The sequence below is a fragment of the Squalius cephalus genome (genome assembly GCF_949319135.1).
Source record: "Squalius cephalus genome assembly, chromosome: 1".
NCBI lineage: Eukaryota > Metazoa > Chordata > Actinopteri > Cypriniformes > Leuciscidae > Squalius > Squalius cephalus.
The window spans coordinates 41,546,714-41,618,802 of NC_137122.1; the positions used below are offsets into that span (position 1 = coordinate 41,546,714).

The 72,089-nt window shown below is 37.3% G+C and overlaps 1 protein-coding gene across 1 annotated transcript; it reads left to right on the forward strand.

Moving 5' to 3' along the window:
* Positions 1 to 8,720: 8,720 nt before the first annotated feature.
* Positions 8,721 to 32,480, forward strand: gsg1l (gsg1-like). The gene is made up of 5 exons (XM_079892187.1): positions 8,721 to 9,298; positions 20,419 to 20,466; positions 24,758 to 24,910; positions 27,503 to 27,614; positions 31,381 to 32,480. The coding sequence occupies exons 1-5, from the start codon at positions 9,010 to 9,012 to the stop codon at positions 31,691 to 31,693; spliced, it is 915 nt and encodes a 304-aa protein (XP_079748313.1). The 5' UTR covers positions 8,721 to 9,009; the 3' UTR covers positions 31,694 to 32,480.
* The last annotated feature ends 39,609 nt before the right edge of the window (positions 32,481 to 72,089 follow it).

A 72,089-nucleotide genomic window follows, 5' to 3' on the forward strand; every position in this document is an offset into this window, starting at 1 on the left:
CGAAATGAACACCGTTACTGAGAGTTAGACCCTAACTATATATGGTGTCGTCATATATATCACACACACAAACGCAAAGAAAAATGTAATTCATTTATTTGACAAATTCAATTCCTTAAGGCCTCTCCTCAGGAGGTTAGACCCTAATTTGTACAATAACAACTTCCGTTCTGATTGCCGCGCTTGACTTCGAGGTGTAACCTTTATTATTGTTCGGTCTGAAACGGCGTCCAGTGACGGATGGTGTAGCAATATTGTTGTCCGGGTGGAAATCGGGAGAAATTCGGGAGAAAGGTCGGTCCGGGAGATTTTCGGGAGGGGCTTTGAAATTCGGGAGTCTCCCGGAAAAATCGGGAGGTTTGGCATGTATGGGCATAATAGGGGACCTTTAAAGATTCTATTGTGTCATTTTGTTGCAAGCAACAAAGCTGGGCCCATTTCTGTGGTCTTCAATCAAATCGTAATTTGATTCATTTGTCTCAGTGGATGACCAAGTTAAAATAACAAGGAAAGAGGTCAAACTATGCTCTTTCCAGAGCTAAATACTCTAATTAAAGGCACTGGCCAAGTCAAACACTTATGGAGCACTGAATTCAAGCGATGCCCATTAGAATGAATCACCATTATGCTCATCCAGTGGGAGCAGCATATGGGCCAGGATTCAGTATATTGTTTGTTAAGAAAAAAAAAAAGATTGAAAAAGGCCTATGCAATACATCCTCACATGCTCTGCACCTGGCCAAAGCGACTGTTGACACGTCACAGAGCAATATGGGTTTTTGCCATGGGTCAATATTGTCCCGACCACATTTTGAAACATTTAGTCATTTAGTCATTTTGTCACAGATGTACCTAATACAAATAAATAAATCTTCCCCAGTTAACTAGCTGGGCATTAATTTCGTTCGTTTGTTACGTAATAAGAAGTGTTCTAGCACTGAAATGTTTTTTTTTTGTTTTGTTTTTTAAATCAAGCTTAGCGCTTGTTCTCGCTGCTATCAGTGGCTCGGATACAGTGTTCTTTTGAGGCTCGCGCACAGTCTTCACACGGATGCGCACTTCAATCTATCGCTTAAAGAAGGCCTAGTTGTGGAGACTCTCTATTCGTTCCGGCGAAATCACAAAACAAAATGCACACAAAGTGTCCCTGCTTGATATACAACCACTAATAAACACATTCGGTTTTGATGAGGGAAAAAAAAACTATACGAGTGACGATTAGAACCCTGAACCTCTGACACGCTTGGCAAAAGCTCTACCACTCTAAAGCTCTAGACCATTAAAGTAAAAAAGCTAAATTAAATTTATTCACGTGAAAATTCTCAGCACTAACAATATATATTAGTAGATCTTATTAAATGACAAATTAAACCCAACTGTACCTTGGTTAAGAATGAAATAGCTAGAATTTATTTACACCTCAACTATATCATCAGCGCTCGGATTCACTTCCATGGTGCTGTCAAAGTACGATTTGCAGTCTGTGAGGTAAACTAAACGCTATTGGCTATTTGAAAAGGGGGAGGGGCCATTCAATATGTCCCGCCTTAAGCCCAATTTATACTTCTGCATCGAACTCACACCATAGCTACGTCCTAGGCTGTGTGTAACACGCGTACCCTTCGGCGTATCCTGACGTGCACCTCTCCAAAAATGTAACAACGCATCAATTCTATGTGGACGCAAGCGCTGTGATTGGTCTGCTAGAACCCCTCCCTCGGGTTATACACGCTCCCTCTGCATGTGTAATTGTGCGTCAACGCGGACAATGACGCAGAAGTATAAATGAAAACTAACGTGTTGCCTACAGCGTAGAGGCTCCGGCGTAGGTCCGACGCAGAAGTATAAATCAGCCTTTAGCTTCCTGTTTCAGTGGAAATTATGTCAGCGCATCATATAAGCTGCACATTCCAAGGCACTTCAGTGGGCCTTTAAGGTACTTCAATCACATTTATGACTGAAGGGTTCTTATGCTTCTTTGGAGATCAAGAGAGTAGGCAATATATATATATATATATATATATATATATATATACATACTGTATATATATATAGTAATGTATTATATTAATAAATATAGCAATTTAAATATAATAAAAAAACAGTGCACACTCTCTTGGGGAACATAATAAGATAGTGGCAGCTCATTAATGCAGTTTCCGTTGGCCATTAATCACTCTCTTGTCATTAATAATGGCCATTAACCTGTTTGTACTGTCTTCTTCTCTCTGGCACTCTGCATCTGCTCTTCTCTATTCAGCTCGCTTATTCCCAACACCGCTATAAAAGCTCAGCATGATTTGTGTACCCGACATTGTCAATACCCAGGTGGAACAAGGACCCTTTAAGTTGGATAATATATTGTAAACAAAGTTTTCAGTCGCAGGTTTTTAGGAGAAGCACATTAAAGATTAAATATTGATCCTTCACAGTCCTTTGGTGTGTCATATTTCCCGCCGCCGCCACAGACAGAACGCTTCAGGATAGCAGGCGGCATGTAAGACTGAGACACACGTCCGTACTCTGGCTCGACGGCCATCTATCAGTCTTTTTACAATCCCTTTCTCATTCCCCCAGTCTGGCAAGAGGGGTCTGTTCAAAAAGTCAGCGGAGGCATCTGATGGCTCGTAAAGATTTCTGCTCCAAAGCCTCAGCTGGGGAGAGAAAACTATAATTGGAATTGACAAGCTGACAAGATATCACCGGTGCTTTCTGTGAAAGAATATAAGTTCTTTTTTAAAAGAGAATGTTCTTTGAAGTTAGCCCCACAACACAGACGTAACCCGTGGAAAGCAAAACAGATGTGGGTTTCTAACTTTTATAACCAAACACACAGAAACAAGATAGAAGGCAAGCACACTCTCACACAACCTGACAAAAGAATGAATAAAATATGGCAAAGTAAAGCCGGCGCATGTGGGATTCAGAGTGAGAGAGATATCTAATAGGCCTACATTATTCCAGACCAGGATTTGGGTTGATATCCTTGACACATTGATTACAAAGTAAAATTTTAAAGTAATAGGTGACAGAAGTATATTTTATAAGACACTCCTGGTAAGGTTGCTCTAATAAATAAATGCATTAATTGAATGAAAAATACAGAGGGGCTTCCTGAATTCTCAAAAGATTCAGGTACCAAAATATTACATATTTAATGCTGCGGCTTTTGTTTTATTAATGAACGCAACCACATGTTCCAATTGGAAAATCAACAGAATGTGTTACATAATATAAATCCCCCAGATTAATCAGCATAGATGGTAGTGAAAAAAAAAAATCTTCCATATGCCTGTTCTTGGCAAAAAAAAAAAAAAAAAAAAAAAAAAAAATTCCCAATGTGAAGTGCATGCATCCATCAGAGAGGTATACTGTAATAGCCTTGTTTCGCTTGCCATAGAGAGGCTTCAGATTTACGCCACCTTTCCACTCTCAGGCCACAGCGCTGATGGATGCCACCGAGCTTGTTTGGTTTGCTCCCTCTCTTCCTAAATCAGAAATGAACACGGCCCAACAGAAGATCACTCTTGCTGTGTGCTGTACCATCTGTGAAATAGAGGTTCAGAGAATGGCCGAGGCAAGGGCATCAGACAAGTCAGGGAGGAACTGTGGAAACGAGTGAGCGCACAAGCCTTCAGAGGAACTTTTGTAAGGCGAACCTTCAAAAGATTTTAATTAAAGAAAAAAACATGAAGAACAGCATGTGCACCTGAAACATCACAAGGGATGAAATTTATGCACATTCATCTGTGAATCCAATAAGATCCCCATATGAAGTGTTTATGAAGCTGAGTCATCACGCTCATAACAGTTGACATTCACAGATGCTTTAAAAAAGAAATATGAGGGGTGAACAATGTTTGTTTACAGTCTTCATCTCTGAGACTATACAGATTTCTGGTCCATCTGTGGTGGTAGATTGGTTCTTAGATAATGTCATAGTCTGATCTCTTCCACCATATGGATGATATTCAGACCGAGACATTTTCCTTTTTTCTTTCTTTTTTAATTCAATTCTTTACTTAAGTTCAAGTCAGAATAAACTGTTCTAATAACAGGATGTAAAAATTTAATCAACACCAGGCACAGGAGGAAGGAAGCACTTTTGATACTGAAAAGTAAGACTGATGATAACTAACTCCTAGTTGTTCATACTAGTTTTTAAGACACAGACTTAACATAATGGCTATGTTTATGCAACTGGCCCCAGTGATGACATGAATTTGAGCTGCTGACTTTAGGCATCTGTAAAGGTGTAAAGATGACACATATGTCAGTACTTTTTTCTCTGCTCCTACAGATGTTATGAGATAGATGAGCCAACAGATGTTTCCATGGCAGTTTAAAAACTGTCCAGGTCACTAACCAGATCTCCAGTCCAGTCATGGTCGAAACGATTCAAATACAAATTTTCTTGATCTGATGAATTTGATATTTATTGAAACTAAGCTACAAAAATGACAACTCTGGTGCACCAGATTGCATCGAAATATGAATGCAGGATAGACTATCTATTCATAAACATCAGAAGAGTTCAAAATTAGAGTTTTAAATCTTAACAGTATTATGACACATTTCAGTGCAGATCGGTTCAATAATCTTTCTTAATGTAATGCAGGCTTTAGTGTAAGAAACAACTATAAAGTGATTTTGCTTTTCCATCATAAATAAAATACGTTTATATTAATATATGTAACACCACTGATAACAAGTTCATATCGAGTAACTTGTATAAAATATTCTCAGTAATGTGTTTTGCTCAGCCAAAACAATTCCAAACTGTATTTTGAATGAATCAGTTGAATAATTGAGGCAATGACTCAGTCATAAAGACAGTCACCTGCAGATTTTAAGTATGACATTTTTTTATATATAATTTTATATATATGTAAGAGCTCTATATATGTAAGAGCTGCATTCTTTAGTCTCCTTGTTAGAGCGCCTGCCTCCCACGCTGGAGACCAGGGTTTGAAGCCCGCACAGAGAGGGGCGAGTAGGACCTGAGGGGTTGCATTGGTGCCATGACCCGGATGGGAGTGAGGTTTAGGGAGGGTGAGTGTAATGGAGGCCAGCTAAGAGCTGTGCAGGTAAACCTCACTCCCCTGATCTCAAGAGGCGCTCTAGCGACTGATACCAGAGGCTGTGGTATGTAGCCTCCTTGTCCCTGCCTCCCACGTCGGAGACCCGGGTTCGATATATATATATATATATATATATATATACACTCACCTAATGAAGTTTTATGTAACAAAGTTCGGGAGGAGCATGTTCAGGTAATCATCCAATCAGCACAAGAAGAAGCCAGTATAAATAAAGCCTTCCCTTACCTCCTGTCTCATGACAAAATTCTCAGCATACCACCACCACCCCATCACCTCACACTCGGCAGGGTCTACTCATAGATACCTATGGTCTATACATTCATAGGGGGGAGTACTCTGGGGTCGGGCCGAATTCCGAGCTCGGAGCCCCCCCCCCCGGACAGCAAGTCAAATACGCATTATAATTTTTCATCAGATTTCATTAACATGTGAACTCGTGAAAAGGATTATTAGGAACACCATACTAATACTGTGTTTGACCCCCTTTCGCCTTCAGAACTGCCTTAATTCTACGTGGCATTGATTCAACAAGGTGCTGAAAGCATTCTTTAGAAATGTTGGCCCATATTGATAGGATAGCATCTTGCAGTTTATGGAGATTTGTGGGATGCACATCCAGGGCACGAAGCTCCCGTTCCACCACATCCCAAAGATGCTCTATTGGGTTGAGATCTGGTGACTGTGGGGGCCATTTTAGTACAGTGAACTCATTGTCATGTTCAAGAAACCAATTTGAAATGATTCGAGCTTTGTGACATGGTGCATTATCCTGCTGGAAGTAGCCATCAGAGGATGGGTACATGGTGGTCATAAAGGGATGGACATGGTCAGAAACAATGCTCAGGTAGGCCGTGGCATTTAAACGTGGCAATTAATGAGAAATTGAGCAGGTGTTCCTAATAATCCTTTAGGTGAGTGTATGTATACATGTACATATACATGTATATATATACTGTATGTATATATATATATATATATATATCGAACCCCGGGTCTCCGGTGTGGAGACCCATATATACATATATATTAACAGCAAACCAACAGTCAAGAACAAAGTGTTTTGCAAAAAAATAACTGTTTATTTCAGGAAGAGTATGAAAAATGTTCAAGAAAAACTCAAATATGACTGTTATTGGCACAAAATAGGACCTCAGTGGAAAAACTACATGATAAAAACTGTATCATAAGTATCATAGACCTCTGCTAACATCATAACAACCATGTAATATACCAGATCCAAGGTATCTTAGAAATCAATAGAGACTCACAGAGTGAACTTAACAGTTTGTGTCTGAGTTCAAGAGTCGTTAATGCATTAATGGTCAGGAATGAGGAGATGAGAGGAGGAAAAGATCATGCTGTTAGGTTAATCACAGCAATTCTTGGAACTACCTGGGGAGACCGTCTGCATTTGTCTGAACAGAATATGAATTAGTCTTCCCCACCTATTAATAAACTGAATATATAGCACACAGAGACTGCATAATGTAGCACAATTAAGATTTAAACTGACTTAAACAGGTCTGGCTGTGTCTGCTTGCTAAACTTCTGAAAAAATATTGGAGGAAACCATAACATATACCAGAAATGCCTGCAAAAACATGACTTTAGGCTGCCTTAACCAAGAGCCCAATCTGGTCAGCTCTTGTACAAGTTTCTTTATTGAAACTGGAATGACCAGGCCTCTACACATAACCCTGGTTATCATCCTTTTGTCCAACTCCATCACATTCCAATTTGCATAAATATCATTAACCTCTCAAAATAATGGACTTTTCCAGTTTATGCAATACAAATTTGATGGAAGTGGTATTTCGAAAATGACTCCTGACTGTGGAATAGATTCCTAGATTACTTTCACAGCAAACAGCATTTCATTGGCCGTTGTGCACAAATTGAGGCGCAATGGAAGAGACTGGCAGTGACATGGTCTTACATAATATTGCCGTCCAGACAGTATGGTTTGCGGCAAAATTAACTCAGCAAACCTCAGAACCAAAAGGGAGGGGTTTGAATGAATACACAGAACAAGACGCAGTCTGTTTTTATTAAGCCGACAACACCAAAATGGTTCTGAAAAGAGGTCAAATCTGGTTGACAAGCTCCATGGTCAGAATGGTGGATGTCAATGTCACATTGTATCAAGTGTTCGATGAGCACGCAGAGCATCCCTTGCTGCTGCAGATCTTGTTTGTCGAGTGTGTTTTAGTGGGATCTGAAGGCATGACTGAGCAAAATTTAATTTGAAATGACAGCCGGAGAAGTAAAGCTATACCACCTGCCTGTTTGTCAGCGTGTTAAGCTCAATTTGCTATGGCTTATAAAGAAGGTCTCCTTTGTTGTTTCCCATCTCATCTCAGCACAGGGATAAATATGTTAAAGTTTTTTTGTGCTCAGATATCTCAAGACAGACACACATCATTTATTGTTGTATTCCAACGATTAAGGGGCGCTAGGGTATAAGATGACAGAAATATGGATTTCAAGCCTTCTGCTAAATGTGTGTGGGGTGGGAATGGTATTTCATGACGATGAGAATTCTTTCATGAATGTCAAGTTGACTGCACAACACAACAGGGGCAGGCTTTGTAACCTCCTGCCACGAAGAAAACATTAACTGACAGCTGGGCCACACTCTCCACCCTAATGAAGATGATGACCATATCAGAAGTTCTAGCCCTCTTAATCTCACACACACACACACACACACACACACACACACACACACACACACACACACACGCACACATACACACACACACACACACACACACACATACACACACACACACACACACACACACACACACACACAACATGCTTGACATGATGAAAGTTTGTATGCTTTAAATTATAGCCTATTTTTTATTATGACCATGACATCTCAGTCTATAAATGCAAAGCACCCATATAAAGAGTCACAGTTATGACAAGTTTATTTCCAGATATGAAATATGATTCCTGTTGTGTAGACTACAAAATATTGCTAAGACATAATGTTTACAATACAACAAGCCTGATCCCTGAGAGATATTTCATCCTTTAGCAGAGTGCAACTGATACACCATTGTATTGATTAAGGAGGTACTATAAAATTATATGTGATGCATTCTCATTGTGAGTGGTCTTTCTGAGACAGAGGTCTGTGTTTAAATAAAAAAAGCTGTTTTTGGCTCTATACACAATTATTCTGTTAAGAATTCATGGATTTAAAGCTATTATAGGGTAAATAGCCATTAAGTCTGGCTAAAAAAAATATTGAATGATTTACGTGGCTATAATTACGAGTCAATTACAGATGATAAAAAGTACAGATTTCAAAAATCGTCTGTTTTTGTAGTTAGAATAGTTCTATGCATTTTGGAATTTTGGTATGCATTTAAAGTGTATAGAACGAAATAAATATACACAACATTTTTTATACATTAGTAGCCTACATTTTTACACACACACACACACACATACCCCCCCCCCCCCATTTACAATTTGGACACGTCGTCACTGATCCATAAGCCTTACAAAATAGGTTGATGAACCCTTTAGTAACCAAAAGAAAAAGAAAATTAATAGGGGAGAGGATGACGCGCGCAGAGAGAGAGAGAGAGAGAGAGAGAGAGAGAGAGAGAGAGAGAGAGAGATCACAACAGTTGGCAGCGTAAGTGTCTGCCTCAAAGATGCCTCGGAGATCTTTCTTACTTGAGTCACGTCTGTCTCCATACGAATGGATCCACCTGCGAGCATCAGAGGAGTGACGCTCATTTTATATGTGTGAAGATCGAACCTGTCACTGTCATTTCGGGCCGGTGAGGTGAGGTGAGCGCAACCGCTGCGCTTTCCTCACACAAATCAAGCTTTTTCAGCCCGGGTTGAAGCTCTTTCAAGTGTGTGAGCCACTTCGTATAGGACTATGAAGACCACTCGAAAATGCCGTGCTCTGCTGTCTGTGGGGTTAAATCTTCTGGCACTCTTATTCTCAACGACGGCGTTCATCACGACCTACTGGTGCGAAGGGACTCAGAGAGTCCCCAAACCCAACTGCAGTAAGGAAAGACGGCATAATTGTATTGACTATGGGGTGAACGAGACAGACCCGACTAAAGTTCACTATAGTTGGGAAACGGGTGACGATCGCTTTCTCTTTAGGCATTTTCACACGGGCATCTGGTATTCGTGTGAAGAGAATATCCATGGAGGAGGTAAGAGTTACATTTTAAAGTTTAAAGCGAATCCTAACGGTATTCAGTGACGCGATGGTTTTTATTGTTTTGTTTATTTGTGTGTATGTAACTCTGTGTTTTAGGCTGTATACGTCTTAAACTTTGATAAAATATTCCCATATTTGTCTGTCTACAGCAGGTTAAAGTAGTTTGACATTTATTCCTAAACTGTGTAAACGAATGTCAAGTAACCTATAGTTGAAAAGTGCATTATATTAAGTTAACCAAGAAAACCTCCTGATTTTGATAATATCTGTCAATTAACAGCAATTAGCATTCATTAATAAGATCACAAATTAAATTATACAGTAGGCTATATTACAATTATGTGAGAGAGTGTTTTTGCACTGTGGGGAAACTTCAAGGCCGTGTGTAAAGCAGTGTGAATGTGTTGCGCAGTGGATTGGCGGGGAATGATTGTGCGCCAACAGCTTTGGAAACATCTGTCTGGATTTACTTAACTCTCAATGAGTTTTGAAGAACTTGGTAAAGGCACCATTAGATAACCACATTCCCCATGGAATACAGTGAAATAAGCAGCTCTTGGACAGCCTCCTATTTTTAAAGGACCCTCTCTCTGAAATGTTTTTCTAATCTCAGACTATTAAAAGTTTTGTCACGAAATCTACTGTAGAACAGCAGGAGTTATTGGTCAGTGAACATACACCAAGATTAAAGGATATCCTGCTAAAGGAATAAAACATGAAATGTCACTTTGTCTTTTGCTTTCACATGTAATTAAATTGACTTTCATTATAATATTTTATATTTATGGTAAATATTACAGCATGAGTTAACATCAGTAAATTAATACCCAAATAAACTATGAGATAAAAAAAAGTGTAAAAATCTTTACCTTACTTAATCAAATAAATAAATACTATTATTAATGTAAGAAAAAGCTCTTTGTTTTCCAAAAGAAAATGTTTATTCATTCATTCTCAAGGACATTGTAAAAAATTGTGATCAACAGCTAAATCCAAGATCGGGGCTATCAGGTTCAAAGTCATATGTTGTCTCACTCTGACATAATGTCTTCAATAGACAGACGTAAACAGAAAGTTCAGTATTGGATTCAATTTAATCCTACAGACATTTTCAGGGGAGTGAAGGAAGGTCAGTGTGTGTTAAGCTGATGAGGATTCAGTTATGTGATACATTTTTTTCTATTTTTTTTTGTTTTTTGTCAGTGTTGTTGTTGACACCTTTTTAGTGATCAATTGGATTTATGATTAATCTGACAGTGTCAGACAGGCTTTGTGCTGAAAACTCATCACCCATCCACACAAGTAGCTCAGCTTAATCTCTGCATGATGATTTATCATCATCATTAACATAATATTCAGTTATACCTATTATATAGGAATACCTATTACATTTGTGCATTCATTATCTTACATACACTTTTTATCAGGGCAGAAGCACAAGAAAGCAAGAAATTAAACAAAAGCCAAAATACATTGTATGATGTTTTGAGCCCCTTATATTAAAATGCAGAATCAGTTTAACGGCATAAACATCAATAACTGTAAAGTTTTATGAAGTGACCATTCTGACTTTTGCCCCGATTTAACACTGAAACGTCCAAGAACTTGTTCAGGCGGAGGAGTGGCAAAGCCACATAGAGAGCATGAAAATGTAGAGTGCTAATTAATAAATCATACTTGAAGATCTCTTCTCTTTGCCCATTGCCTGATCAGTACCATATAATAATGCTAATGGCCATCAAATCATTCACTCTCATTGCCGATGCAATTACCCTCAACCTCAGATACCAGATTAAACACATTAGAAGCAGATCAAAAGCCAGGGGTCTTTAATCATATGGAAGACTGGAAGAACAGGAATGGATTGAATGAAGATGATTACAGCTTTTAAATCCATAATAAGTGAGTCAGCCCATGTCATTCTGATTCCCCAGGGTATTAAGGAATTGCATACTCAATATGTATGTAATATGACTGCATCACACCGTGCCAGAGATTAGCTGTGAAAAGCATATAGATTCAGTAGATTTCTTCAATTATGAATTTTTGAAATAACATGCTATTTCAATCACTTAAATACCTATTATGCCCCTTTTCACAAGATGTAGAATAAGTCTCTGATGTCCCCAGAGTGTGTATGTGAAGTTTTAGCTCAAAATACCCAACAAATCATTTTTTACAGCATGTTTAAATTGTCATTTTTTGGGGCTCAGAAAAACGCGCCGTTTTAGTGTGTATCCCTTTAAATGCAAATGAGCTGCTGCTGCTGGCCCAAAGGGTGGAGCCTCATGAGCTCCAGCCAGGACAAGCTCATCTGATAATATAAAAACAGAAACTCTCAGTAGCGGTGTTCATTTCGACCCGGGGTCAGGCAATAATGCCCACAGAGCCAGAGAATATATGCCGTATGGAGATAGAACAGGTATAGTTTAGTTTAATTCCGGTTATATCTTATTTGTCATCTGCTTTTATCCACTATTAATACAAGCTTGCTGTAGCAGACGAAATATAGGCTACTGATGAGTTCAATGAAGTTTATTGTACATCACACAAAAGATGAAGCGTAGTTTTACTCCAGAAAATCACTTTAAGAGCTGAATAAACACAATAAGAAGTGTGCATTAAAGTCGTTATCCATAAACTCTCTCTCCCTTTCATTATCATGGAACATACACAGCGGGATGGCAGAGGCAGGCTAAATACACATTAATTGTGCAGATATTAACATAAATACGTAATATTCAATAAAAATAAAAATAAACATGAATAAGACTTATTCATGTTTCTTTTTTAATAATTTTCATCGATTGCAAAAATTAACTAGATTAATCACACATTTTTTTTCTGTGATTTTTTCTGTGAACTTTACTGACAGAAAGCTTTATTGGCTGCTGTCCCTTTAAGACCAGCCGCTGCTGCACGACCATAGACAGTAAAATAAAGTGCACGACACATCTCACACGCGCCTCATTCTCTCACAACCCTTTGCGTTCATTTAAGACTTTATTTCACTAATTTAAGACTGCTCAGTCTGCTCTTATGAGGATACTCGACAAAATGGACATTTTGGCATAATTGCGTGTGTTAGTGTTCGGTCAATTTCAAGCCGAAAGAGAACTCGATTGTGGCGCTCAATTTGTCTCGGCTTGAATAGTTTAAAAGCACGTGCATGAATAAGAGCGCATCATATAATGTAATGCCAGCCAAAGGATAACAGAAAAAACGGATGCTGCGTTAAATATTTACCACTGAGTCTTCTCCCATTTCTAGCAGTGACGCTTATTCAACTTTCGGGGTCTACTATCTGCGCAGATATCGACTGCGCAACTGGGTTGTAGGTTGCCAGGTTGAGCTCTCATGGGTTGAAATTTGTAGAATGTGTTGATTGTGTGAGTGAGTAGGATGCATTTCATACAAGACCTGGCAACTGGACAACCTTGGAATAATATATTGATGTGATTATTCATATAACAAGGTTTGGGCCATACAAATTACGGGAGTTTCACGGGAAAAATAACAAAACGGGAGGGGGGCGGGAGGGAGATGGGTGTAAAATAGTCCTGGGGAAAACAGGAGTGTTGACAGGTATGGTTACAACTAACAGTAAACAAATATATACACACCTTTTCAGTGGGTGCTTAATAAACTGGTAAACTTTATAGGCTATCCGTAAAACGACTCGATGAGCTGTCATAAAGTGCGCGCTCTCACTTTCATTTCTGCCGTGATCAGTAACATTAGGCCTGTCGCTCCGGAGACTGGATCATGAACAGATGTACTGATCCATCCTCGAGTAACAACGAGAGTAAATGAAGACTGCTATGTTCATTCTTACATCCAACAACAAAACACCTCAATCGCTTAGGAGACATTCTTGTCTACAGCTGCTCAAGTGTCGAAACAATGGCGGACTGTGTCCAGCTCACTCAGGGCGGGTCTATGCTCAAACTGCAGTGTCAATCAACAGTCGTGGGAGGGGCCTGTGCAAAGTGACATCACATTGCCCCGAATCTGAGAATGGCTTGTTCTGAGACAGTGCTTATGATTTATGGAGATTTTTATAAAAAGCACTGGGTGGATTTTTATCATTATAGGGTGGTTGTGTACACACACTGCCAACACACATTTATGTTCAAACACCATGTAAAAGTGAATTTTGCATAATAGGTGCCCTTTAAGGTATAAAACAGCTTTATTCACATTTGTGCGTGACGAGACCTGTATCCAAAAATGGGACTAGAATGAATCATTGTAGACATTCCATGTCATTGATATAAGTGAAATGATTACCACAAGTGCCTCACCTAACTGGTGAAATAAAACCCACTAGAAATTCAATTACTCATGTTCTTGCACCATCGGCCAGTTTTGGAATCGGTTAATGCATTTTTCCAGGTGCCGTGAGATTCCGTTATTCAAATTGAGGAGAGGTTACCATGGGCCACTTATCTGCCAGGCAGAAGGATTAAACTCCCTCCAGGGACCTTATTTACTGAGGAAAAAAGCTTAGGGGAGACGTAATGAGAAAAGAAGTGCACTTAGAAGGTGCAGAATATGAAATCCAGACTATGACACCCTGTCATGTTCACTGGCAACCTAATGTGTGATCAGTCACATTCTGAACTACTTTCTGGCCATGTACACACTGCAGCTATAAATTCGGTTGTCAGTTCACCTTTTAGAGCTTAATCCTGTTCTGTACACACACACTTCAGTCATTTAGGGGAGTGACAACCGCATTCTACAACCAACTCCCAAAAAAATGCAGGTACTGACAACCACGTTTACTAATGCTGTGTGCACGGATCCGAACTGAACAACTAGTTGTTAATCACGTATTTTAACATGCGTTTGAGATGAAATTACAGGGAAAGCGGTAGGATCTTGACTCGTTCCTGTTGCCAGATCGTGCTAGAAAAACAGCAAACAAGAACAAACCCATAAAAGAATGAAATGAATCAAAATGCTTTATGCTGAAAATAATACTGAAATATCACGACACCTGCTCACTTTAATAACTCCTTAAACGCAATCACTTTATGAGCCAAGCTTAAAGGCCCACTGAAGTGCCTTGAAATGTGAAGCATTGTTCAATGTGCTTACGTGATTTCCACTGAAACAGGAAGACAGGGCCGGACATATTGAGTAGCTCCTCCCCTTTTTAAAATACCCAATAGCGTTTGGTTTATATCTCAGCTTGGCTGTTGAGCTCAGTAAAGCCGCATTTGACAGCTTATGATAGCCACAGTCTAATAGATTTAGATTTAATATGAAACTGTTACTAAAGCAAAACGTAATCATAGTCTGAACAAAAAGGTAAAAAAAAAAAAGTAATCATAGTTATGTTGAGAATGTGTAGTTTGAAAAGTGTGTAATTTATGTAGGTGTTATCTCTTCTACTCGTCGGTGCTGTTTCTAATGCCGAGTCGGTCAAGCCGTTTCTCCTCCTAATCTCCTCCATATCGCTTTAAAATACAGCATTCTGTGTAGAATTCAAATGGGTCCGATACGTTTTGTGTTCACCATATATAAAATAACTGTGAACAAGTGACTGATTTCAGCCACAGCTTCAGAATCTACGTATTTATAGTGCAGGGGACGGGATGCTTCAGATTCTAGCATATGATTGGACAGAAAATCTGACTGAAGTGAAGTTGAAGTGCAGCAGAGCTGCCAACTCTCACTCATTCAGCGTGAGACTCACGCAATTGACACTTTTCACACGCTCTCACGCCACACATCCATTTTCTCATGCAGAGATAAATCGCGAAGCAAAGAGGACACTTACACCAACAGACAAGACAGAGCAGGTTACTTTTGATATGAAACTAATTCTCAACTCTCAAAACAATAAATACCACTTTTAAATGTAACAGATTGCTGTAGCGCCTCAGTTCAAGCGGCACGTGAAAAGATCACCTCTCTTTACTACTAGTTAATAGTAAATAAAGACGAATAAACAATAGGTATGGTGAAAGATACAGTGCAACTTATCGAATCAGTGTTTTTCAACCACAGAAAGAGGTCAATAAAACAGAGAACAATGCCACATAACGTTACATTTATCTACATTTACATTAAAGCCGTGTAATGGCTCACTCCAGGGTAAACTCAAAAGTTGGCAGCCCTGAGTGCAGAGTGATGTCATCAGAATTGTTGATCCATTTTGGTGGAAGTTTTGAATGCTTTTATCTTCTATCTTAAATCTAAAATGAATTTTGGCATTGTTATGGAGCACACTCCTTCTACCGCATGGTGTGGCCATATGGCAACATACTCTTTGTGTTCATTTCCTTGCCACTGTCTCTTTAAGAAAACATTCTCGTGTTTTTTTTTTTTGTTGGAACGAGAAGACCTTAGCCAATGATGTGCTTTGGTTAAGTCACATGACATGCAGTTTTTTTCTGTGGCGCGATTTCTGACAGACTGCCGTCTCTTGTCGGTAGTTGCTGAAAGCAAACTAAAACAAGCAACAATGTAACAAACAAGGACCAGCCCATATCACATACACAAAAAAATCAGAAACATCACCTCAGGTAAGTTATGATGGCATTTTCACCCCTCAAAAAAGTTTTTATGAAATTAGTTTTTGGAAAATCAATCAAATGTCTGTGTTGCCAAGCGGCAACACTGTGCAATAGTGAAATTACATTATTGCAATAGTTTAGCTAGCTAGAAAGGTCAGATGCAATCTGTTAATCTGTAACATTAATGCTAGTGATATTATGTTGATTAGTCATATGTTAAAGGGATATTTCACCGCTGGAAAGATGAATGTATATTTAAATTGGGTCATGTACAGTGGGGAGAACAAGTATTTGATACACTGCCGATTTTGCAGGTTTTCCTACTTACAAAGCATGTAGAGGTCTGTAATTTTTATCATAGGTACACTTCAACTGTGAGAGACGTAATCTAAAACAAAAATCCAGAAAATGACATTGTATGATTTTTAAATAATTAATTTGCATTTTATTGCATGACATAAGTATTTGATCACCTACCAACCAGTAAGAATTCCGGCTCTCACAGACCTGTTCGTTTTTCTTTAAGAAGCCCTCCTGTTCTCCACTCATTACCTGTATTAACTGCACCTGTTTGAACTCATTACCTGTATAAAAGACACCTGTCCACACACTCAATCAAACAGACACCAACCTCTCCACAATGGCCAAGACCAGAGAGCTGTGTAATAGTGATGGGAAGTCCAGTTCTTTTCCACGAACTGGTTCTTTCGGACAGTTCGTTTCAATGAACCGGTTCAAAAAAACGGTTCACCAGTTCTTTTACGTCATCACGTAATGACGTCAATTCTATCATCCCGGCGGATAAATATACATTCAAATAAAGGCATGTGTAATTATAACTTCAGTTAAATAATAGTACTCATCTTCATAATCATCTTGAATAAGTTTCTTACATTTACGTTTTGAAAATGAACCCTGTAGTAGGCCTAAGGCAATGCGCAAACGCGTATGTTTTACGTGTCTTAAAGATCTAAAGTGAATAAACTGGTCTTCATCATTTTTATTTTATTTGTAATTAAATAAACTTACATTTCGCCGAATTCGGCCCCTCATTCAAGTCCTTGGTTCATCCGTGCTCATGTATCAGCACAGCATCAGTTGATCAAAAGAAAGTTCGGTTCAGAGACGGTGCTATCACGCACGCGCAGTCTCTCCAGCTCATCGGTTCTCCGTATCGAAATTTATAATAATAAATGTTTAGTTTTAAATGTTTAGTTTTACAATCCATTTATTGTGTTTCCAATCTTTAAAATAATACAGTGAAAAGACAGTAGCCCATGTGATAAACATGTTTCTAACATGTTTTATTTTGTTACACTTATTGATGTTCAACAAAATACTTGCAACGTGCATTTCGTCCTTCTGAAAAAATTGCATGCATGCTCATCGATTCTCAGTTCGAACACGTCTGAAATAAACAGTTCTCGGTTCTGTACTGGTGATCCAAGATCTGCTGTACCTGTACGTTCGGTAGTGCGCGCATGCTCAGTATCAGCTGCTCGTGCTCATCACTTCTCTCAGCACAACATGTCTCAGTTCAGTGAACTGTTGGATTTACTGAAGTAACATATAGGCCTACTCCGGGATATTGGTTTTGGCTATTGATATTGGCAGGACCTGGTCAATGACCTGAAGAGAGCTGGGACCACAGTCTCAAAGAAAACCATTAGTAACACACTATGCCGTCATGGATTAAAATCCTGCAGCGCACACAAGGTCCCCCTGCTCAAGCTAGCGCATGTCCAGGCCCGTCTGAAGTTTGCCAATGACCATCTGGATGATCCAGATGAGGAATGGGAGAAGGTCATGTGGTCTGATGAGACAAAAATAGAGCTTTTTGGTCTAAACTCCACTCGCCGTGTTTGGAGGAAGAAGAAGGATGAGTACAACCCCAAGAACACCATCCCAATCGTGAAGCATGGAGGTGGAAACATCATTCTTTGGGGATGCTTTTCTGCAAAGGGGACAGGACGACTGCACCATATTGAGGGGAGGATGGATGGGGCCATGTATCGCGAGATCTTGGCCAACAACCTCCTTCCCTCAGTAAGAGCATTGAAGATGGGTCGTGGCTGGGTCTTCCAGCATGACAACGACCCGAAACACACAGCCAGGGCAACTAAGGAGTGGCTCCGTAAGAAGCATCTCAAGGTCCTGGAGTGGCCTAGCCAGTCTCCAGACCTGAACCCAATAGAAAATCTTTGTAGGGAGCTGAAAGTCCGTATTGCCCAGCGACAGCCCCGAAACCTGAAGGATGGTACCTATGATAAAAATTACAGACTTCTACATGCTTTGTAAGTGGGAAAACCTGCAAAATCGGCAGTATATCAAATAATTGTTCTCCCCACTGTATGTAGTAGAAATGTGAAATTATTTTAGAAGTTGGTGCCTTCTAGACTGAGAAAAGCCAGAAAATGTTTTTTGGCTCATGTGGATAAAAGACAACTCCCAGAATGCACTTGCTTCGCTGCCCTGCGAGGCCACTCCCAAGCCACGCCTACCGGTTACAGAGGGCAGTATCTGAAGAAATGATACAACTAAGCTACTAGTTGACTCGAAACTGAAAAGACGCCGTTTTATCGTGAGATCCCACCCCCTATGGGCGGGTTGAAAACATGTGGAACTAGCTCCTACTGGCTGTAGTCTCTAGCCTCTGGCCAAAAAAGCCTCAGATGACGCAAAATTATGATTTTTGCGTCATCGGAGGTTTTTTTCCAGACACACAATAAAGAAATCTCTCGTCTCAGGGGGACATGAGGGAGGAAAGCATGGTCATTCGAAAATACTACCGGGTTTCTACTGATACAAAGCTTAATGCTAAACGATCAAGTATCCCTTTAAGGACTGCCATTTCTTTTCAAAAAATTTCGACTATTGTATGTTGTTGCCGTATGGCAACATATCATAAAGTACCTTAAAATAATATTTTTTCCAAGCACTTCAAGTTAAGCCATTCTAAGAAAAGAAAAAGAGTCAAATATTTTTTTCTATAGGTCTATCATAATGCATGCAGTAGAGGGTTATAGATAACCTTAAGGCGAACATATTTATATTAAATAAAAAAATCTTGATTTCTTTAAACAACAATCCCAAAACACTTATAATAAGTGGGCATGGCAACACTGCAAGGGCACACTCTGTGAACCAGCTTTTACGAGCATAAACAAGACATCACAACGCCTCAGTCAACTGCGCTTTAGTTAAAATTGCTGATCATAATGAATCTTTTGTCACTGTAATATTATCAGAATAACGGATACCAAACATGTGAGACACCAGATCATTGCGTTTACCACAGTGTCATTCATCACAGTTTCTGGAGTGAGTCGTGTTCCATACACACACAGAACGATAATTTTGTGGACTCACTCCCTCATCTAAATTTGTAGTCGGTCCTGAAACATTACATTGTGTATGTGGCCCCTGTTTGATTTATTTATTCACTTCTGCTGTCACTATAGAGCAGGTTTCTGTAAGGAACCACATGTGGGATATTTTAATGATTGAACATTCAAAAATCTCATTCATCCTGGCAGTGTTTGGGGGTGCAATTTATTGCCATTTATTTGAACTGCTTTTGTACTTTAGCCAAGTTTTAAATGCTACTTTAAATTTTGATTTCTGAAGGTAATAAAACTTTGAAAGGCCTGTGTGGTCTGTAATGTAAAAGACAGAGTACATAAAGTTTTGTTGAGTCTGACAAGCCTGGAATTATGAGTGTTGTGTCTGCAGACTTGTGCAGTAGTGCTACTGCCAATATATTTAATGTAGACCTATTCTTTGAACTGGGGCACTTTGAGCCACATAGCTAAAAAGGAAAATGCCTTTCCATATGAAATTTTTTAAATGTTTTATGTAAAAACTTTAATATGTTGTCTTCATATTACCATGCTACTTTAGATAATCTCTCACTTCTATTTGACCTCTGTCCTTAAGGCACAGCTAAGCATCTTCATTCATCCCTCCACAGGCAAGATTATCATTGAAAGTTGCAGACTAAAGTTTTTTTTTTAAGAAATAGCCTTCAGCCTCAAATTATCCTCACCAGTTTAATTAAAAGTACAATTTAGGAGGATGCACCAAACACTTTTTATGTTCTAGCCCAGAGACACATAGGACAATCTTAATTAAAACAGTTATTTTGGTTAGACCACAGACATTCTGACTTTCTACACATTTATATGATCACTATAATTACAGGAAAAGCATGTTGTATGCTACAAATGTAACATGGCATTAAGCAGCAAAAAGTGTGCAAAAATGTTTAGTTTGCATAATCAAAAATGCCTGATACCGAAATGACACATAGAGGTTAACACTAAGAAACACTACAATCTCTTTAGACAAAAAATTCAAGTGATGGATTCATCCAGGGGGAAGCAGATTGCTGAAGCTGTCTTATCACTGGAAAACAGCACTGTATCATCATATGCAATGTCACTTTTTAGTAGAGTGTGAGGGTCTTTCTTCAGCAGCCACTTATGTGCCACTGTAAAGATGAAGTTGAGCTCTCTGACTCGCTGTACACAAGAAAGAGCTTGTAGAGCACAGATGTTAACTTTTTGGTTGTTTTGTGTCTTTCCAGGTGAGAAATGCAGAAGTTTTATTGATCTGGCCCCGGCATCTGAGAGAGGTGAGTAATGGTTGTCATTAGAGTGCCGTTGAGGCTTGTCCAACAGCACACACTGAAACCTATGACAGATCTCTTATCTCTGCCTTGGAGCATCCCTGCATTATTATTTGATGCATGCTTTGTGTGTGGTACATTAGCTAAAGTATGAATGTTCGAGTAAATGTTTACATCGTCCAGTCCACTTATGTGCTTTAAGTTTTGCAATTGTTAAGAAAAAAACATTAGCCATTAAATAAAATATTATATATATATATATACTGTATATGTATATGTGTGTGTGTGTGTGTGTCTTACAGACAGATTTGTGGCCTGTTACCATATTTCCATATGCAATATCACTTTTTAGTAGAGTGTGAGGGTCTTTCTTCAGCAGACACTTATGTGCCAGGGGTTAATCTAGATTTCAACTTTTTTCTTTTTGTTATATGAAGGTCATATTCAAACTTGAAAACTTATTTTTATACTATTCAAATGCATTTTATCTATAATTTATACTTTTATTCTTGTCAAAGAAGACCAAGAGCTTTAATCTTAAAAGTATGAAAATCCATTATTAATATTTAAAACTGGATTGAAACAAAGAAAAGTAAAAGGGAACGTCACTTGTGAACAGACTTTTTAGTGCATCATTTCCAAATTGCGTAGTAATAAAAAAAAAAAAAAAAGGTGTGTGGCCCTTTTTTAAACAAATGTAAAAAAATAATAATTTAATTTTCACCACAGAATGCTGTTAAACACAATACACAATTTGAGACATGATGGAAATGCTGTGTATGACAGATAACAATTTTAATGTGATGCTTGTGTGTCCACTGTTGGACACGTTAGCAAATAAATTAAACGGTGAGAGTGTTATTTTCTAAATGTCAACAGGGTTTGTAGTTGAAAAAACACCCACAAACCAAAGCGTGATGACAAATTTTAGTTTTCTTTAAAGTTACATGATAACGTAACGCGTTCCTTTACTAAAAATTATTTTAAAGGCAGTCTTTTGTTGACGTTTTTCACGGTGGCAAAGCCTTCAGAGGGGAAATATCATTTTGAATATGGAATTTTATTTGCATACTGCATAATACATCTCGCCTTGAACAATTCTGGAGATACTACTCCGCAATCAAAAAGGAAAATGAATTTAGCTTGCAAATTACATCTGCCACAGTTTCCGGGGAGAATATTTGCAAGACAAACTACACAATTGCTCATTGCTCTTTAGCCTCTGGTTTTTAAGTCATGACTGACTCTCAAGGTCTCCAGTGATAATCATGTTTGATACAAAGCTGCCGATATTTGTGGAATCAGCCGAAGAGTGATGGAAGTGCATTTTGATTGAAGTGTTTTCAGATTCATCCCTCTATCTAATGTTGTCTCGTACGGAAGCTTGTCAAGAACTGTTTGTGCAAAAATTTGAATGAGAAATTTGATTTATCACTACTGAATATGCTCAGGTCGACAGAAGATTTAGTGCTTCTATCTCTGTCCTCTCACAGTGACGATATCAAGCCCTCAAACAATGCTTTTCTCTGCCTCAAGGAGCCCTCGAGAAAATTGACACACTGTTTATTTTCGCCTCTGAAAAATGTAGGGCAGAATTTCAAAGGTGCCCGATGTGTTTGAACTCTTGAAGACAAAACACTCCAGACATTAATATTGAATAATGCCGTCATTTTTCAGGTTAAGATGCTTTAATCACTCACCACCTGTGTTTCTCAAAGTCTGTCATCTTTTATTTACAATGTGTGTGAGAGAATGTGTCGGGAAACCCCAAACAAAGCCAAATTTCACAGTGGATAATGGGTAGCACAGGTGTAGCAGCAGACAAGACTCCGAACGTTGAAAGTAAGCAAAATACCATTATGATCTCAGAACAAAACAACTCCTGCTATCTCTGCCGAGTCCTCTGAGGAAGCTCCGGGGCGATTGGGAATTCTGCTAATTAGAAGGAGCTGATTGCTATTATGGAAACACCCTTGAGTCAGTCTGATAGATACTAGATGTTTCCCTAATCTCTCAAAAATACATACAAATAAAATGAAATAAATAAAGATTAAACATCCTTTTGAGACACGAGTGCAGTTTGTTTTTCAAATTGCAGATGTTGCTGTCATGTCAAGTTTAATATAATTACCGCTAATGAGAAAGCCGACTTCTAGTAAGAACTCATGTGTTTACTCCTCTTTGGAGTATACAGCACCATTACAGTCCAAGTGCTTCTATTTTGCATTTTTCTAATCATTATTATTATTTTTTTTCAGTAGTGTTCAAAACTTTGGGTTCAGATTAAAGAAATAAACACTTTTATTCAGCAAGGATGTATTTAATTGATCAAAACAAGTGACAGTAAAGATAGCTTTTTAAGATTTAGACTTGTTACATAAAAATATCTTAAATAAATGCTGTTCTTGAATCCTGAAAAAATAAAACAAAACAAAAATAATCACAATTCATAAATATTAGGTACGGTGACAAGGAGGGGACATGAGATATTAATTAGTGGGAGTATCATGTTACCTCATGGGAATTTTGATAAAATGTCATGGCCACAAGATAATTTTGTTGAGGTGACAAGTAACGTCATCCTTATGTCATGGCCACGCATTGTAAAGTCGTGGCCTTGAGCTCCTATGTTGAGGGAATGACATCCTTTTCTCCTGGCCACAGTCCTGTAGCTAACCTTACACAATGATTACGAAATTTGTCTAATTGTAAAAACATTTTTATTTATAGGATTAAAGAGTAGAATAAAAATCTAGGCATTATTCATGAAGTAATTTATACCACTGTATTGTATGACTGAGCACTAGACAGTAATTGCAACTTTTTATCTCACAATTCTGACTTTTTTTTCCCAGAATTGTGAGATATAAACTCGCAATTGCGAGAACATTTTTAGAGTTGCGAGTTATAAAGTCAGAATTGCGAGTTTATATCTCGCAATTGTGAGAAAAAAAGATTATAATTCGCAATTCTAACATTTTTCTTGCAATTGCGAGTTTATATCTCACAATTCTGAATTTATAACTAAAAATTGCGACTTTTTATCTCACAATTCGGACCTTTTTTCAGAATTATTATTAATAATAATAATAATTTATAGATAATAATTTATAAAGTTTTATTTGTATAGCGCCTTTCCAGGGCTCAAGGACGCTTTACAATGAACAAGCAACAATAATGGCAATGGACAATGATAACAAACAAAACAACAGTAGGTAGATGAGAGTAAAAGTACAGTAAAGGAGAATTATGTAGATGGGGCAGCATACACCAGAATACAATCAGACACAACAAAATGTAATAATGTAACTTAAGAATGGTAACATCGTGAGCTTAGAATTATAAGGTTCTATCTCCGTTTAGGGTAGTTCTGAGATATTGAGCATCAAAGTTTTTACATCCCAGCTGGCAATGGAGAGATGGAACCTTTTTATTTTATTAATAACTACTAACAAAATATTGTTTTACAAAAATAACACCACACAGGCATTAATAAACACCTAATGGATCAGATTATGTCAAAAACTCAATTTCGACCAAAAGTGGAGATAGAACCTTATAATTCTAAGCTCACGACATTCAGAAAATAAGTGAGTTTTGAGCATAGTTTTAAGTTCAGAAATAGTATTAACACAACAGAGTGATTGTGAGTGAGTGCAACAACACTGAATGAGCTGGCCCCCATTGAAGCTAGGCGATGCCGAGGGACAACGAGAAGGCTAGAGTCAGAGGATCGTAATGATTATGAGTCAGATGATCGTTATAGTTATGTGATATAAAGTCGCAATTGCGAGTTATAAAGTCAGAATTGCGAGTTTATATCTCGCAATTGGGAGAAAAAAAGATTATAACTCGCAATTCTAACATTTTTCTCGCAATTGCGAGTTTATATCTCACAATTCTGACTTTATAACTTGCGATATTTATTCATTTTAAGTCATATTGTTTCATTGTTTTACATTTTTCAAAACCCTGAAACTATTGTCAGGTTTAAACTATATTTGTAATGTGTTCTTTCATGGAGCAGTTATTATAGATAATGCTCATATAGATATTATACAATGCTCATATAATACGCTTTTTACTTAGTGAACTCAAAACACCTATCTGCACTTTGCAAATTGAACTCAACGTAAAGAAGAACTATGCAGAAATGTACCCAATGCATGTCCATTTTATATGCAGGGGGCGAGTTGTTAAATTTCCACTTGAATCTGACCGTGTGAATAATGACAGAGAGAATGGGGCAACAGCACAGCGCTTTGCTCACCAGTGTGTGTGTGTGTGTGTATTGCAGGTGTCCTTTGGCTGTCAGTTGTGTCTGAGGTGCTATACATCATGCTGCTGGTCGTTGGCTTCAGTCTGATGTGCCTGGAGCTTTTTCACTCCAGTAATGTGATCGATGGACTCAAACTGAACGCCTTCGCCGCAGTCTTCACCGTGCTGTCAGGTAGGCCTGCACCCTTGTCCCCAACTCACACTTAGAGAAACTAATTGCGCATTACTTCATTACATTTATCATCTATACAAAGACACACGGCCTTGTTTTCCTGTTTGGTCTCACCACAGTCACAAATGATGGGGATAATAGAAAATGTTGGGCTTTTTTTTGTTAGTCTCTGCTGAAATTTAGTCATTCAAAATCTGTAATTTTCAAGTATAGTGACTTTGTAACAGTGCTGACAGAACTTTTACATGACAACATACTGTTTCTTGTAACATTAGACAAAACATTTGACTACAATTTTACCTGACTATAGTAAAAAAAACAAACAAAAAAAACAAATTCCATTTCCAGTTATCCTTTACCGTTTAATAGTTTGGGGTCAATAAGATTTCTTAAAAGAAAAAAACTTCTATTCAGCAAGGACACATTAAATTGATCAAAATTAAAAGTAAAGTTCAAATAAATGCCTTTATTTGTATGAATATTAAGCAGCACAACCATTTTCAACATTGATGATAAGAGCACCAAATCAGTATATTAGAATGATTTTGAAGGATCATGTGACACTGAAGACTGGTATAATGATGCTGAAAATTAAGCTTTGCCATCAAATAAATAAATTAAATTAAAAAAAAAAATATATATAAAAAAAACTTATTTTAAATTGTAATAATATTTCACAGTCAATCAAATGCAGCCTTGGTTCTTTCAAAAACATAAAAACTTACCAACACCCAAACCCTGTATATATTTTATATTTAATAGCTTGTTTTATCAAGAATCAGTGAAATCTGTTAACTAATAATAATTCACACTTGATTTCGGAATGAGATGTGGAAAAATTTGAGTTCTCCCCAGATTACATCTCTCTATCTGCAGTTCAGTGCATCATGGGTAAACCCCAGCAATTAGAATGCCAGAACAGCTGCTGCTTTTTGAATTTCTGATTATTTGATTTGAATACCTTTAACTAATACCCAATATAGTCCAGTTCATTTGGGGCCTTAATGCCTTTTAATTCCAACTGCAGCAGAGAGAGAGAGAGAGAGAGAGAGAGAGAGAGAGAGAGAGAGAGAGAGAGAGAGAGAGAGAGAGAGAGAGAGAGAGAGAGAGAGAGAGAGAGAGAGAGAGAATTACCTATCAACCCAGTTTAACTTTTCAAAGGAACAACAAAATATATATTTCCATATCTTCAGTTGTTGACATCACAGGTTGTCCGTCTAATCAAACTAGTTTTTTTTTTTCATTTCACAGTTTGATTTAAAAGACAAGTTTGTTGCTGTTTCGGGTCATCATCTGATTATCTGGGTCTTCAGGCAAAACCAGTTGAACAAAACATATTTAGAGGAAATCACAGTAGACTAACAAGTAACAAGACAAACAATAACAAATGTAATGCAAGTGAGGATTTGCAGTTACACAGTTTCATAACAACTCCACCTTATTCATCATTCAGTGGCTTTGTGCGCTTGGCACTAGATAGTACACTGGACACCCTTCACTGATCCTATATTGTATTTAATAAGGAACATGTTCTGCCTGCACATATGCAGGGATTTTGTCTGTGATCCAAAGGATCAAAAGTTAATAGTATTTGTTTGTCAGAAAATTATCACATGCCAATAAATAATTAAATAAATAAATAAATAAAATGATACAAATAAGTAGATATTGTCGCTGTCAGACGGAAACATCGTATCTCTCTCTCTCTATATATATTTTTATCTTTAAAAATCAATACTACTGGTCACTCTTGATGCCTGTATGTGGGTTTTACAAATATTTAACCAATGAAAAGCATTAAAAAGATCTTGTGTTTAAACCTCATAACTTCATTGGATCCTCAAACTGTCGGTCAACCCTAACTCCACCCACCTCTTTCATGAATGAATTGCTGCATGCTGTTTGGAGTTATAAACTGTAAGTTGATCATAATGCGATGCACTTACTGCCTTAGATGTGGCTGTTCCAGTGATGGACACAAGACATATCATTCGCTGGTCAAAAACCTTGTAGCTCCATCTGAGCTTGCTTTTCATTAAATGTTAATATTATAATGATACTTGGACATGTCTGACCATATATAAAGCCATAATACCAACTTTAATGACACAGTTTAATTATTTAAAAAAAATACAAGGTTTCTGACCAACAGTGATGATATGTAAATTTGTTGTTTTATCATCACCAAAAACATCATATAACTAGCTGTTTGACCTTATTGTTATTTTAGTGCTTAGTGGTGTGCCGTGGGATTTTTACTTATCAAAACTGTTCCGTGGGTCGAAAAAAAGGTTGGCAAACACTGGTGTAGACAGTTCCATAAATATACAAATACATCCATAAACTGGTCCTAATTTACTCATCCTCATTCCAAATTGTTTTTTTTTTTTTCCGTGAAACAAAAAAGGCGATAAAAAAAGAAGTTATTTTCCATACTGGATCATTGAGCCAAGAGTCAGAACTGATTAATGACTCAAGAGTTCATGTCATGCAGGTTTGAAATGACATGGGGTGAATAATTAATGACAAATTTCTTTCTATCCAATGAGCAACAACAGAAATCACCAACTGCATTTGTTGATTCCTCAACAGGTCTCCTGGGGATGGTGGCTCACATGATGTACACACAAGTTTTCCAGATAACAGTCAGTTTGGGACCAGAAGACTGGAGGCCTCACACATGGGACTACGGCTGGTCCTTCTGGTAAGCACTTCCTATACTTCCAGTCACATCAGCCAAAACATGATGGATGATAAGCAGTGAATGTGTTGATCACATACACTATAGTTCAAAAGCTTAGGGTCAGAAACATTTGGTTCCTTTTTTAAAGAAAGAAACCAATACTTTTATTCAGGAAGGACAATGTGGACAAAAGTGGCAATCAAGACTTTCAAATTGTTACAAAAATGATTAATAAAAAAATTGTCCATTCAAAAAATCCTCAAACAGTTTCCACAAAAATATTGGTAACACTTTACAATACAGGTGCGCTAATATGGATTAACACATGCTTAACTAATACACTGATAATCATGAGTTAGCTAATGATTAAAGCAGACAACTGGAAGTTGAAATACATGGCTTTGACCCATTGCAGTTATTAACTCATTCATTTACACTATTAATTAATACTATATGTTGATAAAGAATTAATACATGTTGACATCTGATTAATAGGAATTCATATATGACTTAAACTATTATTCAGATAGACTCTTTATTAGTTGCTGATGCGGTAATCATAAATTAATGGTTTAGTTCTTCATTAGTCATACATCTATCTGTGCATTAGAAAAGCATGAATTAATACACCCATTTGGTAAAGTGTTACCAAAATAATAAGCAGCACAACTATTTTCAACATTGATAATAATAATAAATGTTTCTTGAGCAGCAAATAATCATATTAGAATGATTTCTGAAGGGTCATGTGACACTGAAGACTGGAGTAATGATGCTGAAAATTCAGTCAGACTCAGCATCACAGGAATAAATTACATTTTAAAATATTTTAAAATATTAGAACAGTTATTTTAAAGGTTTTTATTTTATTTTATTTTATTTTTTTACTGTATTTCTGATCAAATAAATGCAGCCTTGGTGAGAAGAGACTTCTTTCAAAACATTTAGGAATCTTACCACCCCCAAAGTTGCGAATGTTCGTGAACATTGACTATATGGAATTGATTTTAAAGTCATTTTAAAATATTATTTAAAGAGGCAGTTCACTCAAATGACAATTCTCTTCCTTCCTCACACACGTCATTTAAAACCTGCATGACTGACTTATTTCTTTGGAATGCAAAAGTTTTTTTTTTAGGTGAATATACAGTAGTCGCAACTGAATGAGGACTGGTGTTTTCAAGCTCAAAAATGACAAATAGCACCATAAAAGTACTGTTTAGATTCAAGATGAATGGCGTGCTCAATTCCTTTTGAGTTTGATTTGGGTGCTCTTCGGTCCAAGGTAGAACATCTAAGAGGCAGTGTAGAGAAAGAATTCTCTGATAGCTGAGGCACTCCTTAATTAAAATGTCTTTATTACAAAAATTACATGCCGCTACGCGTGGGCATTTTAAAGTTGTCCAGTTAGGACATATAATTTTTGTAATAAAGACATTTTAATTAAGGAGTGCCTCGGCTATCAGAGAATTCTTTCTCTACACTGCCTCTTAGCACCATAAAAGTATTGTAAAAGTAGTCCATACTCCATATGGCTTCTGTGCCATATTTTGAGTCTTTTGAAGTCACATGATAGCTTTAAATGCGGATGTTGTTTTTCCTTGCAAATTCACTTTACATTCAACCTTGCTCAAGTTAATGGGAGTAGCGATATTCGATTTGTGACCAAATCAAACTCTTTGTATTTTCACCCTTAGTAGTTCCTGATCAATAATTAAATGGATTTCTCTACAGCAGAATAGCTCTACATCCCATCCCAGTACACTGTGATTTTGCTTCCATCCTGTGTTATATAATTCACCAAGGCAAAGAGGCGAGGTGTCCTCAAAAGTCACAGATGTTCTAGTGTCTGGTCTCATTCTGCAACAAATTAATCTGGCTCTTGCGGACCCTTCTCATTTTAGGTTCACTTTCTCCAATATACAGTAAATGCTCTTTTTCCAACTGAACGGAAACGTAGAATTTTGTTTAAAATTAAACTTCAAAATGGTTTCCTCAGTTTCTCTCAATATTCTGAGGCCACGTTAACCCATATATCTGACAAACGGACCAAAATGAGTGAAACATTGTATTAGAGCATATTAGAAATTTTACATTTTGATTTTTAAGATTTACTATTTTTAATGTTTTTGAAAAAAGTCTCTTTTGCTCACCAAGGCTACATTTATTTGGCTACAAAATATTTTACTCAGAATAGTTCTCTGACATTCAGATTTTTATTAGGCTATATTTATAAGCTATACATTAGGCAATATAATTGATTTATCTGTGACTTAGAAAAAAATGGCTTGCTTATAAGTTTATATTTTCTGAAATGCTGCCATTTTTATATTACTAAATCTGTTGTGAATTGAGAAGGTCAAATACTTGTTGGATTGCTAAATTGGATCGAAAACAGTCAGTAATGTCAAACAGTGACCATGTTGTGTCATTTTGGTAAAAATCCAGTTACATTAAATATAAGGTTAGGTTGGAAGTTCTTTTACAGCCTTTATAAGAATGTGTTAAATGTGAACTTTTTTTTTGTGCGTGTCAGCTCTACAGTGAATTTTTGGAGTGAGTTTCTGTCATTACATTTTTTGGGACCATTTAGACCAGAGAGGGAATGGCTCTATTGGATCTCCCAACAAATGTGTGTTATTTTGGCACTTGGAAATAAGAGACATGCATTGGGGTTCTGACAGGCATGAAAGTGGTATTTACATTGACTGAATTACCACAGATGCTTGCCTGGCATCCATTATTCCAGGCTAAAATTGCTTCATTTGTCCTCTGCCATCTGGCCAATTTCTTGTTTTTCCTCCTCTATTTCTGTACCTTTACTACCTTACAGAATGGCAAGAATCTGAAAATTAAAGAGTAATTGAAACTTGAGCTTTTTTAAACCCTTCAGCTTCATGGTTTAATTTCCCCAGCTCACAAGCTCAAATACTGCACTCTCATGGTTTCCGATTGGAAACCAAAGGTAATTTGCTGTCTATAAATCGCAGACAATGTTTGGGGAATGCAACTTTATTTTTCATTTTTACTGCAGGTGAACAAAAATAAAGATAAAACTTCCAAACATGGATAAAGATATAAAAAAATGCTCACTGAAAAAAGGTTTTTCAGAAAAAAAAGTAAAAAAAATAATATGATGCTTGATATGTAATAGTCCTTGTTTTTTCCCAATTGAGTGGGTGTTTTGAGTCTAAATCTCATTCATGAATGAACTGCGACTTGTATATAGCTTGATAAAAAATACCAGTACAGTACAAAATAGATGAATGACTTTTCAATGACATTCAAAATAGATGCATTTTCTGGAATCTCTTAGCAGATTTGTAGACACAAAGAAAGTTTCTGTCATAATTGAAGGGTTTGAGTGTATGATTCAATGATTAGTTCATAGCATAAGTGTGCTTAATTGTCACCACCTACTGGCGTAACGACGTAACCTACAGAAAGAGTCACTGAAGGAATCTGTGAATTGAGTCACTGAGATTAATCAAAATCCCCATCACAACACCTGATTTAGAGTGTGCTGTTGTGCTGCATGCCTCTTGCTGTGGGCTTCATTTCAATTCCACCAAACTGATATAATGTATAATAGACTGGACAGCTCAAAATGTATCTGGGACTGTTTTTTCTAACTTTAAATGTCAACAAGCATCTTTGTTAGTCCATAAATACAAAATGCCACATTCAACAAATGTCATCCATCCATCCATCCTGTTTGACAATGGACTATGCAAAAAATAGCTACAAATAAATCTCATTATCTTTTTTATATATGTATGTTTCACAGTATGGCCTGGGGCTCGTTCACCTGTTGCATGGCAGCCTCCGTCACCACCCTCAACTCCTACACAAAGACGGTGATTGAGTTCCGGCACAAACGGAAGCTCTTTGAACAAGGCCTGCGAGAGGAGCAAACCTTCCTGGACCCGGAGGCCTTCCATTACTTCCGTGATACGTCCGTCCAGTCCATCTCCAGCTCTATAGATGTTTACCCAAGCCACGGAAGCAGCCACGGGAGCAGTCGTGGGAAAATGCGCTCCCCGCCGGCTTCGGTGGACCAGGGCGACAACACAGAGTCCCTGGGAGAAGAGCAGTGCTGAGAGGACATGTATCCGGTACTGCACAGGTGGCCTTGCTCTGACCGGATATCTCAGAATACTGATTAACTGGGAGGCGAGGGATTTTTTAAAATATGGATTTTGAGGTTGAAAATGGACAGAAATAACAGTATTGTACGAGGCATGCAGGTATTAAGCTGAGCCTTAGTGAAGATAAACTGGTGATTGTAAATAAAATCATGTGGAAAGGGAGCATTTTTTACCCGCCAACAGATAGCTGAATTATGGACGGGCAGGTGGGAAAACAAAACGACTTACATTGCCATGAAGACTGAGCAGTGCACGCTGCTAAAACCGTACCGTAGCATCTGTCGGTCCCTCGCCCTGACAGCTAGACAAGCTCCTGAGTATTTACCGGTCTTACACAGTATGTGAAATGCCCTCCTCTCTTGGTGAGATCTGCTTGAATATGCCTTCATGTTACAAACAGCAGAGTAGAGTACCGTTTAAATCCTGCCTTCAATACAACTGCAGCTGAACACAGGAGAAGCACAGCCCATTTCAGTTGCAACATCCACTAGGGATAAAAGGTTACTGCCACTTGGATTTTTGTCTTTTGTCGTGCATTACTGGGTTGATTAGCAGCAGTCAATGACAAGATTGTAATCCCTGCCCCCCAATTTTTTTTTTTTTTTTTTTTGTGGCAATATTCTTATTAATGTACATACAATGAATGGAATTCTATCTATTAATGAATGTACTAAATATTTATCAATGTATGCACTATAATCCTGTCTTTTTCATTTGATAAAAGAGGTACAACATTGTCATCTTGTTGACTTTTTTGGGTTTGCTTTTGGAAGATACAAAGCCATGTACAGTAGTTTTTTATTCTTTAGAAACCTCTAAATTGAATAATTTGGCCAAAATTCATGATTTTTATTTGATTATTATTGAAAAAGCATGCAAAAAGCATTTATTCCTTCATATATACATATATGCATTTCTTCATATCTACATATACATTCCTTCATACATACATGTATATATATATATATACATACATACATACATACATACATATATATATATATATATATATATATATATATATATACACACACATGCATACATATATATATACATATATATACATATATATATATATATATACACACATGCATACATATATATACATATATATACATATACATATATATACACATATACATATACACACACATTATATATACATATACATATATATATACACATATACACACACATTATATATATATATATATATATATATATATATATATATATATATATGAAGAGTTCTGATGCAAAAGCCTCTAAGTGCCATCTAAAATTTTCTTCTAGAATGATCATTTTTATCAAGCCTGTATATTTAAGTTCAGTAATTTCACTTAAATGGCAATGAAAATTACCTATTAATTGTCATTTAAGTGAAATTACTGAACTTAAATATACAAGCTTGATAAAAAAAAGAAAATTTCAGATGGCACTTAGAGGCTTTTGCATCTGAACTCTTCATATATATATATATATATATATATATATATATATATATATATATATATATATACAGTCATGGTCAAAATTGATGGCACCCCTGGTAAATATGATAAAAAATGGCTGTAAAAAATAAATCTGCATTGTTTATCCTTTTGATCTTTCCTTCAAAAAATTCGCAAAAATCTAACCTTTCATTTATGTAAAAGAATTGAAATTGGGGGGTAAATCACATTATTAAATAAATGTTTTTCTCCAAAACACGCTGGCCATAATTGTTGGCACCCCTAGAATTTTTTATGAGAAAAATATCTCTGAAGTATTTTCCCATTAATATTTACCTTTTTTAGCACACCAGAGTGACTAGGAACATGAAATTGTCCAGCTATGACTTCTTGTTTCACAGGAGTTTAAATATGAGGAAACACAAAGGCCAAATTCCCTTATTCATCCATCACAATGAGTAAAACCAAAGAATATAGTTCTGATGTGCAGCAAAAGATTGTTGAGCTTCACAAAATAGAAAGTGGCTGTAAGAAAATATCTAAAGAATTGAAAATCCCCATTTTGACCATCAGGGCAATAATTAAGAAGTTATAATCAACTAAAGATGTTACGAATCTGCCAGGAAGTGGACGTGTGTCTATATTGTATTAATGGATGGTGAGGAGGATAGTTTGAGTGGCCAAAGACTCTTCAAGGATCATAGATGGAGAATTGCAGAGATTACTTGAGTCTTGGGGGTCAGAAAGCCTAAAAAAAATTATCAAACAACCCCTACATCACCACATGTTGTTTGGGAGGGTTTCAAGAAAAATCCTCCTCGCTCCTCCAAAAACAAACTCCAGCATATTCAGTTGTCAGACACGACTGGATCTTCAAAAGGGACCGGATTCTATGGTCAGATGAAACAAAAAAAGGGCTTTTTGGCAGCAAACCCAGCAGATGTGTTTGGTGCAAACAGGGATGAAGAGTACCCCATGCCTACGGTTAAATATACTGATGAATCTTATATGTTGTGGGCCTATTTATTTGCTGGAGGTCCTGGACATCTTGTTCAGATACATGGTATTATGGATTCTAGCAAATACCAACAGATAAAAAATCAAAACCTGACGGCCTCTGCTAGAAATCTTATAATGGGCCGTGGTTGGATCTTCATTCAGGACAACGATCCAAAACAAACATCAAAATCAACACAAAAATGGGTAACTGAGCACAAAATGAAGCTTCTGCCATGACCGTCCCAGTCCCCTAAACTGAACACTATAGAAAATGAGTGGGCTGAACTGAAGAGAAGAAGCACCAACATGAACTTGTGAATCTGAAGGATCTGGAGAGGTTCTGTATGGAGGAATGGTCTCTGATCTCTTGTCAGTTATTCTCCAAACTCATCAGGCATTATAGGAGAAAACTCAGAGCAGTTATCTTGGCAAAAGGAGGTTGCAAAAAGTATTTAATAACAGGGTGCCAACAATTATGGCCAGCGTGTTTTGGAGAAAAACATTTATTTTATAATGTGATTTACCCCCCACTTTCAATTATTTTACTTCAATGAAAGGTTAGATTTTTGTGAATTTTTTGAATGAAAGATCAAAAGGATAAACAATGCAGATTTATTTTTTACAGCCATTTTTTATCATATTTATCAGGGGTGCCATCAATTTTGACCACCACTGTATATATATATATAACGAAAACTATATAAAATATAATGAAAGCTTTCTGAAAACAGTAATTATTTTTGCAGTTCTGTTCGAAGTTAGTGGTGCAGAAATTACACACATAACCTACTACACTCCTGTATACATAAAGAATGTGCTTCATCAGCATTCTTCGTGAAATTTAGTTCATTACTTCCGAAGTCTTTACAGATGGTGCAACATATTGTGCCAATGTGCAGTCAAACTGTGAGTCTGTATTAGTAACAGTACAGTACTAATTTATGGAGTCACAGCTTCTGCTGTGATTTCTATTACAATCTCTTATAGATTTCCTCTTTTGCTGCCCTACTAAATAAAGACCTTAAGAGCACTTAGTGCATACTCTCTATAATCAATATATATTTAAGACACAAGTAACGCTCTGCTGGTCAATGGTGCTCATAAGTACATCAATGAAGTGCTTTCTCTAGTGGGTGAAATCTACAGGGCAGAATCTAGTGTGCTTTTCCAAGCTGGGCCACTGAAGATGTGCTACATAGATAGTGACAAACATCTGGCAAAATCAGCTAACATGCATTCATCCTCTTATTCATTCCTCATCCATCATCCTTCGTTTCCTCAAGGATTGCCCACCTGCAATCTGCCCCAAGTACAGTGTGATGTCTCAGATCCGCTTTTACAGATTTTACATAACATTGCCCCTTAACTAGACCGCTGACCTGTGGACGACCCTTGAACTATTGGACAATGATTATCAGCACCTTAAGTGAAAAGCAATTATGTCTATTTCCATATGGCACAAGGGATTGAGGGCAGACCACAGTCATTTGAATTAACATTGCTCTGCCATTGACAGGGGATGGTTCAGTGATGGAAGAGCCTCCTTTCACATTCAGTTTTACAAAGCACACAATACAAAGCCACTTTCATTATGTCTTACAGGAAGGGTCATACAGTACAAGCTCAATTTCAGCCCTGGAGATGAAACACAATGAGCTGGCATTTGGGGTAAGAGATAGCTCAGAGGGAGAGGAGAAATTCATCACGGTTTGGTGATAAATCAAGGAGAACCCATCACTAATTAAAGTGCATCAGCAGTGTGTCTCACGCCTCATGGCATCGCTTACAGTATTATAACTTTCAGTTCTGCAAATTATGTGCAAAACAAAGAAACTCATTTGTACTATGAGAATGAATCCAAGCGGTCTAAAATTGCCTTCCTTTTATCCACATACAAGACGACAGACAGCGATTGTTTTTTCAGAGCATATATTTGCCATTTACATAATGTTTAGTCATGGTAGGTAATGAAATGCAGCTGAAGAAGTTTATGAGGTGCACCTGCTGGGCTGTTTTCAAATTTGTTTAATTTTCATTAGGCGACCAGTCAACATGATACATCTACGTCTGAAGTTATGACTGGCCTGAGATCCAGCTTTATTCTCATTTCCAGATGAGAGGAATCTCTCTCACTTCCTGCCCCTGATGTTGGTCAGATAACAGTAATTAAGACATGTAATTATAATAAATGATGTTCCTCTCAATGGGCAAAATGTAGGTTGAGAATAAGTGCAAAATAATCAGCATGCTCCACACAAAACCAGAGAGACAAGCTGCAGTGCAATAATGACATTCATTTCCCATGACATGGCATGAATCGTTACCGAAAAAATTGAAAAACTGAAAAAGACTGAAAGACTGAAAAAATTAAACATCTTCTAATTGCAGGATGGTAATGCAACAGAGAGGGATATGTCTCTTAAAAAAATAAAATACAAATTCTTAACATTTGTTCCATTGGCCGTTTGAAAACAAAAGGAGACATTTTGAAGAAACTTTATGCATTCTTTCATAATGACCACAGGATTTCTAAAGTAAAAAACAACAACAAGTGGTGCATTTATCTCATGTGCTCTATTTTCTAAAGCCTTTAAAGCCATATGGTAGCTATTCACTTAAGCAGGATATGTTGGATTAAGAATAAGCCCAAATTTTAGGATTGTGTATAGAATATGTTCTCTCTGTTCTCTCCATCATCATGGGATTTCAGTTGGTCTCTCAGATCCTGACATATGTTCCAGACGGAGAATAATCAAAGGTCTTATCAGAGCTTGATGGATGGTCAAATCAAACAACTCCATCTGTAGGACAGGAATTGGCCTTGGAATGGAAACTTGCCTCTCTCTTCTCTTGCTATCTCTCTCTCACTACATTTTCTTTTTCCAACAATAACCGACTTACAGAAATTTATCTGCAACAGAAATTACGGTAACCCTTTTGTGTCAATATACATTTAAATGACTGACTTAGAGGAAAAAAAGAAAAAGAAAAAAGAAAAACCACATTAAAAAGGCTGTGGTTCACCTTTCCTTGACCTGTCTGTGTTTTTAATGTCCTTTAAGTGGGTGTGATTTGTTCCATAGTGTCACTTGCACATGTGATATATTTGGTTTAGTGGGCTGGTGAGGTACAGTGTGTGCGGACATGTGGGGACGTGTGCTTTGCACTGCATCACTGACCACTTCTTAATGGATACAGGAGATTTATGCAAGCAGTCACAAAGCGTGGGGCTGTATCCCTCTCATATAGCTCAGCTTCAGAGTGGCCCATCTGAAAACCTGCAAATATTTTATCGTTGCCAGTTTTATAGTTTGGAGGATATTAACTGAAATGAAACACAAAGCCGCCTCTGAATCTTACGGCATTTTCCAAAACATTCATTAGTTTCTTATACTCATCTACAATGCTGAATAATTTATGAGGGCATCATCACATCATATACCACTCTTCACATTTAATTACTTCTGTTAGGTGGGAATATGCCAATTCAAGGGATTGTTTTTTCTCTGTATTCAGTCATGCATACCCTATTAGGCATTGTTAATAAACTGTGGTTTGGTGAAGACATAGCAGGGGTGGGTGCATACATATAAAACATTTTAGCTAATTAAAAAATGCTAGAGCTTTCAGAGTTCCAAATAGCAACTAAAATTACAAAAAAAAAAAAAAAAAAAAAAACATTTGAGACAATAATGTCAACTCTATAGTCAGTCAAGAAACCTGTGCATGTACAGTCATGTGAAAAAAAGGACACCCTATTAAATTCTGTGGTTTTATGTATCAGGACATAATAAAAAATATCATCGGGTCCTTGGCAGGTCTTAAAATTAGGTAAATACAACCTCAGATGAACAACAATACATACCATATTACACCGTGTCATTATTTATTTAACGAAAACTAGGCCAAAATGGAAAAGACATGTGTGACAAACTAAGAACACCCTTACTGCTTCCATAAAAGAATTAAGAGGGTGAGCAGCAGTCAGGCGCTGCTAATCAAATGTCTTTTATTATCATAAGCAAGTGTGATCACCTCTATAGGGGCATTCACACCGGAGGAACCTTTTCATAGTTCCTAGAACTATTGGCGGAAGTACCTGGATTTTGGTGTGTTCGCATCGCAGGAACTAGGAACGATTTTAGTTATAGGAACTCCTTTTGGAGGAAGTCATTTAGCTCCTACTTCAGAGTAGGGTCTAAACCAGCACTATACAGTAGGAACTATCCGTGACGTTAGTATACGCTGATTGGCCGAACGCACGCAAAAACACCATCACCTGCCATTTTTAAAAAGGCTGTGTAAACACACAGATTAAAGCCTATATATTTACTAGACAAAATAACTCTACGAACATGGAAAACAGTGATAGATGGGCCTCTTAACCTTTATGCTGAGGAGAAAATCCAACGCAACTTTGAGGGGACCACGCCAAACATGATTATGTTTCTGCTCAGCTAGCGACACTGGATATCAACCACATGGCATACGCTTATAACTTTTTATTACTGTCTACTTTCTATGTATAACAGTTCTATCTAATAACGTGTTAGAGAGATCGTAAACTAATGAACAAAATAAAAAAATAAAGTGGACTCAAAATAAAAGTCACAGCAAGAGCGGCTTATGTAACTTCAGAGTTCCTACTGGCGGTGCGAATGCAACCAGGAAAACGTTCCTAGGGGAACCATTAGTTCTCGGGGAACCACCCTGGTGGCTAGTTCCTAGAATTATCCGGAGCGATTACCCTTATAAAAGCAGAAGTTTTTTTCAGTTTGCTGGTCTGGAGCATTCAGGAGTATGTTAACACAATGCCAATGAGAAAAGACTTCAGCAATGATCTTAGAGAAGCAAATGTTGCTGCCATCAATCTGGAATGGGTTATACGACCCTTTCCAAAAAATTTGAAGCCCATCATTCTACAGTAAGGAGGAAGTGGAAAACATTCAAGACAGTTGCCAATCTTCCCATGAGTGAACAGCCCAGCAAATTCACCCCAAAGTCAGACTGTGCAATGCGTGCAATGCTCAAATCGGAAAACACCCAAGACCTACACCTCAGACTCTACAGGCCTCAGTTAACATGTTAAATGTTAAAGTTCAAAGCAGTACAATTAGAAAAAGACAGGACAAGTATGGCATGTTTGGAAGGGTTGCCAGGAGAAAGCTTCTCTCTAAAAAGAACATGGCAGCACAACTTAGGTTTGCAAAGTTGCATCAGAAGTCTTTTGGGTTGTTCAGATGCAACTTTGCAAACCTAAGTTGTGCTGCCATGTTCTTTGGCCGTCTGGCCGTCTGTCGTGGAGATGTCTGGCCATAAAACACAGCGCCACATTTGGTGAAAACCAAACACTGCATATCTGCACAAACGCCTCATATCAACTGTACATCACGCTGATGGAGGGTTGATGATTTTTGGCTTGTTTTACACCTACAGGACCTGGGCACCTTGCATTCATGAGTCTGACCATGAACTTCCCTTTTTACCAAAGTATTCTAAAGTCAAATGTGAGGCCGTCTGTCCAATAGTTAAAGCTTGGCCGATATTGGGTCATGCAACAGGACAATGATCCCAAGCACACCAGCAAATCTACAACAAAATGTCTGAAAAAGAAAATAATCAAGGTGTTTCACTGGCCCAGTCAAAAACAGATGCCTACAAACCTCAATGAACTAAAGCAAACGTTGTAAAGAAGAACGGGCCAAATTCCTCCAGAACGATGCGAGAGACTAAAACTGTCATACAGAAAATGATTCCTTCAATTTATTGCTACTAAAAGTGGCTCTACAAGCAATTGACTCATTGGGTGCACTTAGTTTGTCACCCATGGATTTTAATGACACAGTGTAATATGATACAGTGGTGGTCAAAATTGATGGCACCCCTGATAAATATGATAAAAAATGGCTGTAAAAAATAAATCTGCATTGTTTATCCTTTTGATCTTTCATTCAAAAAATTCACAAAAATCTAACCTTTCATTGAAGTAAAAGAATTGAAAGTGGGGGGTAAATCACATTATAAAATAAATGTTTTTCTCCAAAACACGCTGGCCATAATTGTTGGCACCCTGTTATTAAATACTTTTTGCAACCTCCTTTTGCCAAGATAACTGCTCTGAGTTTTCTCCTATAATGCCTGATGAGTTTGGAGAATAACTGACAAGAGATCAGCGACCATTCCTCCATACAGAACCTCTCCAGATCCTTCAGATTCACAAGTTCATGTTGGTGCTTCTTCTCTTCAGTTCAGCCCACTCATTTTCTATAGTGTTCAGTTTAGGGGACTGGGACGGTCATGGCAGAAGCTTCATTTTGTGCTCATTTACCCATTTTTGTGTTGATTTTGATGTTTGTTTTGGATCGTTGTCCTGAATGAAGATCCAACCACGGCCCATTATAAGATTTCTAGCAGAGGCCGTCAGGTTTTGATTTTTTATCTGTTGGTATTTGCTAGAATCCATAATACCATGTATCTGAACAAGATGTCCAGGACCTCCAGCAAATAAATAGGCCCACAACATATAAGATTCATCAGTATATTTAACCGTAGGCATGGGGTACTCTTCATCCCTGTTTGCACCAAACACATCTGCTGGGTTTGCTGCCAAAAAGCCCTTTTTTTGTTTCATCTGACCACAGAATCCGGTCCCTTTTGAAGATCCAGTCGTGTCTGACAACTGAATATGCTGGAGTTTGTTTTTGGAGGAGCGAGGAGGATTTTTCTTGAAACCCTCCCAAACAACATGTGGTGATGTAGGGGTTGTTTGATAATTTTTTTTAGGCTTTCTGACCCCCAAGACTCAAGTAATCTCTGCAATTCTCCATCTATGATCCTTGAAGAGTCTTTGGCCACTCAAACTATCCTCCTCACCATCCATTAATACAATATAGACACACGTCCACTTCCTGGCAGATTCGTAACATCTTTAGTTGATTATAACTTCTTAATTATTGCCCTGATGGTCAAAATGGGGATTTTCAATTCTTTAGATATTTTCTTACAGCCACTTTCTATTTTGTGAAGCTCAACAATCTTTTGCTGCACATCAGAACTATATTCTTTGGTTTTACTCATTGTGATGGATGAATAAGGGAATTTGGCCTTTGTGTTTCCTCATATTTAAACTCCTGTGAAACAAGAAGTCATAGCTGGACAATTTCATGTTCCTAGTCACCCTGGTGTGCTAAAAAAGGTAAATATTAATGGGAAAATACTTCAGAGATATTTTTCTCATAAAAAATTCTAGGGGTGCCAACAATTATGGCCAGCGTGTTTTGGAGAAAAACATTTATTTAATAATGTGATTTACCCCCCAATTTCAATTCTTTTACATAAATGAAAGGTTAGATTTTTGCGAATTTTTTGAAGGAAAGATCAAAAGGATAAACAATGCAGATTTATTTTTTACAGCCATTTTTTATCATATTTACCAGGGGTGCCATCAATTTTGACCATGACTGTATGTCATTTGCTTTTGATCATCTGAGGTTGTATTTACCTAACTTTGAGGTTGTATTTACTTTTACCTAACCTAATTTTAAGACCTGTTAACGCCACGACCAGATTATTTTTATTATGTTCTGATAAGTAAAACCATAAAATTCTAAAGGGTGTCCTTTCTTTTTCCACATGATTGTATGCAGTTTCATCTAACTCAATCTCACAAGAAAACATTTTATGAGGTGGTGATTTCATGTGAATTATGATTACAATGCCCACTTAAAAAAAAAAAACTACCTCCACTCCTAATTTAAACATAACCATCACTTGGGTGTAAGAAAATCATACAAAAAAGTACAAAGGAGATAATGAATGAACCACCAATGAATTAAATGAACCACCAATTTGGCAAAACATTAAATCGTTAGGAATTGCCATGAGATTGCGTTGGTTTCGTCAGATATTATCCTGCCCACAACCTTCAATTTGTGAATAAACATTATAAACTGGTTCTTTTTTAAAAATGCATCTGTCACAAACTGGTTTGAATCAGACTCAGTCAGTGGATAGTTCAGAACTGAGTTCACAACTGATTCCCTCACTGAACCAACAGACATCTTTTGTTTATGTTCCATTCAAAATGATTTGTGATATGTATATCTCAGCTCCGTGAGATTACTTTAAATTACTTTATGTTATGAGAACATGAATATTCACAATATAGCTGTATAAATTATGTAATTAATTGTATTTTTGTTCTACAATAAATGAATAATCCTTTCTGAAATAAACAAATGGTTGTGTAATACAACAGGTTTCATTCTAAAACATGTCAAGTGGTGACAATTAATTAACATTCGATAGGTTTAGTAGCTGTACCCATTTCGAAAAAATTGCATTTTAGCATGACTGATTTTTTTAACAAAAAGAAGAGATATTTCTGCATTCTACAGAAATGCATTCATGACATGACAAAAGATGTTAAAAGCAACTGGGTTATATGTTCTCTTTAAGACTCAAATACTGATTTATCTGAAAAACTTCACATCCCGCATTCTGTTCAAGGGCACAGCAAATGTAAAGAAATCTAATTATTTTACAATAAATGGAAGAGGAGACATCTTGTGGTATTGTACCAAAAGCATTTCATTGTTCATCAAAAATCTATGTAGATTCATGTCAAGGGTAAAAAAGTAATGCTATAAAAAACCTCCATTTAGTGGAGAAAATTGGTCCTTTGTAAAAATGAGAGTGCAGGAGCATTTGCAATGGCACACGCTAATTTATATCTTTAGAAGCTTGCAATCGATAGCTTTATTCACATGAATCAACCCCCCCCCCCCCCCCCCATAAAAAAAAAAAAAAAAACGTGTCGTGGAGTTGAGATTAATTTTGGCTCTGTCTTCTAAATTTGAACTGATGCCCATTTGTCATTTGTTAAAGGTGGTCTCTGTGACACCACCCTCACTGGAATTCTCTGTCAATTATATCATTGGATTGATTAATCCTGAAGAGCTACAGATGGTTCAGGAGCTTGTATCTAAAATCTGCCTAACTAGACTGGACAAGGCTTGATGGTGTTTCCTGTCTTTCACCGACACTGTTTTTCCATGCTTGCTGGGTGTGATATTTCTTTATATAACCGTTCTATAAACAAAAAGTTAATACAGAGAGTTAATTACATTGATTTTAGTCACAATACAATGCGAGACAATTAGAGAAAATAGTTCCAAATGAAGCCACAGCAGAATTAAATACACGTCTCCGAGCAACAGGGGTAATGGGGTATTTCTGCTTTTTTTTTCTGCTGTCAGAGAGTGGATTCGCTTTTTTATTCAGCCCTTCTGCTATTTCCCCTATTTAATACATTGGTCTGAACAGAAAATGTGAAAATCACATTGAATCTTCGTGCTGAACATTCGTGTTTAAGGCAGTGGCATGCAGACTGCAGTGGTGTTCTGGAATGAGAAAGCAAAGTCCTCAAAGTTTTTTTATTTTTTATTAAATAAATCAAATGTAAATTCATATTATATGTTGCCACATTTTCCTGGTTGAAATCATTAGCATACATCAAAAAAAGAAAAAAGAAATACAATCAAGTTAGTGTTTTTCAGCATTTTACATTTATTCCAAAATAATAGACCTAACTAAAGGCAGTAACAATTTAAACAATATATTTTATTTGTGAACTGATGTTCAGCTGTTCTTATTAGGCTGCAACTCAACTTATTTTCAGATCATCAATCATCAAGCACGGTAAACACAGGTCACAGACACGAAGATGCAGCCTACCTTTAATTTCACCAAGCTGATTGCTCACTAAACCTCCTTTTCATCATGTTCTCAGGCCATTTCAAGTTTAATTCTTGTAGATAACTGATGATGTGCTATCCAGTAAGTTAGGCTGATGTGTTTAAGGAAGCTATGTTCATGGTCTTTTCCTGTGTTGGAGTGCCCCCTGGGGAAAAGACAAGTTATAATGATGCAGGTGACTCGAGCTCTCCATGATGGCTAATAAAAACATGTTGTTCTCCAGCATATAAAAAGCCTCCGTCTCTATAACGAACTACAATTCTGACGTGACAAAGCGGTAATATCTAAATGATTGAGTTGTTCACTTACTTTTTAATTAGTTTTACCATGAGCGCCATAATTTTGTTCATTCAGTCTGATTCACGAAACGCGGAAAGCACGAAACAAGTGCTTTATTGCACGAATCCAATCCGAGTTTGGAGGCAAAAAAGTCTCAAATATAATTCACGCAAAAAACATGATTCATACATGCATAGACAATTGCACATGCATGAAACTTAATTCACGTACAAAAAAAAAATTAAGTGCGTGAAAAAAAAAAAAAAATCACAAAAAGCAATTCACATGCGCAAAATAAAATTATATATATTCGTATTTTTAAATTTCACAAATGCAAAACACAATTTGTAGATATACAACTGTGCACAAAAACCTTTGAATATTTAAAATGTACGAGTTTATCCTTGAATGTGAATTAAATGTGCAAATCGTCATTCGTGTGAATCGCCTTGGATGTGTGTGTGTGTTTGAGACTTTCCTGGCAGCGCTCTCTCCTCCTACACAGATGAGTTGTACTCTTTAGCCAATCAGATTTAAGCTTATCAATCAACCAATCAGTATCACGTGAGGGCGGGCCTACCTGCATGTTACGTCATCAGCTTTCGACCAGTTCATGGCTAAGCAGAGTTAGCCCATGGACAGTATAAGAAGTGGACAGAGCCATCTCATTGGAACCAGAGAATGTCTAATATGGCCAGAAGTTTCACTCTCACTACACTTCCGGCTTCTGAACTGGTTGCAGTTCCACTCTGATTCCATATGAGGGCGCTCACAGGACGAGTGCAGAATGAATGGAGGTCAATGGCGGTATACCCCTCAAAATCCACTTTTCTCAGGATATAATTTTTTGTCTAGTAATTTGAATGTTGTATTCGAAAGGAGATGCAAAGAAATTACACATTGCTGGGTGTTAGATTTTTTAGAGTCAATTATTTGCTTTAAAAAGTCTTTCAAAATGTCAATGACGTCAGAATGCTGACGTCATTAGCAGAATGCTAGCGTGTTATGGGCAACAACAACTCAACCTGTAAGAAATCAAAACGACATAAGTACTCGTTCATTCAACTTTCGACCTAAAACCCATGTTGAACTTGCAAAATCTACAATCAGATCTGAGATTTCTCAACGGCAATCGGGTGAAAGAGACAAATTTAGCCGTCTAGCCCCATTGACTCCCATTCATTCTGCACTCATGGCGATCGCCCCCAGTGGAACTCTGGTGGTACTACAACCAAAATTCGGTACAATAGGACTTAATAGGGAGTGGGCAGGCTCTCCGTAGACGGGCTCTGTTGGAACTCAATTGAGACAAGTGAAGCCCATTTTTAGCGATTTTTTAGGACTTCCGTTCCTGACGCGCAGACTCAAACCGACTCAAACAGAGCTTGACGACGTAGATGTGACGTGAGCAACCTGTCTGTCTTCTAGTGGCTGTGGCATGAGAAATCTGAATCATTCCCTTCCGAAACTTGCAGAGACGGAGAGTGTGAGTAGGAGGTGTCCATGAGCTTGGAGCAGGAGAAACTTTTGCTAGGTATTCTGATTAATTATTTTGTCATTTTGCCTCCACGTCCCCCCGATTGCCCGCGAGCTTCTCCTCCTGTCCATACGGTAATCTCTCTACTGTGCGACAGAGAGTCACGTGGTTATGACGCAATCGTTAGCCTACTTTTACAAAAACTGCTTCTACGGGGCCATAACATAAGCTACAAAGTAATGGAGCATTTTATACATTGTCGTGTTTCTTTAGAAATAAATAATGGACAAATGGAGTCTTTAAACGCCTCAGATGTAAAGTTATTCGCTGTCAAAGTGACGCCAAAATGAATGGGAGTCAATGGACTGCTAACAGCAGGTGAAGTTCTGCTACAAGATGGTGGCACGCGGCCGGCTTCAACTTCCGGTCGACTTCCTTCCCGCTTGAGTTAGCCTATGTGTATGGAGCGAATTATGTGCCATAATTTAACAAACAAATCTGTCTAGATATGTAATAAACATTTTGCAAAAGAATACCTCAAAAAGGTTCATTATAGATCAAATAAGACAGAAACACACCCGTTCACCGGTCATTTTCCTCAGCTGAAGGCAAAGGCAAGTTTCAAACCAGTGCTTCTCCAGGAGACTAGTGCTAAATTAATCCCCTAGTTTAGCGCCATCTACTGTTTTAGAAGAGGAAGTTGCTCAACTGCATTTGTGAGAAAATCTGCCTGGACACATTTGTGAGAAAATCGAGCCGAGAGATCTCATAAAAAGCCAAGTGTCACACAATCATAACAGACAGATATGTATTTGTATGCATTAGATTTTATTATTTGTTCAAAGGTTACATGCAATTTGTAGGATGGTTTGTATTTATTTGTGAAGTATTATCTTGGCTCATTTATTTATATTTGTAAAACACAATACATATTTGTTAATCCACTGCATTTTCACTCAAACTGACCTTTGTACTCGCACATTGTTTTCTGTTTGTTTGCGAGTCGAGTTTTCCTTTGCAAAGCAGATCGAGTTTGTTTGCAAAATGCTGGATTTGTTTGTTAAATTATGGCACATAATTCACTCCATATTTGTGCAGTTGATCGTTCATTTGTGTTAACTGAAGTTAAAGTTGTTAGAGATCAGTTGATCAGAGAATCATCTGGATGGTCAATACCCACGCTAGCTCTAGCACTGGCCTCATCGAGATTGTTGTTTAAAGGTGCTCTAAGCGATGTTGGGTGAAGTCACTTCTTGTTGACGTTCAAAGTATTGTCAAACAAAATGGAGGCTAGCTCAACCCTCCCTCCTCCTAATCCCATCCCCTCCCCCTGCCTTCCGTGCTTCCTGAAACAGTCATGAACCATTTAGAAAAACCAAACTGGATTTACATACCTGTCCAGCAAAAACAGAGCCACCTGAATTTCGGACTGGAAGCCCTTCTGCCGGCGGAGTTCTCGCTACCTTTTGAATGCTTTTCCGATGTAAATTCGGGACGTCGCGCGTTCCTTCTTCTTTGTTATTTGTTCATCGGAACGTCATCTCTTTGGTCGTGTGTCAGCCATATCAAAATTCTCAAGAATATACATTTTTAATGTTAGTCTTTTCGTTGTCTAGGACATCTCTCCTGTAGCTAACTTCCCTCTTCATGCTTCTATCTCCTCCACTCCCCACACCCCCCTTCATGTGCACGCGCACTAACCCCCCAACCCCCACCCTCAAATCATTCTTGTCGGTTATTGGCTGGAACACTGTTTGTTATGTTTCGTGGTCCAGGCTGGGCCAGTTTGTTTTTCTTGTCGTTTGTGGAGCCTGGACTGTCTACAGAGATCGCGTTTTTTCACAGTGTGTTCAGGGGACAGGCAGCCAGCGGATAGTGAGGAGATGTTTGCTGTATGTGACAAAAAATGTTTTGGCCTAAAAAACACGTGACATCGCTTAGAGCACCTTTAAATAGTATATAGACCTATTTTAATGAGCACCCAGTGTTTATTTGCCATTTGTACAATTTGTGTATGTTGGTAAATTATTAAACACTTGTTGTTTCCCTGCATTTTTCAGGATTACTCACCTTTGGCATGACATCTGGATAGCAGTCACAAACATCTTAATTCATGTAGTTTCTTTGTTCTCTTTTATACTTTATTTTTTAATGTCTTGGTAACACTTTACAATAATGTTTCATTGGTTAACATTAGTTAACATGAACTAATAATGAACTGCACTTATACAGCATTTATTATTTTTTGTTAATGTTAATTTCAACATTTACTAATACTTCATTAAAATCTTATTAACATTAGTTAATGCACTGTGAACTAACAATGAACAGCTGTATTTTTAACTAACGTTAACAAATATTAACAAACACAGCAACAAATGTATTGCTCATGGTTAGTTAATACATTAACTAATGTTAACTAATGAACCTTATTGTAAAGTGTTACCAGTATATTCAACATTCATTTCCTTATGTTTTTTTCTGTATTGTCATCTCAAGGTTTTTAGTGTCACAGGACAATGTTGTGAAGCATTAATTTGACTTTGCCTAGTAAAATAGGCAAATCTGATTTTATGCTGATCAGACAAAGGTACTTATCATAGAGAGGCAATTAAGATTATGCAACTACTCAGTTAAATCTATTCAAATACCATCACTTAATCTCCCACTTCATCTGTATGCACCTCTTGTACTATAGGTTTTACTATTTTAAATATCTGATATGTCCTAACAGAGAGGTCTACTGATGATAGAACACAATTAATTTGTTAACTTTTCACTTGATGTATTGCACTTATATTTATATACGTTAAAAGCAAAGAAGACTGACTGGATCTCACAACTCTGAAAGAGATATTTCTCTGTACTGAATGTTGTGCTTCATACTTAAGATTGTCAGTTCATGATCTTCATATGTAACAGGAACATTAATCATGATCAAGTCATTTTATAATATATTTTATTCCCAAAGGATTCGGAAACTTTCAAATTAATAAAATGTGTACATCAAATGTAACTATGTCTTTGAATCATTTAATTCTGACAAGAACATTTAATAATGCATGAATAGCAGGGCTTTATTCCTAAAGTGTGTACATAAAGTCAGCAGGAGACAAATGAATACAATAACAATGCATTACTTTCAACCTCTTGTTGAAACAACTGTCAAAATGGATGGCTTGCAACATGACGGTTTTGAAAGAATTACGGTAGGAATGGTAAGATCACAGTACTGGTTGTCTGCAACTTCACACATCATCTGTCTCGGAAACCTGAAACATTAAAACTACATAATATATGCAGCTTAAAACAAAACAGATGTCTCCTATATATGCACGTCATTACATACATTATCATCAGTTGAATGTGTGGTGGACAGGACATGAAAATTCATCAATACTAAAAAATAAATGTTTATGTTCACATCTGGACTAAACAGCAGTTAATAAACTATTGCTTCAACTGATCTCTAAAACGTTTTCAACTTCAGTTAACACAGAAATGAACGATCAACTGCACATACCTCTGCTTAGCCATGAGAAATGTATTTTACGAATATATCATTTTATTTTGCGCATGTGAATTGCTTTTTGTGAATATCTATTTTTTTCACGCACTTTTTCCACACACAGGTTTCATGCATGTGAAATTGTCTATAATGGGGGCATGGCCTCCTCTCACATGACTTTCCCCTATTCATTCTCTATTATCCACCCACTCAACCCACCGCACGCTTTTTTTCTTTCTTCTTCTCACTAACATTAAGATATTTAATAGAATAAAACACCAACAATAAAAATAACTAGATAGGTTAGATGATTGCCTAAAAAGTAAATATCGCCGTCAGTTAAGTCTGTTGTTAACACTTTCTCTGACAAGTGGATGCGATGACGAGACTAGTTTTCCTGTTTATTCATGTGATGTTCAGCATAAAGTCTATGAGCTAGAGGGAGGCAAGAGAGATGTAGACTGTTGCTGTTGGATAGTGTTGCTTTTTTCCAATACACTTTTTAACGTCACATTTTGTAATATTTGCGTTGTTTTATTTTTGTAATTTTGATTATTTTATTTTCTCATACAAGGGAGACGCTACCTCCCTTGCCTCCTTGAAGGAGACACCCCTGATTAACACATTTTAGCATTTAATGGAATGGAAAAAAAACAGAAAAGTCTTTTCTTCACTATTGTGACGTATATCCAAACGAAAAGGGCTTCTTGAACCAGAAAAAAAAAAATGTAGGGAAGGACTTGATTTTGTCCTTGGGGGAATTGATCGTTGGATGGTTGTGATTTTTATTGCTGTGATCTCATGTGAGTGACATTGGGAGGGGAAGTTCATTTTGATTAAATATTACATATATTATTACATACACTATATTATATATATATATATATATATATATATATATATATATATATATATATATATATATATATATATATATATATATATATATATATTAGGGCTGTCAAACGATTAATCGCGATTAATCGCATCCAAAATAAAAGTTTGTTTTTACATAATATATGTGTGTGTACGGTGTATAATTATTTTCTATATATAAATACACACACATGCATGTATATATTTAAGAAATATTTGCATGTATATACTGTGTATATATATTTATATTATATATAATTTATATTATATATAAATATTTTATATATAAATAACACATTTTTTTAAAATATATATGCATGTGTGTGTATTTATATATAGAAAATAATTATACACCGTACACACACATATATTATGTAAACACAAACTTTTATTTTGTATGCGATTAATCGTGATTAATCGTTTGACAGCCCTAATATATATATATATATATATATATATATATATATATATATATATATATATATATATATATATATAATGTTCACAGATAAATTATTTATAATAAATAGTGTAGTATCCCATACATTTTTTTTTTTGAATAGTCCATTTTGATTTCATGGTGACTTGCAGTGTAGTGGAACACAAACGTTCTATGAACAGGCCATAAGACAGTTCCTTTAAATGATTTGTGCTTGAGTTGCACTTGTACATCAGATTGTAGCTCATATCACATGGTGTTTACATTCTCTAAGCATTATATTCTGACACATTCTCATTCATATAATTGATGTACAGAACGCACCCTGCCAAATAAATATAGCTTTTACAGCACCAGCTATAATGCACTAATGTATGCAGCTAATGTAATGCACTCAATAGAAAGCACTTCTACACAGTTCATTTGCACAGCCCCCCTTTAATGTGTTGTACAAAAGCAAACGGTAGAAGTCATTTGTCATGACTGAATATTTACGGAACATTTTAATAATTGTTGTGGGATCGTTTTGTTATCATGCTCCCAGTGCAAATCACATGATGCATACTGTGATACATACATGTATGATGTGTTTACATATAAAACTCCATGAACAATACTTTTCTTCCTCAATGCTGCTTGACTAAATAAAAGCATTCATTACTGTTCTTTGTTCTCTCCTATTCTTGATTATCTTTTGAAAAGCCAATACGTAAACATTTTTGCAAGCAATCTGCCTATTTTAACACGATCCTTTCATAAAGCACTGTGATTTTCAAAGTAACCGATGAAGGCAGTCCACTGGTGGTCTCCATAAAAAAGAAAAGACAAAAAAAGAAACACTCACTTATGTGATTAGTGATAATCAAATTGTGCATGTGGGGAGGTTGATTATGGCTTAATAAATAATGTGGGGTCTCCACAACGATATCAATCAATTCACATTGGTCAATTCTCATTAGTTGTTGCTCTGAGCTACGGAGGGCAGACAATCATAATGGATTTTACTCGCTGCCAGTCAGAGATTTTTCTCTCACCTTTTACAGGGCTGTTTTGGGAGTCTTGCATGGGCTGAAACCCCTGTGACAGGTGAAACAGCTGCCGTGCCATACTGTCCTCTCTAATGATGACCTAGTTTGCCAGGTGAGGCCAGGCCCACCACAAAACACGTCCATGTTAATTACCGTTCAATTACCTTGGCAAAGACATCAGATCCATCAGAGGAGCTTTTAACTAAACCACTGGCTTGATATAGAGACCAAGCACACTTAAAGGAGAACTCCGGTCAATTTTAACATTGAGCTCATTTTTTTGTACATTTGGAGTGCTGTCAATACAGAGAACGACGACAAAAATCGGTGTTGCCTACACCATGTTATCCTCTTTTTAAAATTTGCACCCTGTTGACTTCAATGGGGCAATATTTAAACCTGCTTTTAGCCTCTTAACATCCTTGATGTGTCATTACAAGTGCACAGGTCATGTGAGTGATTCCTTCGGAGTGAACGCGGGTCAATCTGACTGCAGTAGATGTGAAAGATATGAATAAAAATGATATTTATTTAGCCAGCGCTCATACCTGTATTTACATCTGTTTTCGTTCAAAGTCCACAGTAATCGATTGTCGAGTTCACGCGCATTGGTTTAGTACCTATGATCATGCGCGTGAACTCGACAATCGATTACAATGGACTTTGACCGAAAACAGGATGTAAATACAGGTATGAGCGCTGGCTAAATAAATATCATTTTTATTCATATCTTTCACATCTACTGCAGTCAGATTGACCCGCGTTCACTCCGAAGGAATCACTCACATGACCTGTGCACTTGTAATGACACATCAAGGATGTTAAGAGGCTAAAAGCAGGTTTAAATATTGCCCCATTGAAGTCAACAGGGTGCAAATTTTAAAAAGAGGATAACATGGTGTAGGCAACACCGATTTTTGTCGTTGTTCTCTGTATTGACAGCACTCCAAATGTACAAAAAAATGAGCTCAATGTTAAAATTGACCGGAGTTCTCCTTTAAAGTGATAGCCAAAGATGTGAGATTTGAATGCGTGATGACTAGAGTAGATCTTAATATGCTCATTACTTTAACATAGCGACTGCAATGAGGTTTTTGAAACATACTACCTTTCAAAAATTCGAAGTCAGTAAGATTTTTTTGGGGGAAAGAAATTAATACTTTTATTCAGCAAGCATGCATTAATAAAAGTGACAGTAAAAACATTTATAATGTTACTAAATATTTCTATTTCAAATAAATGCTGTTCCTTTTAAACATTCTATTCATCAAAATAATAATATTGTCTCCGCAAAAGTATTAAGCAGCACAATTGTTTTTAACATTGATAATAATAAGAAAGATTTCTTGAGCAGCAAATCATATTAGACTGATTTCTGAAGGATCACGTGACACTGAAGACTGGAGTAATGATGCTGAAAATTCAGCTTTACCATCACAGGAATAAATTACATTTTAAAATGTATTCAAATAGTTATTTTAAATTGCAATGATATTTTACATTTTAATCAAACAAATGTATTGGTGAGCATAAGAGACTTCAACCCAAAACTTTTGAACTGTAGTGTCATTCAACATGCATTTAGGTCACGTGATACGGGCAATATGACGAATGTTGTACGTCCTGATTACATTTATATATACATTTTTAGTAATTACTTATTCAGAATAAGTCCCTACACAAGAGAGTATGTGATTTCGGATGCATGACTAGTCAATGATTTCTGATACTGCAATTTAGGCCTCTAGGTGTCAGTGTAAGTCTGCAAAACATAATTAATTCAGCGGTGATGTCAGACTATATTCACCATGGGCTCCCTCTGGAAATTCCAATGGCTTTTTAAAATTCATTTTAGATTCATGTGTAAAATAAGGCCAGTGGATAACATTACTTAAAGATACTTTCAAATTTTGTTCTAAAATATAACTTACTTAGCCTACAGTCTCTTCATATTTCGAGAACTTATGAAGCCACTGTGCATTTTAAAGGAACACGTCGACTTTTTGGGGCTTTAGCTTATTCACCGTATCCTCAAGAGTTCCATAAGTCCATACATACCCTTCTCATCTCCGTGCGTGCCGTAACTCTGTCTGACGCACCCACCGCTAGCTTATCACAAAGACTGGAGGTAAACAGCTCCAGCTAGCATACTGCTCCCAATAAGTGACAAAATAACACCAACATTTTCCTATTTACATGTTGTGATTTGTATAATCACAGCGTGTACAAATAACAAGGTCACATGAGACACAGCCATCTTCTAACTAGGGATGCAACGATACCATTTTTTCAGAACCGATCCGATCCGATACCAAAAATTCTGAGTATCGGCCGATACCGATCCGTACCGATACCAGCGCAGTTTTTTTTTAATCAAGTAGAATTTCGATTACTCTGTGTTAAACTGATAAGAACTGAAAAAAAAGAAAAACACCAACAAAAAATATATGATCATAATCTGACATAAATGCTATTATAAACTAGATTAGTGGATAATTCAGCAATAAAATTTAGTCTAGAAAAATCACGAGTGCACAATTAATTGTATAAAATCTGAACATTTTGTGAAAAAAATGTTTAGTGGAGAACAAATTAGAGACAATAAGTGTAACACTAAATCTGGTAAAACTTTACACATTGCTCTTTGTATTGTTGTAAAATACATTCATGAAAAACAAGATAAAAATAGCAATTATTTTATATCCTACTATAAAATTCATTGAGACCTTTTTTAAATGTATAGCACAGCTGTTTAATAAGGTAGCAACATAATAGATAGGACAGGACAAGAACGGCTATTAATAATCTTTCATTTCGTCACTGTATTATGATATGAAAGGCTCCAATACAGGGCGGCACAAAGCGCTTATGCGCATCCCGAGCGCAGAATGATGCGCTTGAAGCAACATGAGTCACAGCGCGCAGCGCGTCGAGTCCGCAATGAAAAGTTTAAAGCACAAAGAAGGTACATATGATGCATGGTGTATTATACAGTATCTATCTATGCAATAGTCTATTCAGCATTTTCTTTTAAATTTCAGTTACTGTGCGCGTGAAGAACAAATAGTACCTGACTTTACTCCAGTGTTGTGATCTAACAGACACCCGCCCGGTAGAAAGTAACATGATTAAGGTACAGCAATAAAGTCCAGCAAGATAAAGTTGTTTTATGTGAAACCATAGACCTTTATCTACAGATCAAGTATAATAAGGCTACGTTCACACTGCAGGGCTTAATGCTCAATTCCGATTTTTTGAAAAAATTAGATTTTTTTGCAAGGCCGTTCACATTTCCAATTAAATGCGACCTTTTGTGATCTCCTGTGTGAACGTGAAATGACCCAGAAGTGACCCGCATGCGCAGAAGAGTACTCAACGGTCAACGACGTCACTTGTTGTTTGCGGAAGTAGCTAAACTTGAACTAACTGTGATTCTCTCACACACACACACACACACACACGAGCGCGCGCAGCGACCGTTACACAAAAGCCAGACAGCAGCCGCTGACCTATCTAATATCAGATTCAGCACAAATAAGTTAACATAACGTATATATAATGGCCGTGGGCTTTTTTTTAATTTATTTTTTTATTAACGGGCTCGTCGAGGTCGACCCGTTCGGCAGATTTACCTCAGCTCGACGAATATGCAGTCCGTTTTCAAACCGACGACTACAGAATTATGACGTTTTTCGCGTATTAATGACGTGCGGGTCGGATACATGCGACCTGGCCGTTCAGACTGAAGTCGCATTTCAAAAGATCGGATATGTATCGGATTTGGGACCACATACCCAAGTGGCCTGGGTCGCATTTGAAAAGATCGGATCTGTGTCGTTCAGACTGTCATGAAAAGATCAGATACAGGTCGCATAGGGGCAAAAAAATCGGAATTGGGTCGTTTCAGCCTGCAGTGTGAACGTAGCCTAATAGTAACATTGAATCATCTTGGAGAGAGTTTCATCGTGTGTTCTGTCATAACCGGACGCGACGCGCTGTTTGAGTGCTGAATGAAGAATGATTGACAGCCGCAGCTGAGGGAAACGTTTACGTGATCTTGAATTTAACACTTAAATATTAATTTATCTCACATTATACTATATAATGGCTTCAGAACACTTAAAATATTGTGCACGAAAACTTATGGTGCTTTATAATGTTTGTGGGGCTTAACAATAACACTGAATAGTATACGCACAATATCGGATTTGGATCGGCCTTGTCTGACCGATACCCGATCCGCCAAAAATGGCAGTATCGGAGCCGATTCCGATACTGAGTATCGGATCGGTGCATCCCTACTTCTAACCATATAGTAGGGTAGACTGTGTTGAGACACTTTTTGAGTTTTGATTTTTCACACAAAAATACATACTGAAAAGAATTGAATTTTTACATGAAATGCCACATGACATTACATTAGCTTGTAGACTAATATATTATCAATCAATAATACCCATAAGTAGTTTATATTTTCCACAATTAGCGAATAAAAATAAGGTGCTTTTTGTGTCAACTCTGTCTCAACTGTACCTATGTACGGGACAGTTGAGACAGTACTATGGTACAGTTGAGACACCCATTTTTAATGAGGGAAATGTAACTAAATGTTCATTGCAAATATAATAAATAAAGACAAATGAAGAAAATAACAATTGGGCAACATGTCTGTTTATTCATCCTTTCTAAATTCATTAATTTGATGTAAATTAGCACCGTTAAAATGTATAAAACATGAACAAGATATTTAACAATATTCATTAATAATATACAGTTTAAATATAATAAATATGAAATTGTATTTTTAATTGCATCCTATGCTGGCCAATTATGACGTTTAACCTGTTATCATAACACTGAACAAATAAACAGCGTGTTTTGCAATATAACTCTATTGGGGTACGGTTGAGACACTTGTGTCTCAACTATCCCCCGCTGGCCACTTCGCACATTTCTCTAGATTTTGCATTGAGCTTGCATGACTCAATACCATGAAATATGCCAATTTTTAGGGCACAGAATAACGTTTGTAATGGTACCAGTTACGTTTAACAGTCACATAAGGATAATAAGTTATTCATAGTTGAGTGCGCAAAAAACGATGCAAGCCTAACCTTAGAAAAAAAACTTTTGCAGATATCTTCTAATCGGAGACGCGTCCAGTCTTCAGATTTTGCAGGATAAAAGAGGACACTAATACGCATGTGCACAGCAAAAATCACAACTTGTGCATGCTGCGCGCGCAAGTTATTTAAGGTGTCTCAACTGTACACATGTCTCAACTGTACACAGTCTACCCTATACTGCAGGGTTGCCAACTCTCACGCATCTGGCGTGACAGTCACGCATTCAGCCTCAATCTCACGCTCTCACGCTTAACCCTCTGGGGTCCTTCATTGAACACTCACACTCAGGACCTTCGGGTCAAAAATGACCCGGAGGGCAAAATTAATATATATAAAAAAAAATCATAATTTTTTTTATTTTTATTGTTTTTAATAATATTTTTTCTTTTCTTTTTTGGTGTTTTGAGAGAATTTATGATTTATAATTAATATTTATGCAATAATTATGACCCATTTTTTCCCATTGAATATAATGGAAAATTTATATATTTTTATTTTATTTTATTTTTTTTATTAAAGCTGAATTTCATTTTAGAGTCAAGCCTAGGCCTCATGAAAACAATTTTTGAAATGAGATGGGTGCCACCTGGTGGACACATTGAGCATTTTTATCACGCAATAGCACATTTTTACCACTAGTGGATTTACAGCTCTCTGTAGAAAGGCTTGCGAATTCTAGTGATTTTTGCCTGAACAGATTTAGTCTGTTTTGCACTCTTGATGTTTTAGAGATTCACCCCTTCACTGTTGAGTCCTTTTTTCTGCATTCTGGCTTATTTGTAGATTGTATGCACAAAAAAACTCATGTGTTTTCATATTTTTGACAATTTCCCATTCATTTCCTATGGGGTCATTTTTGACGAAAGAGCAGAAGTGTGATGACCACTTAGCATGCTTGGATCATGACCTCAATATTTTTGTGTGTTCACATACCTAATACCATAAAAGTCACCTAGTTTCGTAACATTCCGATGAAGCTGTGATTTTTAAATATTCAAAACAGATTTTTGTTATCTGAATTTATTAGTGTATGTGTATAAAAGTGTGTGTGTGTGTGTCTGTGTGTCTGGATGTGTCTGTTTTGCACTCTTGATGTTTTAGAGATTCACCCCTTCACTGTTGAGTCCTTTTTTTCTGCATTCTGGCTTATTTGTAGATTGTATGCACAAAAAAAACCTGTGTTTTCATATTTTTGACAATTTCCCATTCATTTCCTATGGGGGTCATTTTTGACAAAAGAGCAGAAGTGTGATGACCACTTAGCATGCTTGGATCATGACCTCAATATTTTTTGTGTGTTTACATACCTAATACCATAAAAGTCACCTAGTTTCGTAACATTCCGATGAAGCTGTGATTTTTAAATATTCAAAACAGATTTTTGTTATCTGAATTTATTAGTGTATGTGTATAAAAGTGTGTGTGTGTGTGTGTGTGTGTGTGTGTCTGGATGTGTCTGTTTTGCACTCTTGATGTTTTAGAGATTCACCCCTTCACTGTTGAGTCCTTTTTTTCTGCATTCTGGCTTATTTGTAGATTGTATGCACAAAAAAAACTCTGTTTTTTCATATTTTTGACAATTTCCCATTCATTTCCTATGGGGTCATTTATGACCAAAGAGCAGAAGTGTGACTACCATTTAGCATGCTTGGATCATGACCTCAATAATTTTTGTGTGTTCACATACCTAATACCATAAAAGTCACCAAGTTTCGTAACATTCCGATGAAGCTGTGATTTTTAAAAATTCAAAACAGATGTTTGTAATCTGAATTTATTAGTGTGTATGTGTATAAAAGTGTGTTTGTGTGTGTGTTTGTGTGTGTGTGTGTGTGTGTGGATGTGTCTGTTTTGCACTCTTGATGTTTTATAGATTCACCCCTTCACTGTTGTGTACTTTTTTTCTGGATCGTGGCTGATTTGTAGATTGTACGCACAAAAAAACTCTGTATTGTCACATTTTTGCCAATTTCCCATTCATTTCCTATGGGGGTCATTTTTGACCCGAAGGTCCTGAGTGTGACTATTTTTTTTACAGCCACTTAGACTACTCAAATCCTGTCCCCAATTTTTTTGGGTGTTCATATACCAAGTACCAACAAAGTCACCAAGTTTCGGACCATTCTGATGAAGCTACGATTTTTAATAATTTTTTATTTAAACGCTTCGGGTCATTTTTGACCCGAAGGACCCCAGAGGGTTAAAAAAGAAATCTCACGCTAAATTATGCATTCTTCTGTGCTGTATTTTTTTTTCACTCATGTGCACTAAATTTCAGAATTACTATAAACAATTCAGGCTCTTAACTACTGGATGGACCACTATTTATGGCGCAAATTAGTTAAAATCTCCCGGAATCTAGAGCGAGCACGCATGCGAGACAGAGACTGTGCTCCAAACCGCGTAGCGCACGCACGGCAGAGAGGGAAAGCAAGCAAGAGACCGGTGTGCAAGGGCGTCGCTAGGGCTGGGCTAAGGGGGCTTAAGCCCCGAATGTTTTTAGTAAAGCCCCGAATATTTTTTTAGCTTGTCTTTCTCATAGAGCAAAACAATTAATTAAAAAAAAAAAATGAATAAGATTACAGCAGCCGCGATTACCATGAAAAGTGCATATTACAGTTTTATTTATATTTTTCCCTTTGCATTAAAGATACTTACGACTTGAGTTTGCAGCGTTGAGCATTGTAGCCAATCACTGACATGTCTGTTGAACGCATCGGCCAATCAGAGGCGTTTAAATGAGTCGCTGTGCTGAAGATGTGTTTTGCGCGAGCTCACCGAGTTCTACACTTTCGCAAACCTGTCATTATTATTGCCTATAAACTTAAGATGCAAATAAAAGATTCACTGCAATGTATTTGATATTCTTGATGCTGTTCTGATGCGCTCCATTACGCACGACAGTATCCGGTGACGCGAATTACTCAACTTTTTTTATTTATTTATTAAATTTAGCCTTTTTGAATTGAAAATATGCTATAATTTCCTTGATTCATTTGGAGAGAATGCATGCATAATTAAAAATAAAATATTATTTGCAAATAGTTACAATTATTTCACTAATACAATAAGCTATTTTTTTTTCTTTATTCCCTTAAATCGCTTTTATAATTAATTAATTCCTTTAAATAAAAATACCCCAAACATTTTTTGGGTTGGAATATCCCCCCCAACCACCCAACCCTGATACTGGGAACTATATTCTCAGAAGGCGAAGCACTGCTACTTGGGCGGAGTGATTAGCGCAACACCCGAGAAGCCCCGTGGTGCGGAGCAGCGAGTTCGTTCAGAGTTGAAGTAATAGAGTCAGCAGTGCTTCGGCTTCTGAGAATATAGTTCCCAGTATGTATACGGTTTATCTAAGTATACATACTTAGACTGTCTAACAGGGTTAAAAACGGTTGTTTAGTTTTCAGATATAATATCTACAATATTTCAGATATGAATGTAACTTAAAAAAAGTCCAGTACAAACATTTGTCACACATCAACAGCAGCTGTCACAGTTGCAATAGCGACAACAAGAACAATCTATGTAGGCTAGACCGTCCCATTCAACAACGTTCAGTCTGACCTTCGAAGGATGCAGCCTCTTAATTGGGACACAGCTCTTGCCATAACTTTGAACTGTCACTTAAAGGGTCAAGATGCTGTCTCAGCTCCACTGAACAAACCTGAAGTGTGTGTGCATGCTGGCCACCTTATATGTCTGGGGGTGTGGCCTGGCATGCAAATTCCACACGCCGATTCCATTGGCCTTTTCTGAAAACGTCAGAGGTGCTTGAGGCTCCCAAGTGCGACCCCTATGGTGCGTCTTGAAATCGTGTACTGTCTGAGTACTGTAGGTGCTACATCTGAATTTGAACTTACTTGGCGACGGTTAAAAAAGTACATGCTATATATGAATGTGTAGTATGAATGTATTCCGGATGGACTGCAGCCACCATGTTGTCATTATCACGTGACCTACCAGAGTAAGTTACGTCGCTTAACCTCCATTCATAAATCCTAATAAATCCTCTCCCGTGGGATAGCGAAGTGTCCATTGAATCCGCACTTCAGTATCTCGCCGGAAGTAGAAAGTCATCCGGGGACTTTTCGCCTACTGTTTTTCGAATACTATGTATTTGGACATACTACTCTGTTGGCGTACATAGTAGGGAAGTATGCGATTTCGGACACAGCGCTAGTGTCTTAGACTTCTTTTTACTCTTAAGATTTCTGTTTCATGCCAACTTTAATTTAATCTGAGTAAAACGTCTTCTCGAACAAGAACAAGTGTTGGACTGGACTTAATTTTGTCTATCAGGAATTGATTGGATGGTGGTGGTTTGCTATTGCTGTGATGTCATGTGAGTGACAGGTTGTCCTGCCCACACTCCAGTAAACACTTAATCCGAGGAGAGAAGAGATGTCGCTGCAATCAGTGCAATGAATGTAATATTTCACAACTTTTTTCTGCTATCTCAGTTCCCATTTTCCCTCAGAGGCAGCTAATGTCATAATGATGAGAGACGGTTCGGCAACAGCTGGGCAGTGTAATGAATAAGCTCAATATCCAGCAGGAAGAGCACTCCTGTGGGTTCATCTTTTTTCTTTTACTGTCATTAACCATATGCCACTTGTGTCATGGAGTATTCTTTTTCCTTTCATTAGGTTTGGTATTCATAGAATCACAAAGTTGGTTTTGTTATATTGGTGTCATGGTGTGGACACTCATTGTTTAGACCACACAGTAAGAGATGTAAAACACAAGTTGTATTTGGCAATAACAAACTTTTACTCCGAATCTTGCCCATTTACACCAGCCACTCCTGTGGTAAACCACATAACATTTCCTGTCACATTAATTTTTCGTTTCTTCGGAAGATGGATCTTGGTTTACTGAGCGGTGATTTGGGAGATGACAGTACAAACATCTCTTTGAAGAGCCTATTGTTTGATGCTGAACTCTCACAAGGGATTCTGTCACAAGCTGACACCAAAACATCCATTGATCCATTTTCCACACAAGCCGTCCCATTTCAAAGAAGACTCCCAAAAGGTCTCGAGGCTCAGAGCTGTATATACTTTAAGACAGTTTATATAAAAACAATGAATCACAATTTTCTTCAACTGCGCTATTCCGCCCCCTAGAGGAACCAGAGCATCCTGTTGGGAGTAGCTTACTGCCAGGAACAAATCTGTTACTCTTTTGCATTTGGGTAAAGTAGTATGGAGCGAATTATGTGCCATAATTTAACAAACAAATTCAGCATTTTGCAAACAAACTCGATCTGCTTCGCAAAGGAAAACTCGACTCGCAAACAAACAGAAAACAATGTGCAAGTACAAAGGTCAATTTGAGTGAAAATGCAGTGGATTAACAAATATATATTGTGTTTTACAAATATAAATAAATGAGCCAAGATAATACTTCACAAATAAATACAAACCATCCTACAAATTGCATGTAACCTTTGAACAAATACCAAATCTAATGCATACAAATACATATCTGTCTGTTATGATTGTGTGACACTTGGCTTTTTATGAGATCTCTCGGCTCGATTTTCTCACAAATGCAGTTGAGCAACTTCCTCTTCTAAAACAGTAGATGGCGCTAAACTAGGGGATTAATTTAGTGCTACTAGTCTCCTGGAGAAGCACTGGTTTGAAACTTGCCCTTGCCTTCAGCTGAGGAAAATGACCGGTGAACGGGTGTGTTTCTGTCTTATTTGATCTATAATGAACCTTTTTGAGGTTTTCTTTTGCAAAATGTTTATTACATATCTAAACAGATTAGCACTTAGAAATTCACTCTCTCTAGGATAGGGGAATCTATAAGATGAAAACTCTACCATCGTGAGGACATTTTGAGTACTAAAAAAGCTACTCTCCTAATTTCTACAAAATAGCAGCGGAATTTCCATGAATTAAAAACGATTTTACCCGCAGGCAGCGTCGTTTCTACTAGCAGCAGTGATTCAATCTGCGTCTGAGGAGATTGTAGAAAGCTGTTATTTGCGCATGCACCAGCGCGTGGCACACGTGAGTCATTACTGGCAACAGAACCAGGAACTACTGTATAATCAAGCAGCGCTTAAAGGACAAGTTCGGTATTTTACACATAAAGCCCTGTTTACAGATCGTTTCTGATGAAATAGAACGGTTAAGATTAAACTTTTGACAGATGCTGCTGTCGCGAGAATTTTAGGTTTATTTCGCTTCCCACCCCCCCTCAAGAATGGTAGTCTATGTGCACTGGAACAATCCTTCCTAAAACGCATTAAACTTTCATTTAAAAAGAGATGAAACTCACCGAGTGGTCAGGGGTGTTCACTGATATGCTCATACAAAAATCGCTGCAAAAGATGCTTTCCAACAGGTGTTTTACCATTCGTTGTAAAACTGTGGATCTATTTTTCCAAACGTCTCACACCCGTAGATTCTTCCGTTGAGAGCTTGAATAATAGACACTCCAGCCCAGTTGGTGGCGATAATGCACATTTGCCAATTGCAAGCAAACCACTGGCATTTCACTGAATACACAGAAGAAGCAGAAGAAGAAGCGGCGGAGTAATACCGTACCTCACACAGCACATTCAATGCAAGTCAATGGAGTTGGACAAAAACTATGATAAAACCTGTTGGAAAGCATCTTTTGCAGCGATTTTTGTATGAGCATATCAGTGAACACCCCTGACCACTCGGTGAGTTTCATCTCTTTTTAAATGAAAGTTTAATGCGTTTTAGGAAGGATTGTTCCAGTGCACATAGACTACCATTCTTGAGGGGGGAGGGGAAAGCGAAATAAACCTAAAATTCTCGCGACAGCAGCATCTGTCAAAAGTTTAATCTTAACCGTTCTATTTCATCAGAAACGATCTGTAAACAGGGCTTTATGTGTAAAATACCGAACTTGTCCTTTAATATAGTGTTATTATGCCAAAATACTTATTTATTTAGTTTTAAATGAAACCATTGTAATCCTGAAAGTGTTCCCCCTTTTTTCAAAATGTAACTATAATCTTACTACGTTTTTTGACGTAACTGTAACGGATTACAGTTACTGGATTTTTGTATCCTGATTACATAACGGCGTTACATGTATTCCCACAACCCTGTCATTCACACACACACACACACACACACACACACACACACACACACACACACACACACACACACACACACATGTCTGGTTCACTATCTTTGTGGGGACTCTCCATAGACGTAATGGTTTTTATACCGTACAAACTACATTCTATCCCCTTACACTAACCCTGCCCCTAAACCTACCAATCACAGGAAACATTCTGCATTTTTACTTTCTCAAAACAACTCATCCTGTGTGATTTATAAGCCTTTTGAAAAGACCACTGGCTGGTCCCCACAATGTAGGTGATCTCAGGTTTTACTATTCTTATGGGGACATTTGGTCCCCACAATGTAATATAAACAAGGGCACACACACACACACACACACACACACACACACACACACACACACACACACACACACACACACACACACACACACACACACACACACACACACACACACTATATTGTGTGTGTGTGTGTGAATGATATATATGTATATATCATTCTCTGATCCTTTTTTGTTGTGACCCTGGTGGGTAAATTATAAAAGATAAATTATGATCTATTATCAACATCCCAATGAAACAACAGCAGATTGATGAACATGTGCAACAAATATTCATTGGGAACACTTTACATCTGCTGCCATCTACTGTTCATAATAAAAGATACAATGCATTTAAAAGGATTATGTCATATTTTCTAAGAGACAGAAGGGCTACATTATATCTGTAAAGCTGCTAGGACTTATAATATTTTGCAAAAATAGAAAATAAAAAAGTGGACATTTTTATCTGAAATCTGTAGTATTTCTTAAAGTCTTGTACTATCATGATATTTCAAGAAGGCGACAAATGAGCAAATAATGAGTAGAATGTAAATCATATAGTACATGAATATGAATGTGTAGTTTCATGATAGATATATTCCAAAGTAAAATGGCATTACCATCTGACACCCTTACAATTCCATGGTACAGCCACAGTATTTTTGGAGGGGGGTCAGTAGAAGTATACTATACAGTTGCAGCACTATCCACAGTGTCAACAGTGCTTTTGAGTAACAAGTATTTACATCTACTTCAGTCTAATCAATAAAAAGAGAAAGCAATAAAAATAGATGAGCTCTCTGACTTACTGTGGTGTTTGAAAATTAGATCAATGTTAGAGATACAACACGAGTATCCTGCATCTAAGAGCCCTTGATGTAGTACCACTATAACAACCACAAGGAGGACTCAGATAGCCATAAACATTTGTCTGTTTTTTTCCTCGACATGAGTGGGTTGCAAAATATAAATCCAGAGCTCCTCCACCTCCAGTAATACACATTTTACTTCAGTCATCTCAATAGTTCATGAAGTGTTGCTTTGACAAATGCAATTATTTTCTTTTTATGATGCTTGTAAAATGTTGTAAACTGATTGGCTTCTATTTGTATTGTGAACTGCTGTCACAAAGTTAGAGAGCCAGTATGAGTTAGTGATAAAACTCCACAACGAATGGCCCATATGAGCTTCTTTTTTTGAGTGATTCAAAAGCATACAACACATCAGTATAATTTACGTCAAAGCGTGAATTCATGAACCCACATGTTAGTCGACTAGAACTGATAGTTTATAAAAAAAATTTTTAAAAAGTTTAAAATATTAGAATGGACCCTTTTCACATTTCCAGGGCTCTCAGAAGCGGAAGTCATCATAGTTGGGTAAACTTTCAGTGGTAAATGGGAGACGATGGCATATATCATTTTTGTATCCCCATTTGCTCCAATAGCAAAAGAAAAAGTCCATGATACGGTTACCACAACTTTCCGAAAGAGGGAAAAATAAGCAAAAAAGAGGCAAAATATATGTATTAATATGTTTCTTTTTTAAAGTTAAATCATTAAATGCCATCCTTCAGCTAGAAAAATAGTCCCTGACAGTGACAGTAAACAGTAACAGAATGTTTTAATGCCTTATTATTTAATGCCGCTCAAATAAAAAAACAGACTGGAACTGTTCTCATGTGCTGTGTTAAATTCTTTTTTTTTTATTAACACAGTATATGATTTTCCTCACACACATACATCTGCAAAGTGGTCTCAAAATTAAAGGTGAATGATGCAACATAACGCCAGGTTCACTTCATTACATAAATAAGTTACTTTTGCTGAAATACATAATACTACATGGAACCGCAGCAACACAGAGGCGCAGTAATACTGATATAATGAGGTCACAGGTGTATGTTTGTAGATTAAATACATGGCTTCGAACGCAGCTCAACCATAAAGAATCAAGGACAGGAACTATCCGTTTTATAAACACTCACACAGCAGTGTTAAAGCAAAGCCACTTGAAGGCAAAACTGCAATCTTTGCCAGAAAAAGTGTAATGCTTGCTATCGCTGCGGCATGCAGGGAAGGAGACAAGAGGCCATTTTTTAATGGATGTCAGAGAGGCTTCACTATGCAGAATAAACCCCTTTTGTGAGGAAATAGCTTATTATTTATTGAATCTTCAGCATATCAGCTAATCTTTAACATGATATTTGCTCTTAAACATTAGTTTCTGATTGATCTATTTTTAGAGTTTACAATACACCATAAAAAATGCTGTTTTATGAGAGAAGTCACAGACAATTGCGCGACAGGTATGATTCGGTTTACGGCACTTCTCATTCGTTTCTATGGTATCTGCAAACAGTGATTGACTGTCACACAAATCTGAACGAAATTCATCGACTTTGAGGCTGTAATGTGATTGGTTGTCAAGGTACACATGATCCAAGTTAGAGTTATGCTTTCTCTAATAGTAGAGCCGCCGACCCTCGTATCTCCCAACAATAAGACCATCTCTGGTGAAAGTCGGCATGAAACAGAATTTGTGATAGTCTATCAGAATAGTTTTCTTCCCTATTGTGACTATATATATATATATATATATATATATATATATATATATATATATATATATAACACAATGTAGTGATATAAATGTAGTCCTATATTACCCTTTTTTATTTAGGAATATATCACAATTGTGGAAACTGAAACTCACACACACTGATCATTTCACTTCAGAAGTCATTGATTCATCAAATGGGGTCATATGGATTACCATCGTGTTTGTTTTGCTTGGTTTTTAAAGCATCAACTTTGAGAGAATTTTCATTTCTGGTGGACATAATCTTTGCCTCTAAAAGGACCTGTGCCCAAATGTCTTACTATACATTATGCAATATGCCGTCTAGTGTATGTGTCACAGTATGTTCAGTGTGTTTAGTTTTCATGGACTTTCAGTTTGTTTTCATTTGTCATGTGTATTCTTTGTTCAGATTCCCGCCACTCGTTTGTCCCCTCGGTTACGGTTTTCATTAGTTCATATGTGTCAGCTGTGAGTGATCAATTATCCTCATTTGTGTTCCTTCTTAAGTTGTACCCTCACCTGCACTCATTGTCTGGTATTGTTTGTGTTTACATTCTGTTTCATATGTTGGCTGTTTACTCTTCTGTTATTGAATCATCGTCTTCATCTTCCTTGGAACCTTAGAGTTATATGAGGTGTAAATAGTTATTTTGTAATCAAACATCAGAGTCTGTTAGCCCTTCCTTTTTTGGTGATGTTAGGAAAGCTGTGACATTTGAGTGCATGAAGTGTCCAACATTCTATAATTTTTTTGTTTTGTTTTTTGGTTGAGTGCATTGAGTATTTAGAGTGCACTTTTTCTCTTTGGAATTTTCAGTGTGAAAACACAATTCAGTATTTATACTACAAAATGGATTAGAATAGTACACAAGTACTTGAATTTGGACACCTTTTGCGTTCTAACAAACTGTATTCACGTCTATGAATTCTTTCAAAATTGATTTAAAAAAAAGCACACAAAGCAAGAACAACGGTACGGTAATCCATACGACCACAGTGGATAAATCAACTAGCCTAGAAATCTAGACGCACCCTAGCGGCAGCAAAATTAATTTTACAGCCAAGTGTAGTCTAGCAACTCTCCGTTGACTTTCGAGCTGGAAAAACCTAAATTGGGTCAGGCCAATCACATCGTGTATAGAGTAGACGGGGCGGGGTTAACATAATGACGACAGAGTTGCGACGGTTCCCTGCTACTTGAAAACAAAGAATGGCGGCTGCTGCTGGAGAACAGTCTTTTGAATCGGCTTTGGCCGCGACTCTGGAGGACTTGGAGTTAAGTTTTTCTTTGAGAAAAGAGCAAAGAATGGCACTTAAATCATTCTTAAAAAAGGAAGATGTGTTCGTAGGTTTGCTGGCCAGATTCAAAAGTTGAATCTATCAACTAACGTTAGCTTCGCTGTTGGGAAAATGATCTGGGGTGCGTTTCCCGAAAGCATCGTTGGCCAACTATGGTCGCAAGTTCATCGCAATGTCCATTGAACTCTATTGGTAACGACGGAACTTGCGACCATAGTTGGCCAACGATGCTTTCGGGAAACGCACCCCTGGTTGGTTGAAGCGCTGTCCTATTGCGTGCAGAGTGAATTTGAAAGACAGCCGTTTATCCCGCCCCTCGGATTGAGCCGTGTCTATGGTGAGTTGCCAGACCTAACATCTTGATGTAGGTCTGGCTTGCCAGGCTATAAATCAACGTCTTCTGAAGTAAAACGATAGGTGTGTGTGTGTGAGGGTAAAATACTAATATTTGAAACTTTATAAACTATTTATTATTGTAATTTACTCATCATATGCCAAATCTTTATTAATTACAAATCCTGAAAGCTGCTACATTCATTATGATTCCCAGCCCTAATGTAATGCTAAAGTATGTTCAGCACTCTACATGTAGTTGTGTTCACTCCCTCCCCCCCATGGACACACGCACTTGTGCAAATGCTGACGGAGCAGCTATACGGAACACACTAGAAAAATGTAGTCATTTAGTAGACAAATACTAATTCAGACACACCAATGCACGCTCTCAGCAAGTCCCAATTCTGTCCGGTTCAGCGATGATAAACAACACCCTGTGTATCAGCCATACAACACACACTAAAGGCTTTTGACAAACCATCAGGAGCTTTCACACACAACCATCCTATGTGATGTCAGAGACCATGCAGAACGATTTTGGACACCAGACAAAAAACGCATTAAATCTCTGCCACGGCAGCTGTGGAAGTAAATTGTGAGAGAGCATTAGGATTACGTTTTCCCCATAACCAAACTTGTTACCAAGGACAAAATGAAGCCAAACTGGTAGATGTAAAGATTGTGGGTGACAACTTTGAGCAAAACAGAAGGGAATGGAAAGGAATGACAGATTAAGAGGAGCACAATGCTGCATATGCTGTTTGAGGGGGCTAGACAAAGACCAGTCGCTTCCCCCTCCACCCCTCCTCTCAGTGCCAGCTAAAAATACTTCCTTTTCAGGCTTGCGCGTGTCTGCCTTTGATCTGCGGGCCACTCCGGGCCCTGTGCGTCAGCAATGACGTCAATCAAGCTGGAGAGGGGCTCCTGTTGTAGGTGGAGCGGCTTGTGGGTGGGCTGCTGCAGCCGGCATGAATGAACAACCGAGTGCTGAGAGATCTGCATTGTCTGTGAAGCAGGGGCCCCGGATCCCAGACTTATTCAACCTCCTATGCTTTACATCGCCCGTTAATTGCCAGCCTCTCAACAACCTACACAAAATATGCTTATTTACATAGTTAACATCGTTTGAGGTGCTGCTTGACATTGAGTGGGTAATTTTCCATTGTTTTCTATGTAAACGTGCGCTAGACGGACATCTTTGACTGTTGCACTCGTGTCTCGCACAAGACAGCTGTATGTTTAGAAACTATAAATGCATGATGCCGTTTTGTTCATATTTGTTTACGCTACTTACGAAATTATATTTGATTTATTAACATTAGTTTACACATTATGCACTTTTTTTCATTGCTTTGAATAGGCTTAAACAATTCAATGCAGTGCGTTAATATTTTGCTCATTGCGCCCTCTTGTGCCAAAAGCTTTTTCCCCTGAAATTATGCCTTTTAAATTAGAATATAATTCGAAAATTAGTCATTTTTAAGTAAAGAATTCAAATGATTTTTTTCGGCCATTTTGACAGCCATAGGGCTTGTACGAAGATTGTTGGCTTTTTGACTAATTGCTTTGTTCATCTTTTGCATTTTAGCGTCTGCTAAATGCATGAATGTAAAAGCAAATGAAATGATTTGGCATGACAGAACAAACTCTGGATTAAAATATCTGAGAGTGCAGAGTAGACAACCAAACAAAACTACATCTGCATTTGTTTTCAACAGTTTATATTCAAAGGTTTGTATATTACAGCCAACTCTAAACATGTTTTCTAGTTAACTTATTGCTCTTTTTCTGTCCCAGACGAGGTCCACACTCTTTGTTTAGATGATAGTCATGTGTTGAATTATGCGCTCGTTACATCAAGCAGGGGTCTTCAGAGCGATTGAAGCTGGCAATAATGGCGACACAGTGATTCACAAGCCCTCGCGTGGAAATCTGAATGTAACTCAATAAACACAAACATACACACACACACACACACACACACACACACACACACACACACACACACACACACACACACACACACACACACACACACACACACACACACACACACACACACACATGTGGTTACTTGGCAACAACACTGTTACTAAGAGACTGATTGCAAAGGAAGCTGGTTTCTATGGCAACAGCTGTGGCTGAGTCATCCGCAGTGCAGCATGTTGCTGGACCGGCAAGCTGATCAGTCTCTGGTGTCATGGTGAAAGTACAAGGCCCTGAAAATCAAATTGCTGTTATGTCACAAAGAGTGATGTGATGCAATGCAACACATTTTTATTCCTCAAATCTGCCTCCTAAGGGATTAAATTACACGGGACACATGGAAGAGAGCTGGTGTGTTAAAAGTAAGAACTATACACTAATACTCTGCGCCCTTGCATAAATTGCTTTATTATTCAATGGACAGTTATACATTACCTCATCCATTAGGTTTGCTTGAATTGAATAGGTTACACACACCCACCCATTCCAGCTGTTATGAGGCCCGTGGTCGGTGACATCTGGATGAAAAGCGAGGCTTGAGTGTAGAGCGATCTGATTGGCTGTTGTTGACCCACGGTACATACAAAAACACAGACAGCTTGAAATCCTGCTTCATGAATCATGCCATGTATCTCAAGTATGCTATACTAGATTATATTCACAAAAGTCTTTATGTTTGCAAAAGGATCATATGTTGATAAAACATAAAAACTGCATTTTTACACATCACAAAGTCCATGATGTGTTGTTTGCTTTACTATTTAGCAGTATAATTTCTCATAATCTCCAGTTTTCAAACTTTTTAATGCCAGAAAACCTCCAAATAAATCAATCGCCTTGCAAGGGACCCTCTTCCTAAACCATAAACTGCATATATAAAATCAGTGTATATTAGGTCAAATCGCAATTAATAGCATCTACCATAAAAGTAATGTAAATGTAAATATATATTTGTAGATGTGTACACACACAAACACACATATATTTACAAACTTATGTTAGATGCGATTAATCAATTTGACAGCACTAAAATAAAGTAGAAAATATTTACCAATTATTAAATTGACATAATATAGTCTGATATAGTGCGTACCACTATTGTAAAGCATCCTCAAGTTCTGTAAAGGCGCAATATAAATTAAACATTGTCATTATTAGTAGTAATTATATGCATCTATCATGATTTCAGATCAGTATTTAAAATGGATACTAGTTTTTTTTCAGCCCCACAGAGAATCATTTAAAACAAGCCAACTATACAGCTGGTCTGTTCAGTCTCTAGCCAGATGCATGGGATCAGTATGTGTGATTGTTATTCCGGTGAATGGGATATTGGATTTAATGTTCCAGGGCATGGAGTCCCTGTGGATTACACTGACCAAGATTCCCTTGCCTTTGTCCGGACTAAAAAAAAAAAGTATTTTATGGAAATAGTAATTTTCATATGGTTCAAATATCCTGCAAATGTTTGTATGCTTATCACATACAGATTGTCAAACTCACTCTCAGGTTTACTCTGTTAACTCTCCTGACCACAGTTTACAGTTGGTGGATTGATTTGACTGCCCAAATGAGCCAAGCATTACCAGGTGTCTCCTACTCTGTACTCTTTGATTTTTGCATAATTATACATGATCCAGCTGTCATTTGCCACCTCAAGACAAAAATGAGATTTGCACCAAAAACATTAGATGGGAGGTTCAAGCAGCCACATACTTTGCATTGTTGTCATGCTGGCTTTTGAGGAAAATTGTATGGAGGACTAGTTTCAAGTTTAGGTTCTTTCTACAGC

Bases quoted from the DNA above. Each gene is read 5' to 3' on its own strand.
- gsg1l (XM_079892187.1), top strand. From the start codon at position 9,010: ATGAAGACCACTCGAAAATGCCGTGCTCTGCTGTCTGTGGGGTTAAAT. The intron at 9,299-20,418 runs GTAAGAGTTACA...GTGTCTTTCCAG, and splicing joins AGAGAATATCCATGGAGGAG to GTGAGAAATGCAGAAGTTTT. The intron at 20,467-24,757 runs GTGAGTAATGGT...TGTGTATTGCAG, and splicing joins GGCCCCGGCATCTGAGAGAG to GTGTCCTTTGGCTGTCAGTT.